The 72089-nt window shown below is 40.4% G+C and overlaps 1 long non-coding RNA gene across 1 annotated transcript; it reads right to left on the bottom strand.

Annotated features, from left to right (window-relative positions):
- Positions 1–56184: 56184 nt before the first annotated feature.
- Positions 56185–58768, bottom strand: LOC146693543 (uncharacterized). The gene is made up of 5 exons (XR_014923858.1): positions 58533–58768; positions 57385–57635; positions 57052–57217; positions 56836–56931; positions 56185–56383 (listed from the first exon to the last, which is right to left on the bottom strand). It is a non-coding gene; the product is annotated as an uncharacterized LOC146693543 (long non-coding RNA).
- Between the last annotated feature and the right edge of the window lie 13321 nt (positions 58769–72089).

The raw sequence follows: 72089 nt of genomic DNA, 5'->3' as shown, positions 1-72089 counted from the left end.
AGGTGAACTAGCAAACATCATCATAGCTACATGCGGCTGTCTTCTTGTTTGATGGCAGATACTCCCTTCACCCTGGCCAAAAAGGCTAAAATGACCAAAGAAAAAGTGGGAAACAGTTAAACATGAGAGGTTTTTGGATAAAGTTTGTGTTTTTTCCATTGTTTAAGCACTGCTTCCAGCCAAGAGTGATACCATATATGCCCCATAGCTGCAGAAAAGGCTAACATTGTTATCTTTTTACAAAAACCAGCTGAACACGAGAGGTTTTTGGACCAATTTTGTGTTCTCCATTCTTTAAGCACCGGTTTGAGCACCGTTTGAGCACCGGCACCGTTTCAAAAGTACCGATTTGGCACCGGTATCGGATAAAACCTAAACGATACCCATCCCTACAAAACAGTAAACTTAGATAGGAAAATATATAGATTTTTGCAAGAAAGGTATGAATAATAAGAACGAATGTTATTTGCACATTATTGCCCTCCTGAACCCCCCACAAAAAAAACAAGTCCAAGGTGGTAGCTATTGAAAGGACATCCACAACAACCGCATTTGGACTATAAATAGTCTGTACATGAAGATCCTTCCGACAACAACACTAGACGTTCAGCAGATGTTGAAAAAAAAAAGACCTGGTGTTACAAAAAAACCTCTTCAGTTGACCAAAATTGGAGGTCCAAAAATGACCTATAAAAAGACGTCACACTGATGTCACTTTGCACAGTGGGTATGAACCCATGAATCAAGTTATTTATGTGCTTTCTTCACCCTAGTGCATTTTGGCAGCACCCAACAACACCTCAGCCTGGCCATAAAATGCCCCACTGTTTAGTCAAAGCTTCGCCTGACCTCACAGATCTCTCGCTCTTTCACTCCAACCATGACTGCACTAATAGGGCTGATTGAGCTTCTCTCAAGGAGCTGAGTTCAGTTAGCTGTTTTTCTCCTTCACTAGAATGTAAGACCCAGAAAAGCATACAGCCTGACCAAGAATGTTGGATTTGCTTTAACACTGACAACAAAAAAGCAGCTTGGTTGATATTAAGTACCAGATTAGGAGGGAGACAGGTAGAGAGGACTGGACTGCAGGGAGGAAAATGGAAAGGGTCTGTATGCACTAAAAATATTTGAATGTAGGGAGCAAGAGCAAACAGGAATAGGGTTATATTAGGGACATACATTTATTTTGCTTTTATCATTTGTTATGTTATATCAGCAACAAGTGATGGTATTCAGCATCTGCCTGTTCCACCTCTAGTATAACTTGCCCTGTTTCTTTCTCTCCATTGTGAAGCAGATATCGATTGGCCAGAAGGTTGTGAATTTATATTTGTAATACCATGGTGTTAGAGCAGATAGTGATACCCTGTCGATCCCTGGGTCTCTCCTAACTATCATTGTGTATCTCTTTATTTTCTTTCTCTTTTCTTTGCCAAAGTGTGTTCTTGTTATTCAGGTCACACATAGAGCTTTCTGTCTGTCTTGAATTTTAAACCAGTAAGACTTTGCTTTTTAACTCGGTAAAACCACGAGTTCTCTCCCATTTTTTGCCCACTTTTTGCATGCAGCTCTAGCGAACCAAGAGACGTTTCTCATTTGAGTATTTTGTCATTCTAATTTTAAAAACTCAAAACAATCGGAGTCATGCTGGTGTACTGACAGAGTAATTAACACAATCAGTGAACTGTGTTGGCTCATGATGTGCCTCGTTGCTAGAGGGTGAGGATGATGATGATAGCTATGGATTTAGTGCATCTCTTAGAAGTTTATTACATTTAGGATTCAGCTGGTGCCTCTATGTCCTCTTTCTGCATATGTTTCAGTCTTTGCCATCTTATCCACCTACAATGCATTCATATGTGTGTGTCTGTGTGTGTGCGTTTGCAGTTACTCAGAGTTCCAAGGGATATATTATCACTTGCCAGTTAAAGCCTTTTCACACTGGTTTTTCTTTCTATTTTATTTTTGTTGAAGTTCCAGTTTTGGTAGGATTAATAATGTAATAAACCCCAGGAATGTTTCATTTGAATTAAATTGGTTTTTCATCATTTGAAGTACTGTATGAGCAGCTTTTCTTCTGTGGAGTGTCAAAGCAGTTGCGGCAGGTAGCTGCTTGTTCTGACTACTCTGTCTCACAAACAAGGCCAGCTGTTAATTTATCATCATTTGCTGTGTTTGGAGGAGAACCAATTTGGCAGCGGACTGTCAGGGCTTTAGATTGAGGACCCACGTGCATGGCCCAAATGCCACAGAGATGAACTGGTAACCCATTTAGATGGTTTTTTCCTATGTGCGAAGATTCTTTTTATGTTCATATGTTGTACTTTTTAAAATGTATATGTTTTTTGATAGTGTATTTGGCAGCAACTTCGTGGACAGAAAAATATTCCATAACATTCTTAAGATATTTTTGGTGCTAGTTTTTCTTTTAAATTATTTGAACTTATAGGTGACATTGACCAAAAGATGGGCCAATCACAAATCTATCACAGAGCTTAAATAAAGAGGCAGACAATCAATCATATTCACACCTTTGGTCTAGACTCATCAAGAAAGCCCACTTGCATGTTTTTTGGACTGTTGAACGAAACCGCATTACCTGAAAGGAGGGACATTGAGAACATCCAAAAGTCCACACAGAAAGGTCCAAGCTGAGGCAATTTTTAAAATCCACAGTAAACAAAGACTGCTGCTTTCTTGCAACAGCCATGAATTCAAAACACCTATTTTAAATTTGTCATGTGAGGTTTTATTGTGTATGAAAACAGGGCCCCTAAAGCAGAGATTTGTTCTGTCATTACATTAGTGTCCAATTTCAGAAAAAACACTAAATAGTCAGTCTTTGGCCTCTTATGTTAAATCATTGTAAAATATGAATGTGGCATTTCCATAGTGTGTAGCAGGAACATGCATGTGTATAGTAGGACAATTAGTAGTATACATACAATTGTAGCTAAACACAGAGCTAAGAATATCAGATACACAGGTCACCTGATAGACAGTCTTGGAATTTTAAACATGTTGGAGTTAAGGAGACTAGTTGCTGGACTTTAGAGAAGGAATGTTGTCCCATTCTTACTTCATGGTGTGCTAAATGCTTTCAATTGGTGAAAGATCTAGACCGCAGGCAGGCCACGTCAGCACTTCGACTCTTTCACTCCATAAGCACTAACGAACCCTCATATCATCAGAGATGCAAGTGTTTGATTTGAGAGCTGAGTGTTAATAACAAGCTGTACGGTCCCTTTTTGTTGCAGAGAATCAAGTGTCCATGTCTCACTAAAAATAACTATATATTTGATATATTCATGCCTGAGGATGTGAAGATCACGGGCATCCACTTACTGATTTTTCAGCCTTTGTGCACAGAGATTTCTCTTTCTCTGCATCTTTTTCATGATATTATGCAATGTTGATAATGAGATATTCTTAGTCTTTACAACTTTATTTTGAGAACAAATATTATACAGTTTTTCCACAATTTGTATTTAAAGTTGTTGTAAGACCCTTTTTTCAATCATGCTAGTGGCCGGTTGCCAGGTAATATAATTAGTTGTTTACTCTGGCTGTTTCTTTTTAGTATCACTTACTTTTGTTGCCTTTATGCCAACAATATTGTTTTATGTTTTACTGTCAATAAAATAAAAATAAAATTACATTTCCTCATCTTGTCATGTTTGTTCGGTGTTTATAACAGTTTTATTTTAGCTTATTCCAACATCCTCTGCTTACTTTTGTTTCCCATTGGCATGCTATCCCCCCCGACATGTGAAACCAAGTGAAAGCTGTGGTTCTCTAGGTATGCAGTGTTACCCTGTAAAGGAGTAAGGAAATAGGAGTTAGTTCCACATAATGATTGACCCAACTGTCAGCTTTCGAGTATTACATTTCTCTGCAGGGCCTGCCTAATTCAATAGAGCTGGATGTTTGGAAACAGTGAATTTTAAATATAGAGGCAGGAAAATCTCTGAGGGTCAGACAGTAATTGACTCTTTGGTTCTCTGGCTCTTTGCAGTGATAGTGATGTGCTTTGACAGGAGTCCATCTACGAAGGTTTCACCTTCCCTCCCACCTTTCATTTTTTCCCAGTGCATATGTGTGGTCAGCGTATTATCTTAAACACCCCTGAATTCATGCCTACGTGGAGCCTGTACTACATCAAACAATTCTGGTGAATATTTATGGAAAGATTAATAAACAAATAGGTGAATACTTTCATATTCAGCCGTCCTTTCTGGATGATGCTCAGGATTTTTGAAAACTTGTTCTGGACACTTCTCTGGAAGCCAAAAATGTATAAACTTATATTGTGTAAGTTGATAAATTGAGGCCTCTCTGTACTAACATGGTTTTAAAGAGACAAATATAGAGTCCCATAGATATTCACACTGACTAGACTGGGGATGATTAACTCCTCCCAGTCTTCTCTCTATCTGCTCTCCTTTGCTCAGCCATTTTTTCCCCCACACTGTTTTGAAATGTAAGCCAACCAAATCAATCTCTTTAATATATGGATCAAAATGCTATGCAAGACACTTCAAAAATATTCAGAGAGCAAAGAAGATTAAGGAGAATATGAAATCTCTTTTTCTATAAATCACCTTGAGCCAGTGCTGGAGATGTTTCAGAACTGACTGGGAGCTCCAAGCCGATCATCATATTAATCTCCTCCCGTGGTTGGCACTGTAGGTGCTGTTTTTATGGTAGCCTGTGAGACTAACATTGATCTTTCTTTATGTTACATTTTACAGTTTTTTTAATGTTTTGGTGCAGGGATAGCTCAGTAGGTAAAGCGGTTGCACCGTGATTGGAAGGTCGGGAGTTCGAATCCACTGAACGGCTACCCTGAGATACCCCTGAGCAAGTTACTGTCCCTACACGCTGCTCCTCCTCGGGCGCCTGCTTAGTGGCTGCCCACTGCTTCACTGAGTGAATGGGGCAAATGTAGAGAGAGTAATTTCCCCATGGGGATCAATAAAGTATACATTATTATTTTATCCCCCCAAAAATGTTATAAATTTGTTCTAACATAGATAAATACCAAATATCAGCTTCACATATGTACTGTATTTTTTGTAATAGTGATAAAGTAAACATCTTTTAAAACATTTTTGCATAAATGTTTGGATTTATTGATTTAAAGACAATTTATTTTAAAATATTACCTTTTTACAGAAGTTGAAAATAATCTATGTGTGTTGACAGACATGTCAGTTCTGTAAGCCGAGAGCAAACATTAGACACGGTGACAGCTCGAGGTTCACTCTCCACGGGCTCTGTGGCATCAGGGTTTGGTGTTTTAATGTCATGTGTTATGCCGCCAGTGTCAGGAAAGGAATCAGGAGTGGATGTGACCCACAAATAGGGAGAGACAGCAGGCAGGAGTCCAGGAGACACAAAGACATCTCAGTGTACTGCCAAGGTTACGCACCTTCACAATACACACACGCGCGCACACACAGACACACACACAAATGCTGCTATTTTGCCAGAGGTTACTCAGCCGGCTGACAGCAACCAACAAATAAAAGAATCCCACCGCTGAGCCAGCTGACTGGCATAAAGAGCCTTTATCCATAGCCAAGGAAAAGAAGCACCCTGTCACAGAAAAAGAAGCCAAGATGGGAACGTTGAGGAAAAAAGAACCATAATCTGTCCCAAAGGTAAGATATGAGACTGGCAAAGGAAGTATTGAAATAACATCCTGGTGCTCTGGAGCTGAATCAGCCCCAGAGGGGAGAAACTGGCTGGATGAGGCAGAGCCAGAGGATAGATGTACAGGTGATATTTTATTCAGCACTTTGCAGTTGTCATACAGATTGATATGCTGCGATCACTGTTGTTCCCATCGGAACATGCTGTGCTAGCCCTCGATCATCCTCCACTGAAGCATGATATAGCAGCTTGGCCCTGTAGGTGTTGGTGAACCTGGATTTTCTCAGTGCTGTTAAACCAAGTTTAAGTCTTGAAATTAATATTTTAAAAGGTTGGCTTTAAATGATTTGTTTTGGTTTGCTTTTTGTTTTTTGGTTAAGTTTAGATTGGGGGTTTGCTGGAGGGTGATGTGGGGGCTCTGTTTATCCCTTCCTCTGCTGAATTTATACAACATATCCAGTGGGGACTAAATTTCATGTCAAGAAATTTCTGATTATCTACAGAACTCTATGCAGTTCAGATCTGCTACTTAATATATTTCATTTGGTTTAGTTGGGAATCATGGACTGCTGAATGTGGAAACTTTCTAGATGTATTTTTTTGTTTCTTTGTTTGGGCTCACGTGTAGAAATATACCCTACCTGCCTATTTAAGTGCCCATGCCTGGCTTAATGGCATAATGTAAGGGGGGTTTTAATTTTGACATGTTAAAATAGCATCACAGTGTGATGCTATTTTAACATGCCTATGGGAAAGAAAGGGATTTAAATGAAATAATTCAGTGAAATTTTACGTAAATTATTGATATATATTTGTGTGAATGAATATTTATGTTTAAATGAATATAACAACATTAACTGTAGCAAAACAGATGCCCAGAAAGCATGCATATTTTTCTGTCTTGGTTGTCAATTAACAGTAAAATTTTCCATTTCACACTTTGCCTCTCCAAAACGTTAAATGTACACATATGCAGAAGTTGCAGTAATATGCAGTAACAGCAGAGAGAACTATTTTATTTCAAGCCAATATCAAAATAATCACAGGAAAATGTTTAAAAAGCCATCATTAAAACATTTGCATTTATATACATATTAGCTACCTGAATCGTTTCTGACCATTAAGGACCCCGGAATCTACTTCATATGTTTTTTGCTCACTAAAAACTTTAAATCCTTTATTTGCAATATATTGCAAGATTGGAGAAACTGCAGTTTAATGCAGTTTAGCATGCATGTCTGTTTCATGCTTTGCCTCTCCAAAACGTGCAGTGGAGACAGTGAACCTGTGTGTCTATTACACATTTTGCATTGATACTCGATATTAAATGCACTAACTGCACTAAAATTAATCCTGATTCTCATAATAAACCACCCGCAGTGACATTTTAAGCCTTTAATATTTGACTGACAGAAGTCTTATGAATATTTAGTGATTCATAACAAATGTTATGGAGGGGCTTGGGGGAGGGGGGTTGGGGGCAAATGTCAAGCAAGATTCTATTTTGGCATGTTGTGTGATTTTCTATTTTCAGTTGTCAAATGTTGTTGTTTTGTCATTATTCGTCATGACAGACATGTAGAAAAGTTAAATCAGTAAATGAGTAAATCTGCCAGATTCAAAGGGCTAAGAGACTGAAATGTGAGTTTTTTGCTCATTGTTATGCAGGTGCTAAAAGCCCCACATTTCTTCAGTCCAACAGTTTGTCACTGGATTATGGTTTCTTTTTTTTACCAGCTAAATCTGGCAGATATACAAATAAAACCTTTGTGCTTAGCTGTAAGTGTTGCATGAAATGTCATATGTGAAGTTCTTGTTTTCTCTTATTTTGTGGTGACGATAAGGCTTATACCCTCAGGTGTGCCTCATATCCCCCTTTCAGGCATGCCTTTACCAGACTTTAACACAATGCTGTTTGTTGTCTCGGGAGACTTTACTGTCACCTTGTTTCAGAGCAAAAGGCTTCATAAAACCCTGTGATCAGATCATCAACCATCCACTTTTATTACACTCTTAAAGTATAGTCTCATCGGTGCAGAGATGTTAGTGTTTTGCTGTAGAGAATGAATTATTATGCTATTCTCTTATCTTGGAGTTTGTAGAAGAAATTTGAATCTTTCTTTAAACTTCTGAATAACAATTCAGATGAAAGGAAAACAAAATTGAAACCAGTAGCAATGATAGCCCACACAAATACACAAATGTGTGTGTGTGTGTGTGTGTGTGTGTGTGTGTGTGTGTGTGTGTGTGTGTGTGTGTGTGTCTGTCTGAAAAAAATGAAATAACATATTGTTGTCAGTCTTATACTTGGATATACAGGCCAGCAAGGATTGTCCATGTAAACTTGTGTTGCCAATAGTGCTGATGCTGCAATCTGAATCACTACGTTTATGAGTGGTGAAGTAAATTTGACTTTACTTAATGGATATTAGAGAGAGAAACACCTGGAACCTGTCAACTGACAACAAAGACAGAAAAATGTGCTGCGAATGTAATTCAACAATCTTTCTTTGTTTTTTCTCTTTTCACTGTATATTAACCAAACCATCATGAATATTCTCATGAATTTTACAGCAACATGAGTTCATGAGCTCTTCTTTATCACTAATGAATGCTTCTATGTTCCTGAAGAGAAATAACTTCTAATTTGGTTCTCTTTGACTGTAATCAGAGCCTTGTACTATGCATACACTTCATGCTGGGAGATCTTAAAGGCTGATAAATAGTTACACAGCATAACGTCATTATAAAAGAAAACAAAATTTGCTCTATCACAAAACGATAGATCTGGAAATCCCAGAAAGAGAAATAAACCTTAATATCCCTCTTTAATGAAGGAAGTCATTTTAGCAGAGATTATTCCCAGTGAAAGCTTGTCTCTTTTCTGCGCTGCAGCACACAAATTATTGTGTCATACTGTGTGTCTGCCTATGAGAGGGGTTGAAAATGACCACTGTGTCTTGTGTAATGGCCTCTCTGTGGAGGACGTGAGGAATGAAAACACAGTGTGTGTAGATGTTGCTTAAATTTCATTTGCACGGCGACTTCGCAAATGTTTGTGTTAGTGAGAAATGTCAGTGAGTTTTGATGGATTGCATCTGTGCATTCATATACACACCAAAGCATCACTCTTTCTACCTCATCATCCAAGGAAGTCAGCGACACAATTATGCATCAACCAGTGGCAGGAAAACAAAAATGAACCTCTCTGCTTCTTCCACACTAGGGAAGAACTCAAACCAAATACTATAACTTGTCATTAATGCAAAGTACTTTGTCTCTCCATTATTACACTACTTGTAAACTATTTTGAGTTCAGGCTGTCCTATTATAGAACTTAAAAATCAGAATATTTACCGGGTTATTGAGACTGCATTGTATTGTACTTAGCATTGTGGTTTGCTTCTGAAAAGAAAACTAAACGGGGAAAAAAAAAAAGTTTCTCCATAATAATCCTAATAAATCTGAGGTTTGTAGGATTTCGTCATTAGGGCTTTTAATGATTTCAATATGGAGAAAAGTGAAATGATTTGCAGCCTTAATAAATATTCACCAGGCAGAAACAGAAAGCTTTTTCAGCTGTGTAAACATGTTCTGAAATCAACCACATTTTTTGGCTAATTAGTCTCTCCAGAGATGCTTCTTAAAATTTGAGGCCGATGTTATTTGGAGACACGATGATGATGCTATAACCAGCTTTGAGTTAAACCAGTGAGATAAGAGTTTGATTGAATTTCATTTGTTTTGCTGTGACAATGCTTTCAGCAGTAGGAACAGTAGTAGGATGATGTGTTGTTACATACACACACACACACGCTCATGTAGCAGCATCCCGCCATGTCTATTAAGTTCACTTTGAAACTTCACTTTGAATTAATCAGTTTAGGAGCTGCCATGTGTAAAACACTGCTGCAGCAGCTGTGTGAGTGCATGTGTGTGTCTAGTGCTACAGTAACTGTTTCTCCCCTTGGAGAATTACTGGCACTACAAAATACTTAGTTTCTTCAGCCAGAACAGTCTGTGTGTGTGTGGGTGTGTGAGTATCTCCTGTGCAAAAATTCAATTTGTTTGTTTGACACCTAATTATATACTTGTAAGGCTTTCAGACTTATTAAATATTGCATGCACTGCTACCTTTAGAAAGTGTGGAATCACGGAGTCCAAATCACCATCAGGGTGTATACCTCACCCCTGACGTCGTTGCCCACCTCTCAATTTTAAATACACTTAGTCATTGAGGGTTAGCAGGAGGGACTATGCGCTTACCTGCTGCTCCTTGGCAGGTAGCTCCATGCCCTCCTGGGTTTTAATTGCACCTTAGAACACACATGCATCAACACTACAATGAGCGGGTGGAGGGAGGTTTGGAGTCTTCTCCCACCCCCATTCTCTGCGGCCTGCTGGAGCGGGAGGGCTAGTAGGAGGAGTTGGCCGTCCGACTGCGGTCTGGGGTGTGGGGCCTCCCTGCTGCTGCGGAGTCGGGGTGGTCTGCCTCTCCCCACCGCAGGGAAAAGGGTAACACCACCTGGGTCTGGGTGCAATTCCCCCCTCCAGGGGCAAGGGTACCTAGACCCGGTTTGTAGAGTACGCTTGGGGAGTGTGATTGTGTGTACAGCGTCTCTTTATGTCTGTCTCCACGTTGGTTGAGTGTGGAGTGAGTGCATATGAGAGCATGAGGGTGGGAATGGATGTTTGTGTCTGTGTGTGCCTGTATGTCTGTGTCTATATGTCAGGTTGGGTATCAGACGCCACCTCTCTGGGGACACCTCAGGCCCTCCAAGGTTTGGAGGCCTATCTCCACCCACCACCACTTCCCCTGCCGGTGGCGGACTCCCTCAGGTGTCGGTGTGTTGGTGGTTCTTTGTGTCTGGGGGTGGGCGTCCGGGTACACACCGGCTCACTCCTTGGCGGCCGCTTGTCGGGGCCTGGGGCTCGCTCGGGCCCCCTTTGGAGGTGGGGTGCCCCCGGCCTCTCGGCCTGGGGCTCGGTCACTCAGGCGCGGCTGGGGGCCGGCGGAGCTCACGGGCGCGTCACTGCAACTCCCCCTGACTTCTGCTCCGCGGCTGCTGGGCGAGCCCTCATCTGGGACTCTCCTCAGCTCTTACTGGGACAGTGGCGCGGCTGCCCCTCTGTTGGTCTTCCATGGTCTCTTGTGTTCTGGGGGCCTCTGGATGTCTGGAGTTTTGATCTCCTCCATACCTGCTTCATGCCCTGGAGGACGGGGCTGTGGCCCCCCCACACTCCCTAGCAGATCATTACATGGAGAAACCTTTGGAATGCAAGCATGCTGATCCACACAGGTATGCACACATGGGTATTCACAGACGCGGACTAAAGCTTTCTTGGCTGCTGCCTCAAAGCACACTGTGCGCTGTCTATCTTGCGTGCTGCACAATATCGTTTATTACTTAGTAAATACTGATATCTATGACTAGCTAGTTTATTGTGATGGTGCTTTGTTTTCTCTATTATTATGTTGCTCTTTGTTGTTTGCTGTCTCCTCTGTTTGTTTTTGTTTGTTTGTTTGTTTGTTTTTTTTCTCCATACAGGTGACCCAGGAGTTTTTTTTTTTTTGTCTCTCTTCCCCCCCCTTCTCACCGTCTCTTCTCCCCTTTGGTTTTCTTTCTTTCTCTCCCCCTCTCTCTCTCATTCATTCCCCCTGTCCTATTTATTAAAAAAAAAAAAAAAAAAAAAAAAAAAAATGACAAAGGATGAACTGAAGCTCTGCCATCACGTAATGTCGCATACTGCTGTTTCTGATGTCATTTAGAAAAAAAAAAAAAAAAAAAAAAAAAAAAAAGAAAGTGTGGAATCTGTGAGATGGTGCTAAAATAATGGGTGCAGTACATTTAATGTTAGGAAATGGCACCTCAATCAAACAATGTATAATAAGTAGAAAGATGAGAGAAAAGAAGAATTAATCATTAAAACTGCATTGTCTTGACTTGTTTATAATAATGACCTGATATTCCCCATTCCACTTATAAAGCAACACTTTTAAGTTTTCTTTCAAAATTTATAGTCGTGTGTGTGTGTGTGTGTGTGTGTGTGTGTGTGTGTGTGTGTGTGTGTGTGTAAATGGTATTAAATCACAATGTAGTTACAACATAAAGTTACTTTATAAAAGAAAAGCATATTCCACAAAAAAATCCTGATTTCCCCTTAATGGTAAAGTGTTTTCATATAATTTCATACTGACTTCATAATGTAAATAGAAACTGGGTTTATTTCTTTGTTTTATGTGCTACAGTGTACAGTACATTCCACGCACGATAATGGTGAAGAAAAAGGTAGCAGAGATCAGTTTACATTTAGGACAATGATGCTAAAGTGACACTTGGCAAATTCTAGCTTGATCTTTTCTATGGCAAGAAGATGAAAAGCAGCCATAGCAGAAAAGCTAATACACTATTTGGACATAGGTATTGGGCCATAGGGTCTCATAATTTTTTAATTTAGCTATTTTCAGTCTCTTTGTTAGCTGCGCATAAAGTCAAACACTTATGCATACAGTCTGCCTTTACAAACATTTGTGAAAGAATGAATAGTTCTAAAGAGCTCCCTGGATTTGATCGTGACACTGTAATAGGATGCCACAACAAGAAGACAGTTCATGAAATTTCTTGAAATTGCTTGAAAGCACATTGAGTGTCTCGAAAAGCGCTAAATAAATGCAATCCAAATGCAATCCATTACAAAGGGAGGTTGCCTAGTGCTGAGGCACATTCTTGTTTTCTGCTGCAGTTACAAATCTTCCCTGGCATTAACATCCACTCAAAAAATGTGTGCCCAGAGGTTCACAGCGTGGGTTTCCCTGGATGAACGGGGAACCCATACTCGGTGCATATGCAGGTCATATACGGCCAAATTTACTAACACTATTAACCATGTCACCTAATTTGAAATTTACTCAATGAATTACTCAACGATGACCTAAAACCTCCAATCAAAAGGAGTCACACAATACCAGCAGTGACAAAATTCCCTGCAACTCTTCAATTTTTGATGTTGCATTCTTTTTCACTTCCTGTGCCCCTTCTGTGGCAGGAATTTCACAGCCAGGCTCGAAGTAAAATGCCTGAAGAATAGAGCGAACATCAAAATGTTGACCGTGGATCCGGTCTTAAAAATAATCAGGTTTTGATGGATGTGAGAAACGGGAATTCTTAATAGCAGCCATGTTTCATGCTTTTTTGATGTTTTGAATTGGTTTGATAGGTTGAAGGTGTATGATTTTGTTTTGGTCAATAAAAAAGCTTAAAAAAAACCACATTTCTCAATAACGTTTTACTACACTCACATAAACTGAAAAACTAATTTATACAGTTAATTAATTAACACACACACTTCCAAGACACCCCATACAACTCAAAAATATTTAAGAAATCTAAAACAAGAAAAATGCATAAGTAAATTGAGCTTATTCATCATTATTTTACATCCATCCATCTTCTTCCGCTTTATCCGGGGCCGGGTCGCGGGGGCAGCAGCCTAAGCAGAGAAGCCCAGACCGCCCTCTCCCCAGCCACCTCCTCTAGACTATCCGGGGGAACAACAAGGCGTTCCCAGGCCAGCCGAGAGATATAACCTCTCCAGCGTGTCCTGGGTCTGCTCCAGGGCCTCCTCCCGGTGGGACATGCCCGGAACACCTCACCCAGGTGGCGCCCAGGAGGCATCCTTATCAGATGCCCGAACCACCTCGCCAGCCACCCTTCGGAGGAAGCTCATTTCCGCCCCTTGTATCCGCAATCCCGTTCTTTCGGTCACTACCCGCGGTAGTGGGAAAAAAGAGGAATGGATCCAATTGGCCATTCGTGTTAGGTAGCAGTCATGTGGTCAGCTTGTGTTTATAATAAATTCTGATTGTATAATAAATTATCTGGTTTAAAAAGAAGAGTAACACTTTTTTTGTTAAATGGGTAAAAAAAAAAGTAAAGAGTCTGTCTTGTACAAAACTGTATAGTTATGATTATATATATTTGCAGCATATCCCATTCTTCTCTCTGACAAACACTTTTCCAGTCCTTCCATACTTGGCTTGGATTTTTGAAGGATTCATGTCATACAAACAGAGAAGATACTGGTAAATATGTCAGAAATGTGTTTGATGTGTTCAGGAAAGAGGCGATGAACAAGCTAACAAGTCTGCAGAGACTCAACAGAAGAATCATCCAGAGTACACATAAAGCATTTTCTTTTCTGTTGTCGGCAGTAGACAAGCGGAAAAAAATGGAAGCCTCACACGAGTGCACCCGAAAACGTTAAATTTTAACTCTGTGTTTACAAAATGTGGCAAAGATCTACAGGTCTACTTTTTTTACTTGATTTCTTTTCAGCGGAGAATTCAGGTAACTTCAGCCCAACAGATCCGTATTGACTGAATACAGCCCGTATGTCAGTGACCCTGAAAGCTCACTGACAGATACTTTTAATGACTAACAGAAGTAATGTGCCAAATGTCAGATGTGCTCAGAAGAAGTTGGCAGTTTAATCCAGTGTCAGAGGTTATTGTAAGACTCAGGTATCTTTGTGTGTGTTCGCATGTTTTTTTGTTCTGCCCCACAGAAGCCAGAGCCTTTCATGTTGGGAAGCCTGGGGATGTTGTGCTCCGTGCCCTTAAAAACAGCATTGTCAAAGGATAGCATTGATGTTGAGCCACACAAACATACCTTTCATTCCAAGTTTCATTTTTCTTTCAACATCCATAACGATTTTTTGATCATTGTTATTTTTAAGTAGCAATGGTTAAGCACTCATCACAGCAGAGTTAGTGCAGGCAAATCTAATCTTAGCTTACAGTTTATGAGAATATAATAATATCAGCTTAATTTATTTATTTATAAATGTAATCTTTAATCAGTATATCATTAAAAAACTGTGTGATTTCTGCAATAGCGGCGGCCTTCATGCTATCTTAATTTGGATTTGTATAATCCACTGCATTACACACAGATTTTACATGTTAAAGCTTCCCCTTGGCCTCAGGGCAAGAGGGGTGAATTACCAGTGGGAGCTCTCTGTGCTTACTCCAAATTCCTGTCAAGAGTCATTAACCTGCTTCTCCACACCAATTTACAGGACTGCTTACTGGCATAAATCCCACTTTTCATGCAGTGTCGCAGTCATATTATAAAACATTAATAAATCCATCCAGTAGCTATACTTGTTTTACCCCTTGGGCGGGTCACTCCCATACAAAATAGGGCTAAAAACCTGTGGTACTTACTCTGGAAAACACCCTCAGGAGCCACAGGGACTCACATGTTAAAATATAACAATATGGGACCTGATTGGAAAGTCTGCATATGTGTGTTTTTCGTCATTGTGCAGCAGTTAGTGTTCCTTCACGTCACAGAAAATAGGTTATTAACTTTTAATGATGGATGATCTCTGGAGGAATTTATGTCATAATTTCTATATTTAATTCTTAGAAAGCAATTTCTTTGGTTTAAACAAGCTTAGGCTGACCAAATGCTCCTTAGATTTGTAAGCCATCTGCACCATCTAAAAAGCCAAATCCACAGTTTATTTTATGTTATGTTAGGCTGCAGGCTTTTAACAAAATGAGATGCGAAAAGTTGGATCTTAAATCATCTTAAATAACTTAAGTAAGCACCACTATAGGACAACAGACATAAAGCAAAGCTAAAAGTATCTGGCTATCCCCCAGGTCAACGGGAACCATGATGAGGTCACAAGGAGATGCTTCCCATGGAGAACTAAGCGTTTCTTCTTCACTCCCTTCTTTTTCACTCTGTGTTTATATATCACTATTATTGATTACAAATGATTGCTTACCTTAATTAGTTATTAAAAATTTTAAACTCTAGTGCTCTCCCCAGTGTGTCTTTTGTCCTGCCTCCAACCTAACTCTTCTCTTCCCCCTCACCCTCAACCCATTGCGGCAGATGGCTGCCCCTCCCTAAGCCTGGTTCTGGTGGAGGTTTCTTCCTGTTTGAAAAGGAATTTTTTCTTCCTTCTGTTACCAAGTGCTCGCTCGTAGCGGGTCAGCTCTGCTGTATTGCGTCTTCCTCCCCACAGATGCCCTTACCTAGGGCTTCTCATCACAGTTTGAATTTTAATTCTTATTAATCTCCTCAGGTGTATGTTTATTGAAGTGACTAGGTTGAGTGCCTTGCTTTAGGGCACAACAGCAGGAATCTCATTATTAAAACAAACAGTAGATAATATTAATTGTTTTGACATCTTGCCAATTAACCATTCTGCTGCACTGCAGCTTGTTTTCACTTTAAATATTATTACAGACTCGTGCGTTTGTTGGGCTCATTTAACCCTCCATCCGCAATTGAAAAAAAGAGGGTGACTCTGAAACACTCTAAACACCTTGATTTAGCTAAACAGTATTAATTACAAGTCATTTTTAATTTAAAGATCACAAAAGGCTTTCAGACTATATATGGCAGTTTAAGAAGAAACAACTTACAGACTACCCATTGCACACTCATTGCTAGCATGTTGAGATTTTAAGTGTTTGTGTGGCGTAAAGAAAACAGATTTTTCCTGTTCAGTACTGAGACGTTTTCAGAAAGCTTCGTGTGAAGATGAGGCAAAGCTATCCCCTTTTACTTCTATACATTTTTTATCTTTTACCATCTCTTCCCTTCAACCTTTTTATCTGCATCCTCCACCACTGCTCTCTCCTACCTCATCTCCACCTCATCCTCCTTCTCTTCACCTGAAGCCTGAACTGAAATCCAGACTCTAAAATATAATTTGTGCATAAACAACCTTATTTTTTCCTGGTATTGTCACAGTTAATTATTGTCTGCAGATTAGACGGAGACCCTTACCTAAGGCTGTCTCTAGAGAGCTGACAACAAGCTAACAACAACAGCTGGTTATAGATTAATGGTACAATAGCTAACATTAGGCTTGAATGTCATAAAAGCCACACTTTACTTCTAATGAGCAGTTCGATTAAATTGTCATGTCATACGAGAGTTTATTTTCTAATTGCCTGATTCTCATGACATTAGCACCTCCACAAAGACAGATTCTGTAACACTGGCTTACATCAGCTTTTTTTCCACAAAGTTTTACAGCCTCCTCAACAGGAAATAGATTTGGACACACCCAGCATTTTGACAGCTGAGATAAACAGATAGTGATAGCCTGCACTAAATTACTATAGATGAAGTGTTCCTACCACTGAAGACAGAAAAAAATAAGAGGCAAGGAGTGGGGGTATAAAATTCTGAGAAGAAAATAAACAATTTTGTGGCAAACTACAACAAAATAATGTCAAGCCTTTGAGATTTATGAGAAAAGAAGTTTGCCAGTAACAACTCAGAAAACAGCATATTTTAGTCCAGGAAATGCATCGATTTGCACATTGGGTATGTTGTGCACTATGGCCACATTAGATGACCTAATTGAATTATATTATTTTCCATTATATTTGGATTCAGCTCTCACATTATTGTAAGTATCCGGACCTTACACTGCAGTCTCAAGACATTATCACGAACTGAGTCTATTCAAAAGAAAATTAATTTGGATGTAGTGTATCAAGAACTAGCACAATGGAGAGATGCAAGGATATTGCTGGTTACATCTTTGGGCTATTCAAATGGGATTTGTGGTACAGCAGGAAACCACCTGACAGATTATTAAAGTAATCAATCCTCATGTTGCGGAGCTTCAAAGAGCCGAGTGTCTTAGGCGACGGCAGTAGGCTACAGCACTAAGGAGCTGCTTTTTTCTAAAAAAAATTGCCACTTTAATGTTGAAAATTTAGAGTTTTTTCTCTGAATAATTAGTGAAAAGGTGTTGATGTTGTTCGACTACATTAAAAATGTTAACCCTGTTTGGTTTGCCAAGTAGCTCTGGCAGGTTTATGAAATGAGAAGTATATCTGGATAATCCACGCTGCCTCAGGGAACATTTCCTGAAAAAAAAGCCTTCATTATTGCCTTTATAGAGCATTTCTAATAATTATCACTCCACTTCACTAGAATGTCTGTAGAGATTGCCAAGAGTATCAGTCTACACTCCAGTCTGCTGCAACCGCTCCAGCTCCAAAATTCACTTTGTTTTTGCTCAAACTGCATCCACCTGCAGAGACTTCATAAATTTAAATGTCATTCTGTCTTTTATGAACCAACATGCCAGGGTCATTTCGTCTCACTATTCTTTGCATGTGGTCTTGCAAAGGTAGAGCATGGGGACTTTGTTGCAAACATTTTTGATTAGAAACATATAGTGTAGGAATGACACTGCGATTACATTGCATCCATTTCATTTTTGGGTCAAACGCCAACAACTATGAGAAAAAAATTTACTTTTCTGTGACTTGTGTTGTGAAAATACTCTCACTTACAGATCACTCAACGTCTGTCTCAATGGAAAAAGGCTTTTCTTGTTTAATTTCAGAGGGAAAAAAGGCCTATGATATTTGACATACCTGTAGACTGATATATGGCGATATATAAAATAAAATGGAAGACGCAGAATGGCTCATCTTCAGTGACATGTAAAAAGAGTCACACACCCTAAAGTTCTTAAGGCCCTTTTTAAAAGGTTTGATCCATCTACCTTCTGTGATATTATCCTCCATCATCAGGAATGCCAGTCATATCCAACATTAGCAGGACCTAGCATTTTTCCTCCAGAGTCACCAGGAGCAACACACACACACACACACACACACACACACACACACACACACACACAAAAACATACACACACATTACCCTACACTTTTTTTCACCTGGAGTTCCATTAACCAACCACCCAAGCTCAACTCAAGAAGGGTACAAGTACAAAGCAGGGTAAAGATGCTAAACTGGCAAATAAGCAGTTGGGATGCTTTAATTGGGGTAACAGGTGACTACAATCACTAAACTGGTCTGCCAGTCTTAATTAATCAAGCAACTCTAGATTTTCATTCATCTCTATATTCCTTAAATCATTCTTTCATCAATTTTAGCTATCAGAGGAAAACTTTTTATAAGTGATAAAGCACGTCTCTCTAGATTTTTTTCCTGTGTTACATAATTGAAAGCTAAAGTCTCTCCACAGCCTCCTCATTTATCCTCACCCGCTATGTTCAGGTCATATAAGCTAATGCTACATCATCCTTTTGAAACCATCCATCCATCCATCCATTTTCATCCGCTTTGTCCGGGGCCGGGTCGCGGGGGCAGCAGCCTAAGCAAAGAGGCCCAGACCTCCCTCTCCCCAGCCACCTCCTCCAGCTTATCCGGGGGAATACCAAGGCGTTCCCAGGCCAGCCGAGAGATATAATCTCTCCAGCGTGTCCTGGGTCTGCCCCGGGGCCTCCTCCCGGTGGGACATGCCTGGAACACCTCACCCAGGAGGTGCCCAGGGGGCATCCTTGTCAGATGCCCGAACCACCTCAGCTGGCTCCTTTCGATGTGGAGCAGCAGCTGCTCTACTCTGAGCCCCTCCCGGATGGCCGAACTTCTCACCCTATCTCTAAGGGAGAGGCCAGCCACCCTTCAGAGGAAGCTCATTTCTGCCGCTTGTATCCGCGATCTCGTTCTTTCGGTCACTACCCACAGCTCGTGGCCATAGGTGAGGGTAGGGACGTAGATCGACCGGTAAATTGAGAGCTTCGCTTTTACACTCAGCTCCCTCTTCACCACGACGGACCGGTGCAGCGTCCGCATTACTGCAGCTGCAGCCCCAATCCGTCTGTCGATCTCCGACTCCCTTCTGCCATCACTCGCGAACAAGACCCCGAGATACTTGAACTCCTCCACTTGGGGCAGGAACTCATCCCCGACCCGGAGTGGGCACTCCACCCTTTTCCGGCTGAGAACCATGGCCTCAGATTTGGAGGTGCTGATCCTCATTCCCGCTGCTTCACACTCGGCTGCGAACCGCTCCAGTGCGAGCTGGAGGCCCTCACCCGATGAAGCCAACAGAACCACATCATCTGCAAAAGTCAGAGATGAGATTCTGAGGCCACCAAAGCGAAAGCCCTCCGCCACTTGGCTGCGCCTAGAAATCCTGTCCATAAAAATTATGAACAGAACCGGAGACAAAGGGCAGCCCTGGCGGAGCCCATCACCCACCGGGAACGAGTCCGACTTATTGCCGGCAATGCGAACCAAGCTCTTGCAATGGTTGTATAGGGATCGAATGGCCCGTAGCAATGGGCCAGACACCCCATATTCCCGCAACACCTCCCACAGGACACCCCGAGGGACACGGTCGAATGCCTTCTCCAAGTCCACAAAACACATGTAAACTGGTTGGGCAAACTCCCATGCACCCTCAAGTATCCTGGAGAGGATAAAGAGCTGGTCCAGTGTTCCGCGACCAGGACGAAAACCGCATTGTTCCTCCTGTATCCGAGGTTCGACTAACGGACGAACTCTCCTTTCCAGCACCCTGGCATAGACTTTCCCAGGGAGGCTGAGGAGTGTGATCCCCCTGTAGTTGGAACACACCCTCCGGTCCCCTTTCTTGAAGATGGGGACCACCACCCCGGTCTGCCAGTCCACAGGTACTGCCCCTGATCTCCACGCAACATTGCAGAGGCGTGTCAACCAGGACAGCCCTACAACGTCCAGAGCCTTCAGGAACTCGGGGCGGACCTCATCAACACCAGGGGCTCTGCCACCAAGGAGTTGTTTAACTGCCTCAGTGACCTCGCCCCCGGAAATTGGCGGGTCATTCCCCTCATCCCCAGACTCTGCTTCCTCCTCGGAAGACGTGTCAGTGGGATTAAGGAGGTCCTCGAAGTATTCCTTCCACCGCCTGACAATTTTCTCAGTCGACGTCAGCAGCGCTCCGCCAGCACTATACACAGTGCAGGTAGAGCACCGCTTTCCCCTCCTGAGACGTCTGACGGTTTGCCAGAATCTCTTCGAGGCAGCCCGAAAGTCTTTTTCCATGGCCTCTCCGAACTCCTCCCACACCCGAGTTTTTGCTTCAGCCACTGCCCGAGCCGCATTCCGCTTGGCCTGTTGATACCTGTCGGCTGCCTCCGGAGTCCCACAGGCTAACCAAGCCCGATAGGACTCCTTCTTCAGCCTGGTGGCTCCCTTCACCTCTGGTGTCCACCATTTGGTTCGGGGATTACCACCACGGCAGGCACCAACCACCTTGCGGCCGCAGCTCAATGCAGCAGCTTCGGCAATGGAGACGCTGAACATGGTCCATTCGGACTCAATGTCCCCAGTCTCCCTCGGAATGCTGTTGAAGCTCTGCCGGAGGTGTGCGTTGAAGATCTCACGGACTGGGGCCTCTGCTAGACGTTCCCAGCACACCCTCACTATGCGTTTAGGTGCACCAGGTCTGTCCAGCGTCTTCCCCCGCCACCTGATCCAACTCACCACCAGGTGGTGATCAGTTGACAGCTCAGCCCCTCTCTTTACCCGAGTGTCCAGAACATATGGTCGCAGGTCTGCTGATACGATTACAAAATCGATCATCGACCTACGGCCTAGAGCATCCTGGTGCCACGTGCACTTATGGACACTCTTATGTTCGAACAGGGTGTTCGTTATGGCCAAACTGTGATTAGCACAGAAGTCCAATAACAGAGCACCACTCGGGTTCAGATCAGGGAGGCCGTTCCACCCAATCACGCCCCTCCAGGTCTCGCTGTCGTTACCCACGTGAGCATTGAAGTCTCCCAGCAGGACAACAGAGTCTCCAGGTGGAGCACCCTCCAGCACCCCCCCCCCCCCCCCCCCCCCCCCAGGGACTCTAAGAAGGCTGGGTACTCTGAACTGCCACTCGGCGCATAAGCGCAGATGACAGTCAGGACCCGTTCCCCGACCCTCTCGTCCACCGGGAAAAACCCCAACGTACCGGCAGCAAGCCGAGGGGATATTAGGATACCCACCCCAGCCCGCCGCCTCTCACCAGGGGCAACTCCAGACTGAGACAGAGTCCAGCCCCTCTCCAGGAGACTGGTTCCAGAGCCCAAGCCATGTGTAGAGGTGAGCCCGACTATATCTAGCCGGTACCTCTCAACCTCACGCACTAACTCAGGCTCCTTCCCCACCAGAGAGGTGACATTCCATGTCCCTATTGCCAGTCTTGGCAGCCGGGGGTCAGTCCGCCAGGGCCTCCGCTCCTGGCCGCCACCCGGCACACAATGCACCTGACCCCTATGGCGCCTCCTGCGGGTGGTGGGCCTGCGGGAGGATGGGCCCATGTCTCCTCTTCGGGCTGTGCCCGGCCGGGCCCCATGGACTAAGGCCCGGCCACCAGACGCTCGCCCTCGGGCACCCTCCCCGGGCCTGGCTCCAGGGCGGGGCCCCGGTAACCCTATCCCGGGCAGGGTAAACTGTTCCCTCGATGTCCTTTTCATAAGGGTCTTATGAATCACTCTTTGTCTGGTCCCTCACCCAGGGCCAATTTGCCATGGGAGACCCTACCAGGGGGCAAAAGCCCCCAGACAACATAGCCCCTGGGATCCCTGTGACACACAAACCCCTCCACCACGATAAGGTAGCGATTCAAGGAGGGTCCTTTTGAAACCGTTAAGGGTAATTACATATTTTTAGTTTATGCTTCTCTTGAAGACTTTTAAGGTGAAGTTGCTGAACAGATGAGAATAATCTTTACATTTTTTTTATACAGTGAAATGTTTAAAGAGGACAGTGTGTGTCTGATCATCATCGTGAAGAACATTAGTTAGAGTTGGAGTAGGGTTATGATGGTTATGCAAAGCTAGCGCTCACCAAACCATAAAAGTACTTCTTCTTCAGCTTCTCAGACTCACAGTGTTACTATGAGTGGGCCAATGGGCCTTTAATTGAAATTTACAATATTTATCATCACAGTCCATGGGGGATATATAAATATACTGTAGATTTTGCATATTAGAAGATAAAACTCTGCTCGATATGAATGAATTGGATGCAGACGGTTTACTGGTAAAACGCTCATCTTAACTTTAATTTAGTGGTTGAGTGGTAATTAGAATTTCCAAGGCATGGTATACATTATTAAAGGATTCATGTAATAGCAGGACTCTAACAGCAAATATTGTTACTCTGCTGCTCATATATAACAGTTTTGTTCTCAGCTGTATTTTTACGAGTTTATTTTCCTCCCCTGTGCTCTTTTTTTAATAATAGGTTGCCTCTTATAAAGCCATCATTCACTACAAACATAAATATGTGATATTGTGGAGTTTTTTATCAGAACTTGGTACTCTCAGGCATATGAAAAAATACTTTATTGCTCTGCATTGTGAAGCTGCAGTCTGTCTTTTTTTAAGGTGATAAAAGGATCTGATTTGATTTAGTCATTTACTGAATGATGTCGCTGATGCTCGTTTCACTTGGGGGGGAAAAAATGCAGTGGCTAAGCTATGTGTCGGAGCAAGCTGGTGTCATGAGACAAATGTAGTCCTCAGTTCAGAAGTTTTTCCAGCGGTTTATTTATCTAAGAAGTAATTTTTTGACATAATGGTAGCATCAGGATCTTTAGCAGTGTGGGCTTGGTTTTTCTTCACTTAAAGTCAGTGATGCAGAAGAAAGATTCTGATGCAGGGTAAAAGCTGCAGGTGTGTTGAATTGTTTCCTTCTACGGTATAAAGGCTCCCTTGAGAAACATTTCCGACCATGAAGGGTTATGCATTATTTTTTTGCACTCTTTTTTTAAATCCATCTCCCAAAAAATGTATCCCCCGAGACAGCAGATATAAAGTTTGGAGGAGACTCTATACAGTGGTTTTTACCTCCCTCAAGGAGTTATGTTGTGCATCCATGTATGTTTCAATTCTTATCTGTCCATGAATACAATAGCTCAAAAAGACTAAATAATGAAGGCTGAAATCCAATAAAACTGTGGTGTAGAGTGGAGTCATGTTAATGATCCATTTGGCTTGAAGACCGAGGTCTTCAAGGCCAACTTAATGATTTCCTGGTCAAGAGTTGACAAAATGTCTTGTAATTGTGTGGTGAGCATTGTCAACATATGGAAATTACCATATAAAGATTTAAAATATCATGTCACATTTTACCTCTGACCTCTCCTTCAACGTCAGTAGATCGATCTTGTCACGGGTTGCCGGGGCAAGCCGTGTGTGAATTATTAACGGACTACATATAACAATATGAGGAATGATATGTGGGGATTTTTAAACATCATGTTACTTTGAACCTTTGACCCCGTCTTCAAGGTTGAGGTCAAACTTTCATAAAATGTCTCTTTATCTTTAAAACTATGCTTAAACTTCTGCTGCCTTTGTTTGTATTGGCAACAATTAGGAAACAATACAGGTATATGTGAATTCTAAATATCACACTATAGTTTGCATCGCATTTGACCTCTGACCTCACTTATACAATTTACATATTTCACGTTAACCCTCATTTTATTAGAAAATGAGTTCCCTATAGTGCAGATCAAGTTATTGTGTCCAGTTATGTACAACTCATTGTTTGTTAACCATTACTTAGTCCTTAGGGACTAAGTAAAGCGCTATACAAATACAGGCCATTTACCATTACCTCCTCTTATATAATGTTTGATTTTTTTTTTGATTGTTTTTAATGATCACCAGCATTGACATCTGTAATTTCTCTGACAGGTATATTGAGCTGAGGAGGTTTCTTATTTTAAATGGTGGCTATATTTTAACAGTTATGCCGATCCTATGCCTCTTACACGATCAATAATGAAATCAGGAGAGAGATAGACAGTAGACTTTTACAAACTTCAGCCTCAACCCAAGCATAGTTGGCCATTTACTCTAATCGGACACCTGTTTGATACATGAGGCTTTGTCCTTTTTTTTTTTATGTTCCCTCACCCACTTCCCTACTCTCTGTTTTCACATTCAAACGAAGACAATCATGATGTTTGAAACTGTAATTACATCCTTTGTTTGGTAAACAATGCTGTGCACAATAACCAAACACATTGTTTGCTGCATTTTCACACCAGTGTCCGGACCAACAGCGCCATTCTGGTTAAGCTATAAAACACACAATCCAGTAATAAAGGCTTAACTGTACCAACAATGAACCAAAAATGAAAACTGAAAATACAGTGAACAATGAGAGGGAGGATGTCAGTTGCACTGAGAGGAAAAAGAGCATCTTGTATGAAATGGCTCTAATAGATGCTCTCTCAAAGATAGAAGCAGGAATCAAGAGATACTGGTGATTAATTATTTATAATTTTTTTCAAATTTCATCTTTATACTAATAAGTCAATTATAGTACACTGGCTCACACAGAAGAGCTTTTTAAAAGAGAAAGTGAGGGTGCAGAGACAGACTGTGGAAGGAAGAGGGAGATTTGCGGGGTGGGGGGGTGACTATAGATGGGAATTGATATGAGTCTAGTGATTCAGATTCCATTATTGATATCATTTATCGATTCTCTTATTGATTCTCATTGTGCTTATTGCCTATGCCAACGTCACTTAGCAACATATCAAAGACATTACCCACATAGCAGACAGGTCTGGCCCAGATCTGGTGTCAAGCTGGCACTGCGGGCTGACTTCTGGGATGGTAAGTGGTATGTCATCCAGATATGGTCCAGGCCTGGCGTAGATGGCACTGTTTATGTGATGGCATGCCACATCTGGCCCGATTGTAGTTTGGTGTATGTGGCCCAGGCTCATAGAAAACAGGTCTGGCCAGGATCCGGCATCAAGCTGGCACTTCTGACTGACTGGTGTCATGGCAGGGTGTGTGTCAACCAGATGTTGGCCAGGTCTGGTAATGATGGCACTACTTATGTTCCTATTTTCCTATTTTAGTTAGAAGACCCGAATGCCATGTTGCAATACTATACTGCTATGGTAGCCAATGTTTTAAGTGCATGTTTGACAGGTTTGTGAGTGTACACTTTATCCCAAACCTAGTGACGGTTTACTTATGTTTACCACTGGGTGGCTGTAGCTCAGGAGGTAGCGCAGGTCACCTACTTATCGGAAGGTTAGTGGTTCGATCCCTGGCTCCTCTATTCTGGATGTCAGGAGTGTGAATGTGTATGAATGTAGTTAGGAAGCATACCAACTGCTATAAAATGAAAATAATCTATTAAAAACATTAACTTTCTTTACATCCCCTCATTCATACGGCTTCATACACTGTTTAAAAAAAGACAAGGCAAAGTCTAACTAATTACACAAATAAGATTTGGGATCAAATTCCGATCTCTCTGGATTCCCAGCATATCCTGATATTGTGTTACATTCTGTCTATGATTTGAAGAAAGATTTTTTTCCTGCTGTCATGTTTTTGTGTGGCAGATTTATATTTTCACTTTTTGTTTTCAACATTGTAGTAAATTCACCAACACAAATTTTCAGGTTGTAAGCCATTATGATTTGTTTGTTTGGATGTTGTATGTCACGCTGGGAGTGTCAGGATAGGCTCCAGCACTGAATCCTGCCCACAAACAGGTTAACACACAAACTACAGGCAGGAGTTCATGAGAGAGAAACAAAAACACAACACAACCCCTGCCAGCACATCTACACAGCCAGCGACACACCGTGGCTTAGTTCCGGAAGTTAGTAAACTAGTTGGCAAGATTATTACTACTGAACTAGTTTTCAGGCCTTTAGCAGTTGTAAAGAACGGGGGGGCTGCCACAGCATGAGAGGCCAGGGTGGGAGGAGGGAGCAAGCAATGAGCCAAAATCAGTCCCAAAGGTAAGATAAGAGAGACGCAAACACAGCAGAGATTCAAGAAACTTAGACTGTAACTCACACAGAGTACTAGATGAAAGTTGAGTGAGCCTCTTAGATAGATAGAGAGATCTAAGCAAGCTCGGGCACACATACAGGTGGTCTCACAGATAACCCTTGTGAACCCTCCCATTTATTTTGCTTTATTTCTATGATATCCTTCATCCTTCCAGCCTGTGGGCTGGCCAAACATAAACCTGAGAAGCTTCAGCATGAAAACTGTATTTTCTTCAAAGATTTCAGTGTCACAGATGACGTTCTTGGTCACTCTTCTGATGTTACATGAAGTGATGTCACACTAGTGTCAGCAGTGTGCTAGTGACTGCTAAAGATGCATTTGTTATTGGCCTTTCTTTTTCACTGCCACATCAAACGAGACCTTACGCAATGTAATGTAATATGAGAGTGTAATTGTTTTTGTCTAATAAAGCCTCCTCACTAAACTGTTAGTGGAAAAGCATTTCTTTCAGCGTCACAGTAATAAAACTTGAATTCTTGGCAGAGATATGAAAAGGTCAGTACAGGAGCAAAGGAGAGAAAATGAGATGAGATGGTGGTATGAGTGTTTCTCCTCTCGGAGAAGGAAGATAAAGATGAAATGAAGCTCTTAGGGAGGTGAATGAAGCTGAAAGAGGGATGATGTGAGAGAGGTGCGTAGTCTGCAGTCTCTGCCAGGCAGTATGTGTCTGCTCTTTAGCTGTGTGGGTGACAGCTCGCAGTGCTTCCCTTAGGGAGACTCACTTCAGGTTACAGTATGAAATGTGATCTTTACGACGTTAATGGTCCCACGCTTTCATGATATGCTTCTTATGCGAAGAGCCATTTATCTTCTGCCGCGGCATCTGTCACCACATGGTAGACCTTTTTTTTTTTTTACTTTGACTTTAACCAAGTAGCTCTTCCAGCATAGCCCATTTTAAGTTTTAAACTCTAGTTGTTGATTAACTTCACTGCTGTAAGCAAAATTTGTAGTTATAATAATCTGCACATAAACATCAGTGTGAACACAGCTAAGACAGGCAAACAAAACAGTGTAAATGTGTGGACTGATCTATAACTTTTTTCTTTTTTTTGGATTATATAATTCACAAACTGTGTGGCACACCTGAGATGCATGACTAGTGCATTGTGAGCTCTCGATTGAAAGGGTGAGGCATGACAAGAAAGAGCAGAAAGCACAAGAGGAGACCGTCGAGCGGATATCCTCATCTAACGGCAGTGATGAATCCACCGATGATGAGAGCAGTAGCACTCCATCCACTTTGAAGAGGTTACGCTTCACTAAAAACATTGTTAGACCATTGGCAATGGCAGTCCTGGAATGCACCAAGCTGAGTCATAGATAAGCAGTTCGTGTCCTGTCTGCAACAGCATCTGCTTTGGGACACAACACTTCTGAGTTAGCCATCAACAGATCCACACTCAGGACTTTATGAGTGAGTTATTGGCTCATGTGGAAACAGCCCGATACTTTATGAAGTCCTTTTTCTCTGTCAGTGTGGTGATGAGTCTTTGTCTGAAACAGAAATGATTGTCAGTTTTTGTTTTCATTGCCCACTAGTGTACCACTACCAGTCATCAAGATGCTGGTAGATTACGTGCATCCGATATTTGGTACTAATATTTTTCTAATAGAGATAAAATATTTTATCCGGATGCATGTTTTCACTCTGGGGTGCTAAGAGTGAAAATATGCTTGCTGTCCAGTGACATGCACAGGGTGTATATGCAATATACTTCATCCTACAGGAAGGATAATGGGGCTACTCCTTGCTCATTTTGCCATGTCATAATCATTGTGTGAGGATTTGTTGTTTTACAGATATGTCCCAAGTACAATGACAGCAGAGGAGGTTTTTTAGACATCTTGATTGTTATCTGAGAGAAAAATTGAAAAAGTGTGTTGGAGTCAGGATGTTTAAAGCACAGATGAGGTGGTGAAAAAGAAGGTACTGCAGGCACTTATCAAGAGGGTGTCACCAATGCACAATGAATGCACTCATACAAAGGGAATCTGCACAATATCATACACACACACCTTCATACATCATGTTACTTTTTGCACAGTGCTCAGTCCTTTGCGCACTTGCACTTGCATGTAGTCCTGCTTTGATTGCCTGTTATATATATAGCACCAATGTTGTCTTGCTTCACTGTGTACTGTACTACTGCACAATAAAGCAATTTGACTTGACTTGACTTGACTTGGAAGCTTAAGCAGATAAGCGGTGTTTAAACCCATGCTATTAGCATGTTCACCTTCATCAGAGAAAGACCTCTGAAAGCGTAACCATTCTCTCCACTCTGGGAGAGTAAGGGGCTGAACCGAAGTAAATTTGGTGTTTAGAGGAGGTGGTTTTGGTGAGCATAGCACATTCACTAGAAAGCTAGGCAAGCATAGCAGGGAACTCGGTGAAGAAAATGCTGATTTCTTTGTGAATATGCTGAATCCATTAAATCTGGACCATTTATAATGATTCAGTCGCTTCAATAACACATCTGTTCCCTGAGAGCATTTCATTATGAAGCACTTTACAAAAAACAGTGTTCAGAGTAAGAGATCCACTTAATTTGGCTCAATTTACATGAGCTTCTTTTCAATGTGTTAACGATGAAAACTGACTCCACCCTCTAGCTGAGGTATGCAGCTCAGATGCTAGAAATTCTGGCTTTATGTGGAGTGGAAGCATCCAGTCAAAGGGCAGAAAACTGTTGGTGTGGAACATTTAATGAAAGGAGAAACATCCGTTTCTCATTTGCTTTTAGATCTTAATATGCAACTATATATTAGTTTGCATTTTTTTTTAAACATGACTGATTGTAAGCTCACTGTGCGGTCATGTTCTTTTTTCAGTGTAGCATAAATTCTGTTTAAATTTCTGCAGTCTATTTCAGGCATGGGTGACTGACATAAAAGTGTAATAAATACTATGCGCTGGTGAGAAAGGCTGTATTACTTTTTGTTCAAAATGCATCTGACAGTCGAATGGCTCGCTTTGTATGATCGCTCTGTCTGATGTAGTTCTTTACCTTAAAGGAAGAAAAAAAAAGAAAAAAGAAGCAAAAAAAGTCTTTGTTTTGAAATGATTACATCGTCTGCCATTTTCTGTGTGCATTATGCTAAAACATCTCTGCAATGATCCAACTACCAGCCTAAATTAAGGCACCTATCATCAAAAGTAACAATAATTCAAATCAATGTTACATTACTGAAGCAAATTGATGTTCAAGTCTTTCGGGCTACAAAACAAAAGAATAAAGAAAGACAAGATCACAGCTGACTTTATTATCATCCTTGTTATTTATTTACATTTTTCGCTGCAGCACAGATTTCGGGCAAATTTCTCTCAAAAACCATCACAACACTAATATGCGCAAATAATTAAGACGCTTCCCATAACATTTAATTATGCGTGTATTAACTGGGCATGTATTTTCTGTTTCTCTTGCAGGTAAGTCTAGTGACTTTCTTCAGAAAAAAGAATAAAGATAGATTTAAAAACATTCTCCAGTATCTCCATCACTTATTCTCAGCAGGTTTGCTGTTCTTTGTTTCTTTAAAGAAGAAGTGAGTGTGTCCAAAGGGTTGCTTGGTATTTCCAGATGATAATGAGATTGGACATGGGGTTTCTTCACAGATAAGTCTGTCTGTCGTTCCATTCAACAACTTAGAAGAATTCTAATAAGGAGAAACAGCAGGTCTGCCTGGTTATAATGTCAGCAGTTCTTTGTGAGAGATGAAGATTATGAGTCCCTATGATAATAGCGATAACGAGACCAAACATGGAACAAATAAATACTGGTGCAATGCGACTTTGAGAGTTATGACCTTGCTGTTCATTTTTTTTTGTATTCCTGTTGTAGCCTATCAGCTTCCTACTTTCTATGACAGCAGAAACTGCCAGATAGCTGTGCTAGCGTTGCCCCCATACTGACACTGGGCTGTAGCTGAAATGTGAACCTTTGTGCCATCAAACAGCATTAGATGGACATATGCACTGGAGATACCTTCAGACTGAAACAGTGATCGTGCTAGTGTTTTCTCAGTGTCACTGTCAATTTTGTGTACAGTATAAAATCACAGTTTAGAGATGTGTTTGTGTAGGCATTGTTTTTTGGGGGGTAATACTCTGTGTAAAGTGAACATCATGGCTGAATAACAATCAGGTGCTGTCCTTCTCCAGCTCTTTTCAGCAAAAACAGTAAAGCACCCTCCTCACATTTCTGTCAGTAGATGCAGGCAGCGTGTACTGCATCCGTTAATGTTAGCGATGTTGTTTTGAAGTGTAGAATGTTTGCATTACAAAGGTAGAAGAAGAACAGAGGAAGTTTTGACGAAGACTTGGAGTTGATACGCTTTAATTAGTTTTTTTTTCCTGCTGAATTACTTCCAGAATAAACTTGTTACATTATCTTAAAAAAAGATGGGAGTGCCTCAGCAAGTCAGTTTTGGTGTTGAGCTTGCATCTCCCCCACTCAGGAACACCTGTCAGATAAGCCCTCAGAAGCCTTGTGGCACTTGCAGCACACAACGATTTAAGAAGGCGGGTCAGTTAGCAACTGTATTTTTATGGAAAGCATAAAACAGCTGCAAACATTTCTACATTTTCTTTGACTATATTTATCCAAGAACAAATCATCTTCACAGAGCTGCTTTGCTGCCTAATTCTGAAAGGAGCTGTGAGTTTTGCACAACTTCCAGCTACCCAATTTCATACATATTTCATATTTTTGTCATTTTGTTTATCCATCCATCCATTTAGTTCCACTCATCCAATTCAGTCTTACACAGCGCTAAAATTGAGCCAATGGCAGCCATTCGTGCTCACATTCAGACCTGCAGCCAATTTAGAAATACCAGTTATCCGAACAATGTACATCTCTGGATGGTGGGAGGAATGCTGCGTTCCGAGAGAAGGGCAATGCAGACGCATGGAGAACATGCAAACTCGACATAAAAAGTTCTCAGCCAGCCGATTTGAACTCAGAACCTTTTTGCTGTGAGGCATGAGTGCTAATCACCAACATCCTGCTCAGTTTATGCACCAGAGTTCATATTCACAGAAGGCAAAACCAAATTCAAAATCTACTCTTTTGTCTAGTGAACATTTTGTAATTTTGTAGGTGCATTTAAAAAAAAAATAGAACAAGTGTCACCAATGCTCTGAGACACTCCGACATTGATGCAATACATGCAGTCTTCTGTATCCTGCACTGCAATGTTTTACATCTGAGCAATTTCCTGTGAGGGTATGTCCAATTACCCCCCCACCTGCCTACCCACACACTATACTTTGCATTTCTGCCACTCCTATCAAAGTTACTGATTTGATAACAAATATCACAAATCAGAAATTCTCTAGTGATTCAGAAAACTCAAGGAGCTGCCTATATACTTGAACTCTGGTATCGTCAGGACAAGCTGAAACTCACACCCACTTCTGTACACTAATCCAAGCTGCTTGGTACAGTGACATCTGTGACTGCATCAATAACATTCTCCTGCACTGAACACACCAACACTTTCTGCTCCACTGAGACAGCAGATGGATGCATCTTGGAGGAGAGGAAACACTTTGATGGTTTTCTCTGCGGGTAACTGTTTCCTTGTGTGTGTGAGTAGGAGAGAGCGAGAGAACGAGACAGAGAGAGGAAGAACATAACATGTGAATATAGAAAATATAACATCTCATTGGCAATGAGACATTAGGAGCAGGTCCTTTGGCTCCTGTGAGTACAATGTCAAGACTGAGGTCTTCATATGAACAGTGATTTTAACCCTCAGAACCGCACGGCTACTGTGTTATCATTGCTGAACTCACATATTTTGTCATATTTACCCTAATTACACATTTAAATACGTTATTAAGAATTAAACTGCCACTGACCGTGACATCTAAATTTGATGAGTCGCTAACAAGCGATAATTACTACTAGCTGTAATAACTGAACTTTATTACAGCTGGGACTGAAGTCATGATATGCTTATAATTTATTTATGCAAATTGCACCTTAATTGTTGCAGCTTACATATAGTATAATCCATAATAGTGTCGATGATAAATGTGAACGAAAAAATATATGTTATTTTTCTGAAAACATCTTAACAGCAAGTTTCACTTCCTTCATATTGAGATTGAGGTTCTGTTTTGAATTCAAGGCACAGTGTTTGTCAAATTATGATTAGGAGCGCCACCAGCAGAGAATGTTAATACCCAATTTCACTCCACATAGTTGTTATTTGTTACTTCACATGCATGCCAATAATAAATGATTATCCATTTCATTAGAGCCTGCAGCTAATTCAGCTGAAAGGCTTCAGTTTCTTATCAAAATATTAACCTTACTGTTGCGTTTTTCATGTCAAGCTCAAGTCTTTTATGAGTCAGACCTGTTGGCCTGAAACGGGCCCTGATCTCATCAAGTGACAAAACTGGTATGATGTCAAAAGCTCTGTCCACTGAGTACAGAAATATGTTTTGTGGTTATTTAAAGGAAAAAACGAGTGTTGTACTCATAAATATCTTTGATCATACTGCAAAACATCTTCAAATAAATTGAACCATTTTCACAAACATAACATGAACCCATTAGAAGTATGTATGAGTGCCTTTTTGACGAAGACACCATGTTGCCCTGCCATGTTGAATACACTGGGTAACACTGACATCACACCAGTTTAAAAAGTTGAAAAAAACAGCTGTGCTTACTGTCTGAAAAGTTCAGGATATCCTCAACAACTCAGTATTGCTGTCATTGGACGGAAGTGAACTTCACTGACTCATCGACTCGTATTGGACTCTTTCCACAAAGAACTGCAGCTTGTTTGTCCAACAGCAGCCACCAGATTCCGTATTTGAATTTGGAGGGGTATGAAAACAATTCAGTTAAGTGCAATCTGCAGTTAACATAGAAAGCCAAGTTTGGCTCATGGCTATGCTACTCTGAGAACACCTGATCTCATCTGGATTTGTCAACTTACCAGGTAGAGGCCTGGATTGGACTGGATGGCAGATCACCTGGTATTGTCAGGTGCTTTTCTATTGGAGAAAACCACTGCTCTTAATTTGTGGACAAATCAGGAGGTCAGTCACCTCCTCTACTGGTGTATGGGCCCTCGGTCTTTCTTTGGCCAAGTCTTCTATTAAAGTACCAGCCATTGTGGTTGTGTGTCTTCACCAATGTGTATAATTTTGGAAGCTTCCAGAAGAGTTAAGTGTTATTCTCTTAAGAACTGTGGTTATTGTCAGCACTGAGACCCTTCCTTTTAGTAGGTTTGGAATAGAGTATATTCTGACAGGTTAGCATTTTTGGGTGAGAGAAAAGCCAAGATTTGAATTAATAAATGGCCAGTTTATGATGATGTTCTCAGCCTGAGCACAGCCAAATTATCTCATCTAAGCCAGTACCCTCGTTAGCACGTGAAAGTGATCTTTCCTGCAGAAAAGCTGTGCTCCTCATGAGTCCCACGGTCATTACTTGCTCAGTTCTTCCATGAAATAACAAGAGTCCTTAAACCAAGGAACAAAGTAAACTTTTCACAAAGTACCTACAGCAGGGAAGCTGCATGGATGCACACCTGCACTGTGCCATGAAATACCTCCAATTCTCACCCCGGATCTTTTCTGAGAATACCAGGAATATGAAACTTCATGAGGCACAACAGGTGCACCAAAACAACTTGCTTCACTGTGTTTTTAGCACAGTGAGGGGGAGTTAGCACGCTAAAGCCCAACACTGAAATCAACTGAACTGCACAGCAGTAAGAATAAATAACCAGAACAAATACAAAGAAATGTGTTTTGTTAAACAAAAGGGGTTTTCTGTTTTGGGTTTTTTTTGTTATTCTTTATAAGCTGTATTGACTGTCATGGTTGTTATTATTCCATTTATTCCATTGTTCCGTTCCATTATGCTCCAGCAGATGGTGAGCTGAAAATTAACAATAAATCACATGATAATATAAATGAGAGTGACTGTAGGGGTCCATTGGTAGTGTATCCTGAATTTGTGATCCATTTGCTAACCTGTGGTAATTTTTTGTGATTTTTATTTTTTTTTATCTGCTAACATAATTACATCAGGGATCAAAGCACTCCGTGTTTAATTATTTCTACTGTATTTTCTCATGAATCATTGTTGATCACTTGATTTGATGGCGCCGGTGAGGTCGGCTGCCGTCACGACTGCTCTGACCACTTTTTCTTTGTCTTGGTTTTTTAAGTTAGTTTTCAGCGTTTCTAAATCGGCAAAATCACCACCATTGGGTACATTAGGTATGACAGTGACACTCTTGTTTCTATTGGTATACAATGTACTCACAATTCGAAGTTTTTAACTCCGGATCCGAGCTGGCCGAGTGAGATCTTGAGGGAGAACAAAGGGAAGCGGCGGTGGCCTAGAGGGAAGCGAGCCGGCGTCAGGAACAGGCTGAGAGCTCGTGAACACCGCACACCTCTGCCTAGCATCCTGCTCGCCAACGTCCAGTCACTGGAGAACAAGCTTGACGACCTCAGGGCCAGGGTAAAGTTCCAGAGAGACATTCGGGACTGCAATCTCCTCTGCTTCACCGAGACATGGCTGAACCCAGCGGTGCCGGACCACGCCATCCAGCCGGCCGAGTTCTTCTCGGTTCACCGCATGGACAGGACACGGGACTCGGGGAAGTCAAGGGGAGGCGGCGTGTGTTTAATGGTGAACAACAACTGGTGCAACAGTGCGAATGTTGTTCCTCTCACACGCTCCTGCACACCAAATCTGGAACTACTGTCCATCATGTGTCGTCCTTTTTATCTACCTCGGGAATTTACATCGGTCATTATAAGTGCCGTTTATATTCCACCACAAGCGGACACGGTCACCGCCTTATGCGAGCTGCATGAGGCACTCACACAGCACCAGACACAACACCGGGACGCTGCGCTTATTGTGACGGGGGACTTTAATAGCGCCAACCTCAAACGCGCAGCGCCGAACTTTTATCAACACATCTCCTGCCCCACCAGAGGTGAAAGGACACTGGACCACTGCTACACTACGGTCAAGGACGGCTACAAGGCACAATCCTGCCCTCCTTTTGGCAAATCTGATCACGCCGCCATCTTCCTCATCCCAAAATACAAACAAAGGCTGAAACAGGAAGTTCCGGTTCAGAGGAAGGTCGCGCGCTGGACGGATCAATCGGTGGCCGCGTTACAGGACGCACTCGATGACGCAGACTGGGGCATGTTCAGAAACAGCTCCGATGATGATGTCAACGTGTTTACGGAAGCGGTTGTGGGATTCATCGGGAAACTAGCGGATGATACCGTGGAGACAAAGACTATCACAACGTTTCCCAACCAGAAGCCGTGGGTGGATAAAACCATCCGCGACGCTCTGAGATCCCGCACCGCTGCCTACAACACGGGACTCATGACGGGGGACATGGACCCGTACAAAGCCGCGTCATATAACGTGCGGAGGGCGGTGAAAGAGGCGAAGCAGCGCTACGGGAGGAAACTAGAGTCACAACTCCAACAGAGTGACTCTAGGAGCCTGTGGCGGGGACTAAGGACAATAACGGACTATAAAGCACCAACAACCGGTATGACGAACGCGGCCGTGACTCTGGCAGACGAGCTGAACACTTTCTATGCTTGCTTCGAGGCTGCAGCTAAGGACTCCAACAATGCTAGTGTTAGCGGCGCTAACGGCTGCAGACAGGAAGATACTGCCAGCACCGGAAACGTGCTCATCATCTCCGAGCATGAAGTAAGGAGAGCCTTCAAGAGAGTGAACACCAGGAAAGCAGCAGGACCAGACGGCATCCCAGGTCGTATCCTAAGAGACTGCGCATACCAGCTAGCTCCTGTGTTCACTGAGATATTCAACATCTCTCTATCTCAGTCGGTGATCCCCACATGCTTCAAAGAGTCCATCATTGTTCCTGTCCCGAAGAAACCCCACCCTGCTTCTCTCAATGACTATCGCCCTATAGCCCTCACCTCAGTAGTGATGAAGTGCTTTGAACGCCTGGTCAGAGACTTCATCATTTCTTCACTACCAGACACACTGGACCCACTACAGTTCGCTTACCGTCCAAATCGTTCCACAGACGATGCCATCTCTCATCTCCTCCACACATCACTCACTCACTTGGACACTAGAAGGGGGAATTATGTTAAAATGCTCTTCATAGACTACAGCTCTGCATTTAACACCATAATTCCCTCCACACTCACCACCAAGCTGGAGCATCTGGGACTCAGCTCATCTATGTGTCTGTGGATCTCCAACTTCCTAACTGGCAGACCACAGGCAGTAAGGATGGGCGGACATGTCTCAGCCTCCACCACTCTCAGCACTGGAGCCCCCCAGGGGTGTGTTCTGAGCCCCCTGCTGTACTCTTTGTACACATATGACTGTGTGGCCACTACCAGCTCCACCACCATCATCAAGTTTGCTGACGACACCGTCGTGGTGGGCCTGATCTCTGATAACAACGAGACGGCCTACCTGAAGGAGATTAGGAATCTGGAGAACTGGTGCCAGAGGAACAACCTCCTTCTAAACGTCAGTAAGACAAAGGAGCTGATAGTGGACTTCAGCACTAAGCAGGAGAGGAACTACCAGACCCCCGTCATCAACGAGTGCCCAGTGGAGAGAGTGGACAGCTTCAAATACCTCGGAGTTCACATCACGCAGGACCTGTCATGGTCCTGTCACATCAACACCGTGGTGAAAAAGGCCCGTCAGCGTCTCTACCACCTCAGACGCTTGAGAGACTTCCAACTGCCCTCCAAGGTGCTCAGGAACTTTTACTCCTGCACCATAGAGAGCATCCTGACGGGAAACATCTTAACCTGGTTCGGGAACAGCGCCATGCAGGACAGACGAGCTCTACAGAGGGTTGTGCGGTCAGCTGAGCGCACCATCTGCTCCGAGCTCCCTGACCTGCACTCAATCTACAGCAGGCGGTGCTGGACCAAGGCCAGGAAGATCGTGAAGGACCTCAGCCATCCCAAAAACAGACTGTTCTCTCTGTTGAGGTCAGGAAAGTGATTCCGCTCCCTGAAGACCAACACAGAGAGACTGAGGAGGAGCTTCTTCCCGCAGGCGATACGGTCTCTCAATCACACCACCACACAGTACTGACCCACACATACAGTTCTTACACACACTGGACATTCTGGACATTGTTTTCACTTCATTACTTAAATCACGCTGCTGTTATTGTGTATATGCTGCTGTTATTGTGTATATATTTATTTATATTTCTTCATACATTCTTATATAGTTCTATATTGTGTATTTTGTTGTACAGTTATTTTATTTTCAACTTTAATTTATATATTTTATCTTATTCTCCCAGTTAAATTTACCCTTCATTCTAATTTGTGTTGTACAGTTATTTCATTTTTAACCTTAATTTATATTTTATTCCTTCCTAGTTAAATTTACCCTTTTTAATTTTTCATATTTATTTCCTATCTTATTCATAGCCTTTTCCTTTTTTGTTTTCTTTAGGTCCCGAGCAGTTGTCCAAGCATTTCACTACATATCGTACTGTGTATGACTGTGTACGTGACAAATAAAATTTGAATTTGAATTTGAATTTGTTCTTCCAGAAAGTTGAACAATTACACCAGCAGTTGAAAACAAAGTCTGTCTATTTTACTTAACTATTTATACTTCCTTTCTTCTCCTCCTGTGAATAAGGATCACAGCTGCTGGTACTCTTAAAATGAAAGCTATATAAATAAAGGAAAATAAAACAACATAAATGGGTAAAAAAAAACTTTGAGAATGAGAGGTAAATAATAAATGTATATTCATGTTAAAAAGAAAGTAAGAAAGTACAACCTCTGTCAAAAACAAAGCAAAAAGATTCTAAGCTATATAATTGATTTTCATGCTTCAGTGCAACGATTTGGTGGATAATGAATTTTTTATTCACATTCAGTTTGTTTATTATATGATTAGTTTGATAAAGTAGTTTATTCAAGTGTTTTGTTTGTTTTTGTCAGCGAATGTGTTGCAGACAGTGTTAGCGGTGTGTTGTTTCATACACATCTCAGTGATTTATGCGCACTGTCAGTGTTGCATGTTGATGAACTATGGATTGATGCCACCTGTGTCTGTTAGAGATTGGGTCCCAGTGGTGTTTTAAGGATGGCTGCACCCACATGTGTATAAGAAATGCTGAGGAAAGTCTTCTGCTGAAATACATCAGCGTTTTTTTTCTTACTGCCTTGTAATCTTAAGTACTTTACACATGTAATGGTGAGTACTGAAGCTGTTGTTCAAAGGTGTAAATATCGAGTACATCCCAATGATTTAATAGCTCGCAGAACCTCTTTTAGCTACTGTATAAGAATTTATTTTACTTATATATTAATCACATTATTTTATTGTATAATGCCTTGGTGCCACTGGATTTTAACATGTCTCACACTCATACTGTAAGACAAATGGTGGGGGTCTAGTAAGGAAGTTGGGGGGAAGCAGACAACTCCACAGGAAGAATCTTTTGTCTCTTTGAGGACTCTGGGAGGTAGCAAGGGAGTGTGAACCTTAAGGTGTGAAAGAGCTGTGTACTGCCTTTTGTTCCTGGAGAAGGTATTTAACTGAGAGCCATTTTGGACTCTGCTGACCGTCTGCACCGCGATCATGCAGGCTCTCCACAAGCCTGTTTTGTCTGTTCTTTTTGTTTTGATTAAAGAATGTTAGCTACCGCTCACCGCTCATCTGCAGGCTTTATTTAAATGGAAAACTTCCACAACAGCTACGATAACTGGAAGTAACTTAATGTAGTCTTTTTCTGTATGTCTGTATCAGTTGCCTGATATATGCTTATATATATATATATATATATATATATATATATATATATATATATATATATATATATATATATATATATATATATATATATATAGCCTTATTTGATAAATAGCTTCTGACACTGATTAACAGTAGTTATTATTTTAAATAATTATATAACATTGTTTTTGTTTATAATTTGTTCTTCTTCCCTTATTTTTTACCCTCTCACACACCTTGAGTCTTCACATGCTGAAGATGACTTCTAATTGCAACACTTTCAGAATACAGTTGGTGATTCATAGAATGACATTTGTTTTTGTATCACAATTTTCCTAAGTCTGTCTAAGTCACTGGAGATTTACAGGATGGATGAACCTTTCTGGTCACTAAGGCATAGCAGCTTATTCAACAATTTTTCAAGCTTTTATATAATTGTAAAAGTTATAATAAATCACCGTGATTCATCTGGGATATAGCCAATAGACCTTTCATCTTAACCATGACAAATGCAGTGTCTGTTTGGCTTTTCCTTCACCTCCAACAGAACGATGCCTTCCCTGAGCCTTGTTTTGCTAAAGGTTTGCTTTTAAAATAGATGCTTTTCCCACTCATGCCAGTTCATTGCTCTTGTGGTGTCATTGGCTTTCTCTCTGCAGTACTGTGGCTTGTTCATGAACACACCTACCCACTGACCAAGTTCTTCCTGTAGATCATATCGCCTTTTGTTGCTGTCATACATTTCAAACTTGGATTAATTACTAAATGACCTTCTAGCTGGTGTTGCTTAGGACCTTTAGCCTGTTTGTTTTTTTTCATGCATCCGGACACATCAAACCAAGAGGTAGAGTGAAGACAACTGCTGGAGTTTGTAGCATCTAGTTCTCATTCTGGGGTGTGTAATATTGCTGTTTTGTCAAAGATGCTGGCATTCAATGTGATTTGGCTCTCAGCGAAGGCGGTCACACTTTTCTTCTCTCCCGCCCTTATCTTCCCTGCTTAGCCTCTTATGTCCTTGTCTTGTGTTTTTACTTACTTTTCCCTGAACACTCTCTCACAATCTGTACTCTAAAACCTAAAAGAGGAATTATGGATTTGATCAACTGGTCTCTGAATGCAATTGACACCCCTTCTCAACGAGAAGTCTGGGCTCGGGTGAGCCTGACTGCTGAAGAAATCTACCTATTCAGAACCATGATAACAGGGTTCTTGCTGATCGGAGCTGGCTTGGCCCTGGCTTATCGAAGAATTAAGGAAGCGGAACCGGCTGTTCAAACCCCCACAAGGCTGCCCGCTGGGATTGAAAGGATGGGATGAGGCGTGAGTTTTCAAAATGGGCTCATTGAGTGCAGCACGGAGAAGATCTTGGAGAACGCACGGCTGCCGTGAATACTCAGAACAAGGCCTCTGAGTGAAAAACTGGATTACATCTGGAGGGGCCAGCTCGAATAACACCTTTAAGCACAAATTGGATCAAATCTTGGGAAGTGCACTGCGGTCGTGAGTTCTCAGAACCTGCTCTTTCAGCAGAAAGAATGACAACATCACGGAACGTAAGTTTGGATAACATCATAGAAAGCTCACGGCTCTCCAACGGGAGATTGAGAGACCAGTGTTGGACTGTTAGAACAGCTTTGAAATTCATATGAGTTGTTCGTACTAAAGTAAAAAGCACCATCACTTCATGCGGAGACCCCTTCGGCGCCAGCTGCGGTCTCAAGGCTGGAGCTGAACAAAACACCCTGATAACGACTGTGTTTAGACTGTTCCCCCCATTCCATGCAAGGCCACCTGGTTTGGCTGGAAGACTGTTTACTTAGCCTGGTGGGGCGAAGGACACTGTCTCAGCTGAACTCTGGACACACACACACACATACGCTGATATGCACACACTGATCCCCCCTCCCTTTCCAAACGCCTTCGATGCTTGTGCCCTACCGGGGAAGATGGCAGTCGACTGGACCAGCGCAGACATGCTGCCGGCTCTCTCTTACCCTTTACCCGCCCCTGTTGCTTGTCTTGTGTTTCTATGGTGTATTGATAGTCATGTGCTTTTTGTGCTGAGGTGTTTTTTCTGTTATCAAACTGTTCTCCCACTAGGAGCTCAGTCTGAGTGGAGTTTTTTTTTCTCCTCCTCTTACCTCATGTTATGTATTTTCGTTGTTTTTTCCTATCAGCCTACCTTTCTGACATGTCTCCCCAATGTGATGTTTGTGTAAAGTTGGTCAGAAGGTTCCTTTGTAAGTGCGCATGCGCCATTAGCGTGCTGCCTGCTGTAACCCTAATTTCCTTCGGGATTAATAAAGTATTCTGATTCTGATTCTGATTCTGATTTGCAGAAATTTCACAATGATTCCTTCACGCACTGGCTGTGACAATAGTGCTGTACTGAATGGAAGAGCACATGGTTCCGAGAAGGTTGATAAGACATTTTAAGAGGTGGTGTTAGTGTATAAACCAGAATCACAACAGGTAGACCACAGTCCATGTACCTGTTTTGCTTTACTTTCATTCAGTTTCTTGATAGGATCACTTTAATCAAAATAAATGTGTTATTTCATTCAAAATGATTTATATTTCCAATCGTTTCCTGCCCTTGTGTCCACATGCTAGGGCACCCAAGTTCTTATGGTCATTTCTTAACAATTGTCTGAAGGCTCTTTAAAAGGTGCATTGGGTATTACATTCAGCCAAGTTACTTTATACAGTGATGATGAAGGTACAGTGTTCAGGTTTTTCAGTCACTTATCTACACAGTGCATGTTTTGTGTATTTTTTTTTTAAGTGTTTGATACGGTTAATTTTGCAGCAGTTAATGGGAATTAGATATGTTAACCTTAACAAACTCCCGTAGCCTGAAATGGCATCCAGAACAAACACACACGGCTCAGAAACCTAATATATGTGGTCAGGATCTTATGGTATGTTTTTGTGTTCTGCACATTCAGCGGTTGCGGTTACGCATGGACTTCAGGTTTATATGCTGGAATAGTGTGTTATCATGCAGCATGAAGTTATGATCAGTATTATTATTAATTAATCACATACATCAACAATAACATCTAATACAGCTTCATGTCAAAATCATATTACCTCTCACTGATAATGAGAACCATATCTCTGAAATCTGCTCTGACACTGTTTAATTTTTTCTTAGTAGACAACTCGCTTCTGTATCAGGTCTGCTTGTTTTTTGTAACGCTTAATATCAGCCTCACGCTAATTTGCTCCACTTAGTAAATCAGGACCATGTAGACATAGAAACACAGATTATAAATGATTGCATCTTTAAGAATTCTGCAGCGAGAAATGGGAAAAAGCAACTAAAGCTAGTGTTGTTCCATTTTTAAAAACAATTGTTTTCTTTTGTTTTTATTGTAATAGTTGTGTGTCCTTGTCTTGCACAGCCTGACTGCACCTCAGGGAGTCAAAATTCCAACTTCAGTATCGGTGAAAAGGGAGACTATAAAGGTGTAAAGCGTATATTCTGAAGATTTCTATTAAAAGGATGGAAAACCAGACTGAAAACCAAAATATTATGTGCAGTTCTTGACAGCAGAACTGAGTGTCAACCCTGAAAATGTCAACCTTGTTTTCAGGAGAATCACCGTTGAAGTGATGAATGTGCTCTATGCTCACATTTTTAACTTCTTGACATTTGACTCTTTCGGATTGGAAAGGTTTATGGATGAATCATTTCTGAGAAAACAATCTTTCCATCTTCAAACATATTGTACTTATTGAGCACTAATGAATTTATTTGATTTTGCATTGGGATAAATTGGGATAAATACTGACAGATACGTGCGGAGTAGTATTTTTTTCTATGCTTTGTTTATTGTAGAAATATACATATGAAAAAGATCTTTAATGGAAGATGAAAGAAGCCTCTGAATCAAAAATTTGTTATTGATGATGACCAAGCAAATGCATAGCTTTGCATCCCATGCCTGAGAAAACCGGGTTATGGTTTCCTACATGAGAACTGAAGTCCATTTGAGCACTGTGTATATTGTTATTTTTGGGGGAAAAATAATAATAATGATACCAGTCTATTTTATACATCGGCGATCATGGCTCAAGAATTGGGAGTTCACCTTGTAATCGGAAGGTTGCTTGTTCGAGCCCCGGCTTGGACAGTCTCGGTCGTTGTGTCCTTGGGCAAGACACTTCACCCGTTGCCTATTGGTGGTGGTCAGAGGGCCCGGTGGCGCCAGTGTCCGGCAGCCTCGCCTCTGTCAATGCGCCCCAGGGCGGCTGTGGCTACAATGTAGCTTGCCATCACCAGTGTGTGAATGGGTGGATGACTGAATGTGTAAAGCGTTTTGGGGTCCTTAGGGACTAGCGCTATACAAATACAGGCCATTTACCATTTGTGTTTTGATTCTAAGTCCTTTTGTCTGAGATGTTTGTAGAGCCCACACTTTCATCTTCAGCTAAAGTTTAAACAGCAACAGTTATGCAATTTTTTATAGCACCTACTCTGTGAGGGACAGTTTGAAAAATGACTGCCATTTACAGATGCTCTATTCCTGATTCAGCGGATATTGATGTTTTCATCTTGAATAGAGCTAACGAATGTCTGGTAAGAACTAATTGAAAAAGAGACAAAAAATATGATGTGCCCTTTTAAAGTAAAACTAATTCTAGTGTTTCATTTTAGGGCTTTGAAAGGGGATAAAATGCTACTACATAATTTACCCCAGTGCTTACATTGAAAAGGGATTATTCAGCTAAAGACGTTAAGAATTGATGTAACTAATCTGCTTTTGATGAGTTTTTTTCCCCAAAAGAATGATGATTTTTTAAAGTCCTTACCCACCTCTAATCTAAAATTAAATCCTGTGTAGCGTACCGTCCTGCGCTCTGGAGCAACTGTTTGTCTCTGCTCAGCTACAAAGAGGAGAAAGTGTCTCGATAAGCAGCCTCTTACAGTAAAGCCTCACAGACACACAAATTTACAAATTACTCTTGGATCTTTTTTTTTTCAGTCCACTTAAACTAGTGTTGTTGTAGTATTGTTGTTAGAATTAATGTCTCTACTTAAACTGTATCATACAGTGAAATGTTTACAGTGTGTGGTTGGTGGACCCTAAAATGAAGTGAGGTTCAATTATTATTTATCCTATTAAATTATTTATTTATTTATTGTAAGTGTAAATGTACCTGTGCTTCAGCACCTAATCAAAAGCCACTCATACAAATAGCCATTAATCATGAAACCCCGTTTTCTTAAGACTAAAAGAAGACTAAGATCTGAATGTCTGAATGATTAGCACATAATAAACTTGCTTCATAGGACATCAAATTTCAGCATCCAGGCTTGTGTGGCTTCCTGATGTCTGGATGACATCAAGTCAAACACATGAATCTCTACAACAGATTCACTTCTTTTCTCATTGTCTTTGTAGAGCTGAATATTTTTTAACCGTATATACCGTAGATTAAAATATCCCCACGGTCTGCCAGCCCGACCGTGGGGATATGGGGAATGAGGACCCAGTGTAATTTATTTACAGTGAAAGCTGTAAACACAATAAATCCCCGTTGCTCCCTTGACTCCCGTGTGTGTGCTCCCCTCCGACGTCTGTGCTCGTGCTCCCCGCTGTCATGTTTCTGCACACCCCGTGCGTGCTGCCTTTCTGGTCCACTCTTCCACCTGCAGGAAAACCACAGAAACAGCCGTCAACACTGACCCCCGCGGGCATACACAAACTGTACTCTTATACACTGCCACACACTAACTTGGGATGACAACGCAATGATCCCACGCCGGCGGGAGCTCCAACACTCTCCCAAGTAGCTCCCCCGCAGAGGCCACACCCATCAGGTCTGCAGGTGGCTGTGCTCCATCCTCCAGCCACACACCCACATCCTGCCCATACATATAATGAGTGGAACACAACGATAATAATAATAATAACAGTCAAAACTGCTCACGGACCCCCGAGTCCTCCAGAGCTGGGTCCGTGACAAATATTTCCTGATTCAAATGTTTTCAGGAGCTTCACTGATTTTTTAAGATACATGTTTGCTGCTTTATAAAGAAATCCCTCTGTAAAGCTATAACATCTCCCTAATCTTCAATGGTTGAAGAAAATAAGAACAACCCTAGGTTTCTCTTCAACACTGTGGCCCTGTTGAGCCAACCATTCCTTTAATGTTAACTAGTAATGACTTCATGAATTGAATTGTCCCAAGTTAAGCAATAATATCATAAACGTTCTCAGAACATTTAACATCCAAACATTTCTGAATGTAATCGGCTGTATTTGTATAGTGCTTTACTTAGTCCTTAAGGACCCCAAAGCGCTTTACACTACATTCAGTCATCCACCCATTCACACACACATTCACACACTGGTGATGGCAGCTACATTGTAGCCACAGCCGCCCTGGGGCGCACTGACAGAGGTGAGGCTGCCGGACACTGGCGCCACCGGACCCTCTGACCACCACCAGTAGGCAACGGGTGAAGTGTCTTGCCATGTAGACTTCACCAATAGCAAAGATCGCAGTAGAAGTAACATTTTTTATTTGTTTCACAACATTATTGCCAACATTCTGGATATATAATCGTAACAAAAGAATCAGAGCCTGTAAGAACAGAGACTGTACTTACAGTCAATTACAGTCAATTACTGTAATTGAAAACCAGTTTAGATATACAGTTTAGATATCCAAAAGCGTGTAAAAATCATTGTGAGAAAACAAATTCTATTTATGCATCCAGATAGATTATTTTGTGATGACATATGACATTTTTTTTCTTTTTCTGGCAACAGCTCACTTATTTCAGCAAGACAATGCAACATTCCATTCAGCAAATAATCCAAAACCAAGGCTCCATCTTTGCATTTTCTCCAGAGCAATTTCTGAAAATTAATTGAATGGCAACTCTCTCGCTCTGTCTCTCTCTCCACGGCTCTCCTTCCCCCTCTTTATACCACTAGCTTTATATAAGCTGTCTGTCTTCAAACTGACACTTATTTGGCTGCAAAAAGATTCCCCGTTCCACCCACCTCTTTATCTTTCTCACTTACAGAATCAGCCACTCACCCGGTTGATTCATAGTCAGCATGAGTGACAGGCCAAAGTTACACAATAAAAAATGTTTTCCACCCAGACGTCTGCTTGAATGTGAAAAAAAAAGGGATCTAATGGTTTATCCTCTACACAACCACCTTTTTCTTTGAAATGCTGGACATACATTATGATTATTGGCAGCAAGATGTCACTTTCATACAGTATCAATATCACATAAGAATCATTCTTTCATTTAAACTGTTAAGTGTACATAATACATCCTGTGAATGTTCGTGGCTTAAAATGCCAACATACAGTAATCCTTCCTGACATCATTTTGGAATAAGCTGCTCATTAAACTGTGTCTGTCAGCAAATTCACACCGGCAGCTTTATTAGCGTAGTCATATAGACTTAAGACAGATTGAAACACTGACCATTACACAGTGTATTCCCCAACATAGATGAGCTATACCTACAGAGAGTGATTTCTTTGTCTTCACTTTAAATTAATGAGCTGTTTGTAGTCACTTTTATATTTCACATTTCTTTATAGAAACAGAAGAGATGAAAAAAGACACGTGCATACTTTCATAGTTCAAATTTTGGTTTTTTGTCTTGCCCTCTGCTATGGATTTTAAAAATGAAAATGTGAGAAATATCAGGTTACATTTTAATTTTATTGTGTTTTTTCAAGGATATCCAATTTAGACTGCAGTGAAAGGAAGTCAATCGAAGCGATGACAGTTGCAGTGCTGTTGTCGTGCTAGAAGAGAAGATTTTGAGTAACAGACGTATCTGAACAGACCTGAAGCAGCTGTCAGTCAAATCAGCACAACAGCAGTCACTACCTGTCATGACTGTTGTTCTAGTTTGGACAGCTGCTTTAATAAATTGACATGTTTCCGGTCCACATTACAATAAATGATTAAAAATACCTTTTTAGACTAGTGTGCTGCTTCCAAGGTAAAGTCTCCACTGTACCTTAACTTGTGAAAAGTGGGTTTTGAGTTCAAATACTAATATCAGTCTGAACTGATGTTCTTACGGTTGGTTTTAACAACCTGAGTATGTATAATTGACTAAATGGTTAGACCTGAAATGTAATCTTAAATTCTACAAAGTTAGAAAAGTTAAAGGAACTTACCTACTTAATCTTAATTTAAGTTCATGTAAATAAAAAAAGAAAAGAAAAGGAAGAACTGCATGCAACAGATTTCCTTTTTTTTGTAATCGCTCAAGTGTTCTATTTATTGTACAGTGTAAAATGATTTTTAAAAATTAAAGGATTATGTGGTCAGTGGGTGGTAGTCTGGTGACTCTATAACAATATAGTATGGAAGTAAAAACATATCATAAAAGCAAAAAAACAAAACAAATGTGCATCCATATTAATATTTCATGCTACATTCGGTAAGTCAAGAGGCTGGTGGATTTGTCTGTGTCCTGCAGGTAGCAGTCATTATCCAAAGCTGTATGAATTAGAACTTCCAGATGGGTGCTTCTTCATTTGACTCCTTTTGTGGAGTCAGAGTGATGAGCATGTGCCAAAAACTGACTGGGATGAGCGGGGGTAGCAGCCAGTGTCATTAAAGCCAGCTGGCATCCACCATTGTTCAGCCACCCTTTCTTTTCTAAAGGACTTTTTGTCTGCAAATGCAAAACATTCATCCTACACACCATCCACTAGTATGTTCCCATCTATTTAATGATGACCACCCCCAAAGAAAAGAAGAAACCCATCCACAAAACCCTTTGTGGATGAGGTTTGTCTTGTGGATTTAAAAACATTTATACACTGCACATTCACTAATATATAAATGTATAATCACAATAATTCTGGAAGAATTGTGTTATACTGAATCTAAATTTGTCCTGTATGTACAGCAATTGGTCAGTTGGTTCACAACACAAAACATACACTACTTATCAGCATGTTTTCTTGAACATTTATTTCTTTATAAGTATACATTAGAAAAATTGTGACTCCAAACTTTTAGTGAAGCTGTCCTGGTGAGCGCAATTTTTGTGAAATACCCACTTATACACACACACACACACACACACACACACACACACACACACACATATATATATATATATGTATAAACAGAAGAAAAATTTCCCCCCTCGCCCCTGCGGGCGGTCTATCCTTCAAGCTCGGGTCCTCTACCAGAGGCCTGGGAGCTTGAGGGTCCTGTGCAGTATCTTAGCTGTTCCCAGGACTGCGCTCTTCTGGACAGAGATCTCCGATGTTGTTCCTGGGATCTGCTGGAGCCACTCGCCTAGCTTGGGAGCCCCCTCACCTAGTTCTCCGATTACCACTGGGACCACCATTACCTTCACCCTCCACATCTTCTCGAGCTCTTCTCTGAGCCCTTGGTATTTCTTGAGCTTCTCGTGTTCCTTTTTCCTAAAGTTGCTGTCATTCGGAACCGCTACATCGATCATTATGGCCGTCTTCTCCTGTTTGTCTACCACAACTATGTCCAGTTGATTAACCATCACCATTTTGTTCTTTATGTTCTTGACTTATTGACTTGTATTTATTCTTCAACGTTACTCATCATTTTAAAACTCTTAAAGCGCTGCTTTCACGTCCCTGCATACGTTTCCTGTTGCCTTATCTGATCATCAACATCCTGTACACAAAACTGTCGCTGCTGCAAGTTCCTTAACTCTGATCTAAAGTCACCTTTCACAAGAAAATCATTATAAGCGCCTATTCTACTAAAGGATCCAAGAGAAAACAACCACTTTAATCAATTAAGTTTAAGCATATAAGCAATTACTCATGCATAAATTTCATCATAGCTAAACGCTGCCTTGAAACAACTCCTGTGTGTTAACACTAACTTCATTTTAAACCTCACATTTCCTATGTTATAACCTGTTTTTGGTATAGCCTTTTTACTTCATTTTGCTCCTTTTAATGTAACAATACCTTCTAATTCTAGTTTATCAGACTTAACCAAAATATATGCTTTCCTTCCTTTGGTCCTTCTTTAAAGCAAGAAACTCCTATCCAGTTCCTCTTTTCTGTCACTTATTACAGGGCCAGCTCAAGTTCAGTTAAATGCTAAATGAATTTGAGGCCTTTTGCCTGGAATCAATACTGTCATGTGTGTTTATGGACATATACAGTATATGTCTGTAAGCATGTGCAATCCTTCAATAACTCATATCATCCTCACAGTAGATTGGCCAATCATAGCGCTAGCCAAAGGCTCGTGACCCTCAAGAGACGAATTGAGCCACAACTCCTTTAAGGCACAAAATGCAATATGTATAAAAATCATTTCTACGTATAAGCTCTCCCCTTTATCCTAAAATAAATCTATGTACTATCTGTATGTGTAAGCCTACATTATAACCACTTCTTCTAGAAATCAAAAAGAAATCAAACCTTTTCTGCTATGCTTCCTCCCCTGAACGCCTCAGTCACACACACACACAGGAAGCTTCTTCGTCACCACTCACTCCAGCTAATTTGCATACTGAGTCATATCTCAATAAGTTGCCGTAACAAGAGAAACATATGTCTGTGAAGGTTCTCAGTCATCCAGGTCATCGTAGTCAAAGAAGCTTGCAAAGAAAAGCGTCTGGACTTCTTTAAATTACTTGAAGATGTTTCACCTCTCATCCGAGAAGCTTCTTCAGTTCTAAGGTCAAATGGTGGAGAGTCCCAGATATAAACCTAGTGGGAGTAACCCCCCACAGAGGGACAAAAGGACCCCCTGATGATCCTCTAATCGCCTGAGCCAAGGTGTGAAACTGGGCGTGGGTCCCAATCAGCCAGAGTTTCGGGTGAGTTCATTGTGAAACCTGGCCCCACCTTATCATGCGAATTCCTGAGGTCAGATGGCCAAGGATGTGAGTGGGCGTTAAGGCGTCTGGGAAGGGATCTCAAAACTGGATTATAGATGGCAGAGAGTTGGTGTCGTAAACCCCCGCCTCTGTTCAAAGATGGTCGCTCACAGTGGACATAGATGGCTTCTTTCACTCCTCTTTCAAACCATCTGTAAGAGAAACATATGTTTAAACATTACCAACGTATTAAATTATTTTATTTCTTTCTATGGTGATCACTGGTTAAGTCACGCTTTTAAAACTACTTTAATCACTTCTTTGTTTTTTCCATAACTCACTCCCTTTGTCATATAGCTTCTTTGAGTTATTCCTCAACTTCAAACTCATATGTATTTTATTAAACATTCACACCATTCTGTCACTCATACAAATAGCAAGCTGATCTTCATTGCGTATGTTTGTGTTCTTAGCCAGGTTTAATCAATGTCTATGCATTAATCTCCACGAGCTTGTCCTTTTAAGGTTAATGCATTTTCTGCTTGTGTATGTGAATTTGCATATGTTGCTTTTGCAGTGTTTCAGACTCCTCCACAATTCTCCACTTAAGTTTCAGTTTTCTCTTTCCCAAATTTGCTAACCCAAATTTTAAGTTCCCACCTTATTAACAACATTCCTGGTCCTCAAACATAGGTCGGAGTTTGCTTGTGAGGTTCAGGGACACATGGCGCTGTGAACAATTCAACCAGAAACTTGCCTTGACATATCCAGTCATGTTAACCTATAGGTTTCTTCCGACCGCTGCATGTGGAGAATTGATCCAGGTCTGTTTCGCCCCTGAAGAAACACAACTGAGACATTTTCATTATTATCATAAGTACTTAAACTACCCGTTTCCCTCTCTCTGGTCAGAAATACCAACTTATGTTATGTGTATAAGTGTAAGCATGTCTTCATTGCGTTTTTCTATGTATTCTTGCTAATGTTCAGTAAGTGTAAGCTGCTTTCTTCATTGCCTCTGTATGTTATAATCAGGTTTAATTCATGCATCTTTTCACTGATTTCTTAATTCAAAACTATCTCACGTCTGATTCTTTCCAAAAATAATTTCCCATGTAACAATTTGTGTATGTGTGTTTTCTATTCATTAATGTAATTGTCAGTTATTTTCTCTCTTTATTTTAACTTCTTTTTGTTTACCTCTTTGTTTGTCACGTGGACATCCCTAAACCATCCTGAGTTCAGGCTTCAATTTCAACCCAATTATACCCTCTATTCTCGCAGTCGAACTCGTCTGGGCTTCACCTCTCACTGGTCCCTGTCCCTCTCTTCACAGTGTCCTGTGTGGCCTTCAAATCTCCAACAAACACAGTCTGTTTCTTCTCTGTTTCTTCTCCGTATTTTCCTTTTAGATTAAGTCCCAGCCTGGCAAAATATCACATTCAGTGCCTTTAAACAGTTATGTCACACTGTTCTTACCAGCCTGCCCTTCGCCGTGCATCTTTTCATCACGTGGTTTCTTCTTCTCTGTTGATCCTTTCAGTCGTCTCTTTCAAGATTACTCCAAGCATGGCAAATATGAAACTCAATGTCCAGTGCTTTTCCACAGTTCTTTATCCCACTGTCCTACTGCCCAGTCTGTAATTCACAGTACATGTTGCATCACGTGCTATTCTTACATGCTGCTGCTGGTGTCGTCAGTGTGGTTTCAGTTGCACTGCCTTTTGCCTGCTGTTAATTCTTCAAGTCCATGATGTTCTGTTGGTCTTCATCAGGAGATTAACTGTCCTTTGAGCTTCTTCTCAGGATCGGGACAAGTGGGAGGTCAAGCTGTAAAATTTTAAGCCAAAATCTGGCCTATTTTCCTCCCAATTATGTTAATCTATGGTTTTGCCGCTGTACTCAAAATTCCAGGTTGAGAAAAGTCCACCTTTATTTATCTGTAACCAGTGGCGTGTCCAGCGGGGTGGCCTGGGGGGGCACAGGCCACTCCCCCAACCAGACTGGCCACCCCAGGTGCCACCCCAAAGGCAAAACAATAAAATTCAATCAAATATCAAATGTCCGATTATGTTTTCACGGGGAAGCTCAGATATCCGAGTGTAAGTGAATGCAGCATCGGCTTCTGCGCTATGCGCATCACGTTAGCAAAGGTAGGAGAGTCAAGCACGAAAGACAGCACTGCAGGAAACAATTTTTCGGTGAAAGAAAATGAGGACAGAATAAATGTCCCGGTAAGTAATATTAAGTTTGTTGAGTTTAGTAAACTTCGGTGAAATTAGAATACCAAGGAAAAAATAACACTTAAAGAATTATTGCAGCCCTCGAATATTTCAGACAGTATGCTACTGAGGGCAGCTAACATAAGAGTTATGAGTTATAAGATATAATCTAAGTCGTAACATTGCTGTATGGAACTGCAGATTTGGTTGCAGGTTAACATAGCTGGACTGGCCATCGGGCATACCGGGCATATGCCCGGCGACTTATTTTTTATTTATTTTTGTAAGGGCATGAACAATGAGAGGTGGTGGATTGGCCAGATGCAGGTCGATGTGTAAAAATAACTCAGTTGTTTGGTGGTGGCTATGGCGGGGCTTCCACAGAGGCCAGCAGGTGGATGAGGGAAGGGGAGGCAGGAGGAGAGCCCCGAGGCGGCCACCAGTCCGAGTGTCAGGTGAACTGAACTTCAGGTAAGAAGTTATGACCTGCAGTCTATCTGGGTCAGATATGAACCAAGTTTAGGTGGAGTTTATTTTCGTTGTGCTGACTTTTTACCCTCAGTTGCAATAACTCATACTGCGTTCTATCCAGCTTGACGGAGTTTATATACAGCTGGGTGGGTGCTATGATGTTACTGATAGTGAACTTTATTTTATTCATAAGGTTAGTTAGTAGAGTTGCCAACGGCTCCTTAAAAAAATGGAATGGTCCCTCAATCAGAGAAAATATTACACGTTTCGTATTGAGCTGAGAAGAGACGCAGTTTGTCCCGGACTTTCGCTATAATGAAAAAAAGACACAAAGCTGGAGTTATTCTGTCGTTACGCTGCACAGCTGCCTCTTCTTCTCTCATTCTCTCCCCCTGCCTCTCCTGTTGCTACTTCAATCATGAAACTGATCAATAATCAGCTGATCAGCTTTTCTCTCTTGTTTATTTATCGCCCACTTTGTGCCAGAAACAGGAAACTAGCGGATGTCGCGCTAAACAACAGCAGCACGTTTAAGCTTGATCAGCTGTTGTTAGAATGTATTTAATATTAATTTCTAGTATCAGCTGATGTTTGCTGGAGCCACAGCTGTAAAGCTGCTGGTCATGATATCGGTTTGGATGTGTGATGAGAGGGAAACATGAGGATGAAACCAGGAGATGTCCTTACTGAATCATCAGAGCTGAACAGGTGATAGAGAAACAGGTTTACCTTTTAGGTGACATGAATGAGTTGAAGGGAAGCTATGAACTGTTTCTGAGAGACAAATAACACCTGGATCCTTTTTCTACGTAGCTGACAGCTGGTAACTGTGCAGGGGCGGGTCTAGGAAAGTTTTGCCAGGGGGGCCAGGTAGGGCATTAACAGGGAAAGGTGGGGCACAAAGAAATACTTTTCATACATATACCAACAAGACAGTGTACATCACTGTCACAACAGCATTTGTTTTCATTCAAAGGCTTTATGGCTTTAATACCTGGTGGGCCGGTCTGTAGTCAAAATGCCCGATTTTCTGTCCCAGTCCAGCCCTGCAGGTTAATACTGGCAGTGTCACCATGCCAGCTGACTGGATTTCATCATCAGCCAGTGTTGTTCTTTATCAATATTACCAAAGTTTACCACAAGGCAGCATAGAAAGTATTTACTTGCGTTCAGGTTTTATTCAAATGTTAGTCTTTTCAGTTGTTTCCCCACTTTTTTCCTGTTTCAAAATCAAACACCAGTTTGTGAGAAGATTATCTTCTTTTTTTAATAGGCAGATAAAGTTTTACATTGGAACTGGCTAATTTGTCAATTTTTTGTTACAAATGTTCGTATTTTAATATTCAAAAATGTTTTTGCCCAAAACATATGTGCACTACATGTCAGTAAAAATACTATGCAAATATTGCTGTCCTTGAATGCTGAGTAAACATTGACAAAGCACTGATTGTATCTCTTGTACTTTATCAACGCAGTATCTAAAAACTTTGCACCGTAGTGGTTAAAATCTCATTCTAATAAGAGTTAAAAGCGCATGCAGTTATTAGGTTTATAGGGTTATTGAATTATGGTTAACGGTTGGTAGAATTTTTTTTAAAACATTATCTGCCAATTACATCTGCCACACTGTAAAACCCAATAAGTTAATTTTACTCAAAACTTTTGGTGAAACTGATTACATAAAATATTTTAAGTAACTAAAACTTAAAAATAAAAGTTAAATAAACACACTTTATTTATTAGCGTTAGATAAATATTTTTAAGTACCATTGATAAATGTTTTTATGTTATATCCACATTTTTGGTTTAGTACTCTCTACTTGATATTTTGAGTTTCAAGTACAAATCTAGCTCAAGTAACTTTAAGGAATTAATTTTTAGTTTCAAAATGTTAACCATTTTAAGCTAATACAACTCAAAAATTTTAAATACAAATGCTTGTAATATCCAAATCTACTGTGTTTTGAATTTGATATTTAAAAAAAAAGTGCCCAAAATAATTACACTTGTAAAAACATAAGACAGAAAATATAAATTCAAGTTACAAATCTATTGAGTTACTTTGACACATAGCCTTTCTAACAAAAAGCCCAAAGACATAAATCCACCACATTTTATAGGGAATAATGTCAGAAATTTTGGCACAAGGTTACAATATTAGAAATAAAGAATTTCACAACATGTTTTAAGAGTATTCAAATTTGATTAACACATGAGTATGGCCTTTTTATTAAAAAACAAACAAAAGGAAAATAAAATCCTGCATTATGTTAAGGTTCAAAATATTGGGGATGGAGACAAGAGAAAAAACCACAATAACAACACTGGTCCGGCCGGGTTGAGTCAAACGATGATTTAATGATCACACACGTGGGAGATGGACACTGATGCAGACAGCCTCAAAATCTCAAAATGGTGGAGCATTGCTCAAACTTTTATAACCTCTGGTGCCTCCACCTTATCATAAAAAGCCTAAACATTCACATGCTCTCTCTCACACAGCGCCTAAGCTACGACCTTGGCTCCCTGTTTATCTGCTCCTGCTGAAATGGGGCAGAAAACTCCAGCACACTCTGTTCTCTTCTACTCAGACAAATTAGACAATAACCTTCTGCGAACAGTATTTCTTATAACTCAGCAATATAATGCATCATAAAACAATATCATTCATTCACAACAAGTCAGCAATTTAATGTAATGCAAATCAGTTTAACTAATGCAATAGTTATCAGCTTCTTCTAATTCAGGAGAATAATGCAAACTAAAACTACATAATAATTCACAATCTTTAATTAGGGGTATAACATGGCATAAAATAATATCATAATTTTACAATTATTAGGTGGGAAAACCAAATGAAAGTAATAGTATAGTATAGTGCAGCTAATACACTGAAATATAATTGGTAACCTTTTTAATATGCCAATACTGCGGTTATGCAAAATGCACATTTGTAGAGTGCAATCACAGTCTCAACAACAAAGCAATAAAACTTTAAATAGAAAAATACTTCTTTAGAGACATAAACAAAGTGTTATAAACCTCCTTAGCGCCTTATGTCAGTTATGAGTAGTTCAGGAGGAACGTTCCTTAAGTGACATTCAAGATCCCACCTAAAAGCCAGAAATGTAGTGAGATTGTCCTTCATTTTCTCTATAGATTTACAGTTATCTGACTAAAAACACAATCAAAATCAACTAAAACACAAGTGATGATGGGGGAAAAAAATTTATAAATAAAATAAAATCACCCCTTTTACTTTGGATGTGGCTTTTAGATAATGAAGTATGAAACAGAGTCTGCAAAGATTTCTTTATTCTATTCTCTCTTTTTATAAAAAACTTATCCAGACTTGGAAACATGATAAACTGAATTACTTGCTTTAACAGGCACTTGAGGGCTGTGTAGGAATCCTGGACATTATTCTGCTGCCAAAAGATCATTTTTAAGACTCAGCACTTTGGGCTTCAACTTCCCACCCTCCAGACCCATCAAAACTTTCTGAATAAAGTCAAAAATGTTGGCCAAACATTTTGGGTAGCTTAGGTGCAGGATGTCGGTCAGTCCAAATATTACTAGAAATGCATCAGCCAGGGTGGTGAAAACAATGATCATGTTACCCTCGACCAAAACTGCAGTCTTCTCAGGGCAGAAGAATGTTGCATCGCTGGAATTGGCTCTGATCAGGAGGAGTCCAAGTGGCACTTCACTAATATCTGGTCTATCAGAATGCATCATCTACAGAAAACAAAATTACTACATGTTAGTGCATTCCTATTTCTCTTAGTTTCATCTATACAAGTCACATTTCTGGATTATTACTAGCTCAGAAATCAATTGTTTGAACAACAAAAAAGCCACAACACACCAAAGATTTGAGAAAACAAACTGACAAAAATAGTACTTTTAGTAAAGCAAAGTCATACCTCTTCGTAGCAATAACAACAGAAAGTCAATAGGAGTTTTTTTTTTTTTTTCATTTGTACAGTGATGTATGGTTGGGCTAGGAACATTATGGAAGGTCTACACACATTAAAAACATGTAGTGTTTCCATTATGTGACATGGACACTGTTGTAGACAGATCCAAGCATGGAGATGCTTCTCAAACTCTCAAAGTGTCATAATGTTTTGAGAAATCTAAACAAGGATGCTACTAAGATATTGTTCACAACTTTGTCCAAAACTTACATCCCATGTTTTGATGAAGGTAGAGGTGTCTTCGTACAAATAGGCAGAGAGGGCATGAAGCACACCAGCACTTTGGGCATGGATATCAGCTTGTTCCTACATCACAAGAAAATTTTTATTTTAAATTATTGGCTAACCTAGTCAAGAATGGTAATTAAAATGGAAAAATTGATCAAATTAATTAAAGCTCAAAAAACAAGACAAAAACCCACTAACCTGGAGATTATAGCTTCTGAAGAGCTGAGACAGGACATCAGACACGTTCCCTGTGCAAACAGCTTTCTTTCTGAATAAGCTCTGGAGCCGGGGAGCATGTTGGTCCAACAGCATAAAAGTGGTTCTTCAGGTGGAGGTTTGTAATCCTGTGGAATTCTGCACAGATCTGAACACACAGGATACATTTGTGTTTACAAGTTTCAATTAGTCTATAAATCTTTGCAAAATACATCAAAATCCTTACACTCCAAAGGCATAATTTGTTCAGACAGGCCAGATAACAGGAGTTGACATAAAATACATCTTGTTAGATCCATCTATATACATTCTTACCTGGGACTGGGATTTCAGAGTAGGCCAGCAATCCAGGATCTGACCTACTGGTAGGTCATCATTGATGATCTCTTTGCATTGCAAGGCCAAAGTTGTGTGCATCAGCTTTGTAATCAGGATTCTTTTCACTTTTCTCGACTTCATCTACAATCTGTAGTCTTAGCTGGTCAAGGTAAACAGCATCTTCACCCCTGAAAATTTACTTCTGCCCTGGCATGGACATAACAGTAAAACACAGAAGACAAGACAGACTACAAAGAGAACAGAAAAGACACACAACCAAGGAGACACAGATTAAACATAACCAGCCCAGAACTCAACTAAACCTTAACTAATAATAACAACAATACAAGAACTTCACCTCATTTCAATATAACATAAAGCAAAAATACAAAATAAACTCAAAATGCTGTGTCACAGACCCAGCCCCTGACAGAAAAAAAACAAACTAAGTCTTTCACTAATGAACACTGGGCATCAGAATAAAATAAAACGAAAAAATAACTGTTTGGTAAATATATTATTGATGGATTCACCCTTAAGCTAACCTAAAATAGACCAGGCACAACAATTTTACAGTTCAGAAGATTCTACATTTCAACTTAGTATACATAACTATTTGCAATGTAAACCAAGTTCTACCGCGTAATTATGTAATGATTAATCACTGCTTTTGTAAGTATGTCCTGTGCCTACAATTTTGCTGCCCCAGTTTTAATATGTACAACTCCAGAGAACTAAACGTAAGTTTCAAGTTCCACCAGTTAGCAAATGGGCTAGCCAATATCAATATCCATGTATGCGCCAAGTGTGAAGCAGCGCAGCAGTGCATATTGATTCAACAATTTAACCACAAGGCAGTTTATAATCTGCAAATCCAGAAATGCCTTCTAAAGACTTCTTTTAAAATAGTAAGAGATTAGAAAAGTTATTAACACATTATTAGTCCCAGCCTCTGCTCGGACTAATGTGTTATACTAAATATGAGCTTATTAGCATAATTCATGCAAAACACTTTGGGGCCAAGCCGACATGGATAAAACGACGCATGCATGTAATTCTTAAATGCCTGCTAGAGTTGTACATTTATGACGATAAAAACCCATATTACAACGGAGAACTATAGTTTCAGAAAAAATAAAACTTACCACAAAAGCGCTCCTGAAGATGCTGCAAAGGCGGTAAATGCAGCTAGCCAAGTGCAGAGCGTTAGCTGTTCCAGTTCAAAAGTCCGTAACATACCATAGCACGCCCTCCTTTATCCAGCGTCAAAGGCAATGCCGCAAAAAACCCTTGACAAATGTTTTTATTTCTGTTCGGATATTAACGTTCCACAAGTTTCTTTCGGAGTAATGAGCGGGCATTCGCACTCGAAGCGAGGAATCCAAGATGGTTGCCAGCACTTAATAAAGAAACAGGTGGCGCACGTAGGTACGTACGTACGTAGGCACGTAAGTGACGTCAGTGTTAAAACTCAAATTATTTGAGGGCAATGCCAGAAACTAATCAATATATTCAAGTACTGATAACTTGAAAAAACAAACTTGTTCAAACTACTCAAAAAAATAAAGGTGTATGAACTTATAACAGGTTTTTAAGTAGTTGGAACTCATTTCATTTATCAAACTATTACTATTCGGTCTTACAGTGCACCCTTCTCCAAATCCGTGCCCCTACCTGGCCCGACCAACAAAAATTTTCTAGACACGCCACTGTCTGTAACCTGTATTGACACACTAAAGCATACAATTAATATCCTTTTCATTTCTTTTCTTAAAACCTCCATTCGCTTTATCTGCCTAGAGTTTAACTCATCTCTCTCTCTGGGTGCTCACTTGTCACAGTGAGTCTCCTTTTATGGGCATGCAAAGTTCCTGTCACACACACCATTTCCTGTCACACACTACTTCCTGTCACACACACACGCAGCTGCTCAGAGCCATATTTTCTGTTTCTCTTTCCTATTTTACAGCCTAATCAAACTGTTTAGTTTTACTAAGTCTTGATCTAAAAACAATGCACCCTTATTTCACGCACACACACTTACACTGTTACAGGAGTTAGAAATATAACTCAAAATATGCTTTCCTAAGAACATTTTAGACATGCCTCTCATAATCAGAAAGAGCAAGTAAAAAAAACAATTGAAACCTCTATTAATTCTCACCACACGCACAAGAAATTGAAAAAACTAAAACGCACCAGCATTTATTGCTGGAGAGAAGTTACTACTGAAAGTAATATGTTAGTCTTAAATATATACAATGCACTCAACGTATTTATATATCTACATCCAAACTCAGTCAATTACTATACATCCACTACGGCAACTCAAAACTTTATTTATAACCCTCTAATAAACATAAATGGCGTCTTAAACACACATTAAACAATGTTTGCAGCAGTATTTGTAAAACCAACTGTGGTTTAAACAGTTCACTGCTTACTAATTTGCATTTTCACACACCATCTAAAAATAGCAGCAGACAGTCAGTGCATTACTGACTGGACACACAGCCTCCTCTCACACCAAACTCTCTTATTTTATATTACAAAGATGTCTTATATTTACAACCACTGTCAGATCTGTCAGCTTCAGCAATTTTGACAAATTTAAGTTAACGGCCAAGGCTTACCCCGAAGTTTTAAGTTAAAATTACACGCCCAATAATCTTAAATAATTTATAATACTTTGGAACAACAGTAAAACACACAAAAAAGTGTAAGACTGAAGCAGGTCCAACCTTATAACCAATAGGGGCCCTAACCCCAAACAATAACCAAATTCCCTAATATACTAAAATCACTCAGCAGTCCAACTGCTTTACACGGTCCAACCGTATTAAATCCTTCAGCGGTCCAACCGCATTCAATCATTTAAATCCTCAGTACTGTCATGAGATTTTCATCAAAATCAAAACAGACATTTACCGGCAACTTTTACTGAATAGACATTTAATTTCATCATCCAATTCAGCACACTTCGGATAAAATCAACAGGCCTGTGCCTACCTCTTTTATAAAGGCGCCTATCCACTCAGTTTGGTTGCTGGGTCTCACGCCTGTCTGTCTGACCACCACGGACCACCGAATTTCACCGTCTACACCTCCAACTCTCTCCCTCCTCAACCACCGGACGAAGCCCCCAAATGTTAAGGTTCAAATATTGAGGAAGGAGAGTAAAAACAACCATGGTCCAACAAGAGCTTGGTCAAACAATTGATTTTAATGAAATCCGTTCGCAGACAGGGCTGATCTTCGATTACTCAAAGCATAAACAGATTTTTTATATCATCAGGGTTTGAATTTAATGACGCCCCCTCATGCGTCATCAGATACAATATATGCATACGTCAATTCAAAACCACAATGACTTTTAACACAGTTTGAAAAGGAACATTGTCTCTATTTTCATGGCAGATGTTTCCTGTCAACCTTTCACCAGAACAGAGGCTCATCCTTACATGTAATCCTCAGAATAACCTGCCCTTAGACTCTGCTTTCGGTTTCAGTTCTGCAAAAGGAACACTCTGCAAACCTGCAATTTCCTGTCAGCCTGTGGCTTTAGTCTTTCTGAAAGACAAACACTGTTTAAACATCTGAATGCAATATCAATACTGTAGATTATATTATTAATCTGGACAATAGCAGTAAAATAATTTCCCTGATCTCCACACCATCTGTATCTGGAAGTCCCACAGGATCTTAGCTCGGTCATTCTCCACCACCCTAGGGGGCGTCTCCCATTTTGACCTCAGAACTTCCAGGTTATACTCGACTCAGATGTTTCTGTATGCCGGCTGCTTGGTTATGGCTTTCATCTTGCACTCTGCTGTTATGAGCTGGATTGTCAAACAACTCAGTTTCCTTTTTTCTTCTATTTTAAACCCAGTAGTAGCACTGCAGTGGTATTGGAAATAAAAATTGAGAATAGTCAACCAGGTGAAACGGTTGAGGTGTCTGTGTATGATTCTGCTTCTAAAGAAATGTTTTTTGGGCATGGGGCAGTTTTATCTCCTGAGTAGCTTAGAAAAGTTTAAGGCTTCCCCTAAAATAGTTTGAAGTGGTATCAGGGAGGGAGGTAAAACATGGTTGGATGGATGGATGGATGGATGGATGGATTAGAAGTGTTTGATTTTGACACATAAAGTTTTCACTGTGCGGCAACATCAGCTAACACTTTTATCATTTCTGATGTGTCTTTGGATTTGATCTCAAATTCAGATATATTTCTGAAAGCAGGGAGAGAGATACAAAGACTAAGGTGGAAGCCTGATGTGTGTTGATGATATCTACACTTATTCATGGAGCAGTTCCTTGAATCAGCTGTTGTGAGTAGAGCGCCTCTGCTTAGTGTTTGATTTTGGTTTCTCATCTTCCTTCTCCTGGCTTTTGTGCATATCAAAGCTCTCAGGTAGAGCCCTGCCTGCTCCTCCACACTTTGCCTCTGATCTGTGTATTAGTGGAGACTGAACTTGTTTACTTAAAACTTATCTCTGTAGTTATTTCTGGAAAATAATACATAAGTGATGCAGTCTAGTGAAAGCAGCAGAGATTCATCACATTTTATTAATAAAAATAACGAACACTGATGTCAGGCCAGTTCTATGATGCAAAATGTCAGCTAAACTAACCAGAAGGCCTCTGTGATGCACTGGCCAGCTCCACAGTGTTGAAAGGCCTGGAAACAAAAGACAAATATAGTGGGTCATCACAGAAAAACAAAAGAAAAAGTCATTATATTTACAATCATCATAATTTATTTAACTACTTTTGAGTTTCTGGAAAAGTGGGACTGTGTAAAAACAACTGTAATTCTTAAACAGTTAATACAGTCCTGTTGTCAAAGACTTCACAACAGCTGCATCTTAATTTTGTTGGTTTAAAAGCAAGTTTGGTGGTGTAAATAGACAATATTACCAAATTTGTGTCATTACCTATTTATTATGGACCTGACTGTATGAATCTCCCAAACCACATTTGCGGGGCAGATCCAGATTCTCCAACACATGAAAAAGAAGATTAGCATCAGAATATGTGCACCCTGTTATGATAAATAATCTTTTACATTAGTAACACTAAACTTTCATCTTGGCTTGAATACGAGTTGTTCAGAACACAGTCAAATTATGATATAGAGCTGACGTAGAGCTCAAAATGTAAATATATTTTACTAACCCGGCGTGATATTTTTTCCACCGCTCTCTCATGTCAACGTGATAAGATCTGATTTGACATCACGCAGCTAATCTATTGCAGGGAGGACTTCTCCCCCCGCTGTCATCAGGCGCTTACTCGTAGGTATCTGTCAAATAGAGTTCTCTCTCCAACGATGTACAGTCTTGAATTTGGATTTGTGTGTGTGTGCCACTACTCAGAGGTGTGGACTCGAGTCACATGACTTGGACTCGAGTCAGACTCGAGTCATTAATTTTATGACTTTAGACTTGACTTGAAAAAATGTTCTAAGACTTGTGACTTGACTTGGACTTTTACACCAATGACTTGGGACTTGAATTGGACTTGAACCGGTTTACTTGAAAAGACTTGATATTTTACCCCAAATATAAAATTTAACATGCATATTATATAGAGATTGAAAATGTGACGTCATTCACGGGTAGAACCGCAAAGGATTCTGGGAACTCGTGGCAAGCGGTACTAGCGCACGCAGGCTTTCAATTAAAATCAGTTACACAGCGATAAAAAGAAACACAAAAATGTCAAGAAGCCGTTGTATTATTAACTGCAATAGCCGGTCGCATGACAGCCACGGGAAGCCGACGGGTAAAGAGATCGGTTGTTATCGGATTACGTCATTGAAGAGAAATTGTTCGAGCCATGTTTCCGAAGTAACAAAGACGCGACGGATGGCCTGGATTGCAGCCATTCAAAGACCAAATATAACATCCCAGAACACTCCAGCTCACAGGTTAGTCTGCTCCAAGCATTTACACGAAGGTCAGTGTTTTTTAGTAGTTAATACGTCATTTTCATAACATAATTGGTGATATAGGTTACAAGCAAGTCTGGCGCTGAACAGAAATTGTCACGCTATGCTCCTTTATTTATTGTGCATAAATAGTGAATTGTCCTGACACAATATTGCGTTTCGCTTCTGTTATTATGGTACATTGACAAAAACATATACTTTTATTCACAGGATAAAACAGGTTTTTTGTATCACTAATTGCCCAGTACGATTACAGCATACAATATTATTGTCACTGCTACATTTCTGTGATGCTACCAGAAATTATTTCCACTGCTAATTAATTACCGTTGAGCTCAAAGGTCCTATTAATAAACGGTTAACGAATGTGTATTTATGACGACAATTTGTGAGACTGGTAAACTTATGATATGTACGATGGTCTTTCGTTCTACACGGTGCATTTCAAGGTCCTGTACCCATCCGGCGGTAAACTGTACCTGGGCTTGTTGCAGTGACCTGAAGTTACTAAACTTCATGAGTGTATGCACTCACTCCAAGAACCGTATGATTATAAATATGCATATAAATATGCTAAGATGAGATAGCTGACTTCATCTAACTAGCAAATGTTGTCCAGGCTACGTTGGTGATACAGTTTTTTTTTATGTGTATGATATTTTTGTCCTGCGATTTTAAAGCTGGTCCTACAACCACATCCAAGAATAACATGCAGCTTATCTCAGAACTGTCGGTGAAAATTATTCTTGGAGCTAGGTTTAATTGAGCTGCATTTTAAAGAGGTGCAATTTCACAATTTGTGTATATTTTCTAAGTTCACTATTTTGTCATGTGTTGAGAAAAACACAGATTTAAGATTACATGTTCTAATATTTACATTTAGCATAACTGCAACATTATTTTTTCGTTTGTTTTTTTTAAAGACTCGAAAGGACTTGAAATTCAAAGTTTCAGACTTGTGACTTGACTCGGACTTTTACACCAGTGACTTGAGACTCGACTCTGACTTGCCTGACATTACTTGAGACTTGACTTGAGACTTGAGGATAAAGACTTGAGACTTACTTGAGACTTGCAAAACAATGACTTGGTCCCACCTCTACCACTACTTTATGCACCTTATGGCTGTACTACAGATTTTTTTTTAATCTCACTTTATTTTTCCTGCTTAAATAAAGTTAAATACAAAAGTAAAATCAAATTCTTGATCGCAGCTCACTTAGCCGAATGTCTTGCAATGAATACAGTCTTGATCAAGGTTTATAAAAATAAAACTAATCTGACTTGAAAATGAGCCATTTTTTAAAATGCACCATTGGGAGAATAAAGTTTAAATGCTCTACAAGGCATTAGAACACAGCTGCAAACACATGTGCCTTTAATGGGGTTCCTTCTATAATTCCTCCTGTATTGTAGTGGCTAATATCCATATGTCTATTCAGACTACTGAAAAGATGCAGGAAGAAAAATAGCTACAGAAAGAGATTACCCGAAAAGATTTATCGTCTTCTTAAAAATGTCGCTCTCTTATTTTTATCGGCATCTTTGGTTTTGCTCCATCTTCGACATTTTAACCAGATACTTCGATTTTTAAACAAGTCCTTCAACTGTGACTGAGTGGTCTTTTGTTGTGTTGAGCTGAGCTTTTCATTGCTAATGCTGTTCTCGGCTTGTGAATATCTGTAGTGCTGTTTCAACTGCTGTCTGTCAGATTTGTCCTGCTGTCACGAATGCCTCCTGCTCTGTTTACTAATAGTTTCTATTTTCTTGGTCTGGTTTCTGCCATTACTTTAAAACCACTGGCCTGAATACGAACTGATTGCAGTTTCCAGGATGATGATAGCCTGCTGATGCAGTTTAACACTGGTACAGAATTAACTTTTTTTTTCCTTTTTTTAGCATTTGTGAAAAGCTCAGCAGACTCCTCTAATGAAGACACCTTCGCTTATTTTTAAGCGTAACAACACCTTCAATGCAAACAGTGGGCAACTCAGAACTAAATCATGACTGCTGGTTGTTTGGGTGTAGTCCTACAGTGTTTCAACTCATTATTACATTGGATCAGTCCTTTACTAGCAGAGCTGTGTTTTCAGTCATGCAGACAGAAGATCAGATTAAAACTTGCACAAAAGATGACAGATAAAAGCCCAAACACTTGAAAAAATTGCACAAGGCAACACAGCTGTGACAGTTTTGGACACAAAGTTGTTTTGTAGATGCATTTAGAAATCATCACTTTAAAATCAAGACAGTGCAGAAGTGCAAGCATGTTTTTTGATAAGGATGGATAAATGGTTTCTTTAAAGGGAGATTCGATTTCAATAATCTGCCTGACCATGGGATCTTTTTCATGTACTGAGCCTTGAGCAAGAGAAAAGGCCAGCAGTCGACTGTGTGTTTGAATTTTGTGTGAAAGGGTTCATCAGCTCATGAGGTCAGTTTTATAGAGAAGAAACTTCTCACAGCAGTTTTCACTGCCAACATTTGTGATTCAAAGTTTTGAAAACTTCCTTTGATGGACTATATAATTTTCCTTAACGTGCTCTGAGTGTTTAAAACTCAGCAAAGCAAGAAGACCTCAGAAAATCCTTTAGATTTGGATTGGCTATTTTAACTCTGGTGTACACACTGGCTTTACACAAGCTTTTAGGTTAATCATTGTACGACCGTGATGAAAAGTCTCTACTTATCTGATCCATTTTACAGGAACATTCAGCCAATGACGACGCAGCCTTGTAAGATATTGATTACTCCCATTATTTTCCTAATATCCTTATCATAAAGTGTCTCATGTCATCCTGTGTCCTGAAGCTAGGCTAGGCTGTTTGGGCTGGCTCCTGTTTGCTGGATAGATGAAGATTTCGTTCTTGGCTTTTAGTTCCAAAAGCAGCAGCTTTAAAATCCTGTTGATCAAAAAAGATATCTGCGATTGAGGCTCTTTGTGCCTTCCGCTCACTCTGTTACTCCGTCCTGTGTACACTGTGACACTAGTTTTATAATAAGCTTACTCATCATAATGAAAGACTGAAAATGTCTTTCTAAAGAATGAAAGACTCCAGCTTATGCAATTCAATTTTATTTATACAGTGGCAAATCACAATAACAGTCGACTCAAGGTGGTTTATATTGTAAGGCAGACCCTACAATAATACATACAGAGAAAAACCCAACAATCATATGCCCCTCTATGAGCAAGCACTTTGGCGACAGTGGGAAGGAAAAACTCCCTTTAAACAGGAAGAAACCTCCAGCAGAACCAGGCTCAGGGAGGGGCGGGGCCATCTGCTGCGACCGGTTGGGGTGAGAGAGGGACACTAGTTAATATCCCATACCCTTACCCTAAACTGATGCCACTTCTATCTATCTGTCATACCTGGCCAGTGCTTGTAATACGACACCAATAAATGAGTCAAGCATAAGCATATATATGACCCATACAAGTATTTCTCTAATACAATGTTCACATTTGGCTATAAAATGATAAAAACTGCATTTCCCAGTGTCAGGGAATAACTGGGCATGATTTCCAGGAACAAATCCCATAGACTCATGCATATCACTGTACACAGGAAACTGCACACATAGAGTAATCTATCACTAATGTGATTATTGACAGAAGAGCAAAAGCACTAGGGATCTTCTTTCATTTACTTTCATCCTGTTGTTGACCAGTTTCAAAGAAACTCATATTATTCATCCTTTGGTATATTTCACCCTATTCCCCCTTTCTCTATCTAATGTCTTCTTAACAAGTTTTCTTTTCATGAGTTCTGTTACAAGCCAGATTTTCAGCCTTTCATACCAGATATCTTCAGCATTCTTTTTTTTTCTCTTCAGTATCTTCAAAATGCCTGAGACTCAAAATACACAAAGAGGTATAATGTGTGGAGAAAAATAACAGAAGAAATCAATTTCAGTCGAAAGTGGTTCCAGTGTTCTTCTTCATGACTCCTTTTTTTCTCTCTCCTTCACAATGATAAAATTTTTCAAGAGTTGTTGTCCATGTTTTCTGAATCCTCTGAGGCATTTTGGTACATAATGTGCTGTCAGTGTATGCTTTCTCAAGTCTTCATGTCTCTTTTGGGAACAATTTTTGAAGTCCATTGTCATTTCTGTCAGTCCTTTTATTGAAAAAGAAGATAACAAAATACGGATACCGCTGTAGATATATATACCGATGAGCTGCAGCAATGTGAACATTAAAGCTTGTCTGTAAATTCCAGTATTTAGCTCTCATCTCTGCTGTCCACTGAGAACTAAAAACTGATCTGTTCAGACTCCATCTGTTAATATAGCTAAGCCTTCCTCTTCTCATCTCAAACCTGACCTCGGGCCAGCCTCTCTAATGCTTCCATGCCAGGCAGACTTTACACAGATAGCCTGGCGTAGATCAGAATCTATCAAGGCTCTGCTCCTGCTGGAGAAATAAGCTAATTAGTAAACAACAAAGAATACCAGAGATACGTTTCTAGCAGCTAGACTGACAGAGATGAAATCCAGTTAGAATGCTGATTTTAAACTACTTTATAAACTGTCAGTGTTAAAAGGCATTTCTTAATTGTCTTGCTTTAAATTCCCTTTCATCTCCAGTAAGTTTATACCAATGATTTTTTTAAAAACAAAGTACCCATGCTCAACACAATGAGTAGAACCTGACGGTGTGACTGTGTGTTTGTGCAGATATATGATTCTATCTCTTCTCTTTCTCTCTCATTTTTTAACATATCATCATTTGTTTTACTTTGTTGAATTTCATCTCGTTTGTATTCATTTACTTATTTTCCGGTTGCTTCGCTCCTGTTTCGGGACCCGCTTCATCCGGCAGGTAAGACATGACTAATGCTTGTGCTAATGAGGTGTGACAGTTTGCATGTGAGTTTGTGTTTATGTTGCACTGTGGTCAAATTAAATGTGAGAAGACTTGTGTTTGAAGAGTTTGTGGGTGTCAATAGAGAACAACATAGAGTGGCGATACTGCAGTCAAACGTCTCCCCCCCACAGTTAAAGTATGGTATCTGCTCACCTCACTACACCCCACCCCTTCTTTCTTTTTAGACTCCCAGTGGCTTTCCTTGTTGCCCTTTAAACAGAATCATCCACGTCACTTGCAATAGGAGTGAGTGGAGTTGTGTGGGGACCCCACAGGGAGGTCAGGAATCTCCTATTGTCATTGCATACCTTTGCACATTGTCACTGTTGTACGTTCTTGCCTGAGGTCCTAAGCAGTTGCCTGTCTTGCCTGCTGGCAAGAGGCACTTCTACTGATATGCACATGCACTGTCACACATGCACCTGGCACTGGGAAGGTGATTCTTTTTTTTTAATATTAGAATGATTGATATTTACTTTTGGGGGGTTGGAATGCATTTCACCCACAGTTGATGGCAGTCTTGTTTCTTATTTTCTAGTCTTTTGTTGATTGATTTGCTGATGCTTGTGTAAAAGCACCTGTAACACTAAGGAATTTGGGCCATATATGGCAATCAATTTTGAGAAATCTATATTTATGTATCTTTTTTTATCTGCAACTGTCAAAAGATTGAGAATACACTAGAGTTACAGCCACACACACACACACACACACACACACACACACACACACACACACACACACACACACTCGTATACATGTATGCATGTGTAATTTGACTGTCCTTTTGCATCAAAACAACTACAGCATCAGAAAATGTCAGCGCGCACACACTTGTACTTCCATCAGCTTATAACCTTTGCTCTTAAGCAAACCAAAGGCTCTGTATCTTTGTTCTTTCAGCTGTCATTGCTGTCTGTTTGTGTGTGTCTCTGTGTGTGTGTTCTTCGAATTTTGTCTGAGCTCCGTGGTGACAGCAAACACAGTGAGCTCCCCTGACATTTCAGTGAAGTGCTGATGCAGATGGTGTACTCAGTGATGTTAACATGCACAGGTTAAACACAACAGTTCCCGGCAGCCTGTATTATCTGGGTGCTGACAGAAGATCAGAAGGAAGCATGGGCAGTGCTAACAGGGTTCTGTTGTATAAGCTCTAAATATGGACAACAGAGAAAGCACTGAGGGGATAAGGTGTCTTTCCTTTTACAGTTTGGGCAAAGGACAGTATTAAAAGACAGAATTCCCCCCGAGGAGAGTTTGCTGATAACATCCCTGCTCCTTTAACCTCTTGACCCTATTAAGAAACCGCACAGGTAGGCATCTATAAAGACAAAGCAGACAGTTTGCTCTTAATTATCTATGTAGGGCCCATGTGGACATGCTGGTAGAGTTGTACCAAGCCTTTAGTAAAAGAGTGATTCTGAGGTTAAGCTATGTGATGGAGGATTTTCTTTTTTCATATATACTGAAGCTCTTCACATAATCTCACTGAAACTGTTGTTGTTGATCAAAACATCAGGCATTTTCACTACAATAGAGTTTTTAACATGCTGGCAAACAATAGTGTATAACCATCATTAAATACACAATCTGGTATTTCTAGATTGTTAAAAACAGTCTTTTCAGCTCCGTCAAAATAAACCTCATAGTCATAGTCACAGTATTGCATTTGGATACAGACAAAATACAAAGAGCTGAATTTGATTTGGGACAGGCACTGTTAGTGTTTTTGAGATGAGGTTCAGGATGTTGGGATGTTCTTTCACCTCCAGCCATGTTTGTATACTATGCAGAGCCATTCAATTGGAATAATTATCAAAACATTGTTTGAAATGGAAATAATTAAACATGATTCTAGTCAGCTACTTTTCTTTAAACCTCTTATGCCATCAAATGCACCAACTGCTCTCCATTGCTTGTTCAACCACTCTGACCCCGAACTTCTATGGGATAACAGTTTTATAATTAATCATGAGTGTAACGTCTCCAAAATTTTACTGGAGCAGACACGCAGTGAGGTAGACATTAATTATAAATGAGACACCTAAAGGTCATGGGCTTGTAACTTTGTGTACTAGCTAAGACTGGAGTGGACTAAACTCTGAATCTTAACTTCCTCTTTAATGAGGCTATGCAATGATGTCAGCTTGGTTTACTTACCCTCATCTGAATGACTGTAAAAGATAAGCTCCCTATAATTAAAGATTCCACTTTTCCACTAGAGTCTGCTAAAAGCCTTTTGCTTTCTAGTTCTGTAATTTTGATATTTGGGAGAAATGTAATAAAAATAATTAAGAAAAAAATCTCTGATCAGGAATCTGACATCGAAAAAATTATCTATCTATCTATCTATCTATCTATCTATCTATCTATCTATCTATCTATCTATCTATCTATCTATCTATCTATCTATCTATCTATCTATCTATCTATCTAAATTTCTTTGATAAGCAGTAAAGTACTGGGTCTCTCCAGTGGGCGTCCAAGTGTACAAATGCCAGCTGTCTTCAAGTTTCTAATATCAGTGTTTACAGTTGATGTTTTGTTATCACCAGATGCCCAGTGTCTTGTTAGAAGTGAGAAATATATGGAGTATAAACCCACAGGTCAACTGCTTTAGTCAAGTTGGCCCTGCTGCCATGGTCACTTCCTTAACGAATGTTGTCATTCAAAGATCAAAAATGCCATCTGCTGTTTTCACAGGTCCTTGTAATATTATATAAGTGGAGTAAGAAGCAAGGATCCTACATTATCTGTATGTCCTCACTGTAGAAAAACTTTACCTGGTTAAACTGCATTATTTGCATTATATGGCTTGAAATACTCCTCCTGTGCTGGTAATGAATTAACAAGGCCACCTAGAGAACCTTTAGACCAGCTGGTGAAAAAAGGCCCTGCTACTTCAGACAGATGTGAAAGTGAATGTTGTTTTCAAGCGACGTCAATAATGCCTGCTTTAATTTCATGCTGGTAACAAAACAGTATTCTTACTTCAGATGTGGCAAAGTTTAAAAATAAACATAATAAAGTCTAAAAAGTAAAAAAATCAAACCTAGAATTTTTTGTTTGTTTTACAAAATACTTTTACGTATATTCTCCCGGTTTGACCAGGACCTTGGACCCACTAGTTGAATTGCCCTTGTATGACACATTGAGAACATACAGGAAATGTGAATGTTTCTAAATGACTGTATTTAGGAAGTATCAATATGCCACATACAGATTTGTCATATAAAACAGGACTGGTGTGCTGGTGTGCTCCAGGCAGCAATTTTCCGTGCCAGCATGGCAAAGAAATGTAAGAACACTAAGCAGAGCCAGCAGACACTCTGTTGTGTTGAACATTATATTAAAAGGCCAAAGGGGATATGAATGAGTTTAGATGCACAAACAAATGAACACACAAAAGACACTCGACACACAAAGCGATGAAAAAAAGGATTTTTTAGTCAGTCTCTGACTAATTCACTCTATTTACAGATGGATCTCAAAAGACTCTTTGACTAAAGCGTACAGACAGCTTTATTACAGTTTACAGCTATCAATGACGTTTAATGAAAATGTAGACATACAAATGTATAAATGTATTTTTCCATATTCCAGGTTCCAACTTTAGTACCTCTTCTTACAAAGATTATAATACAATTTCCCCATGCAACAAGTTGTTATTCAAAATAACCTGCCTGCAAAGTCTGCGTCTTGTCTCTGCAAAGATAGTTTTAATAAATGACTTGGATTCTGCATCTTAGTGTAGGTCACCTCAGGACCTCAGGACGGGTGTGACCTCAGGAAATCACATGATAGGGTGGGGCTAGGTTTCACAGCGGATTCACCTGAAACCTTGGCTGATTATGAACTACACCCGTTTTCACACCTTGACTC

The sequence above is a fragment of the Copadichromis virginalis genome, linkage group LG14 (assembly GCF_057382275.1).
Source record: "Copadichromis virginalis isolate Kocher_CV1m ecotype Utaka linkage group LG14, C_Virginalis_male_GT1.1, whole genome shotgun sequence".
Taxonomy (NCBI): domain Eukaryota; kingdom Metazoa; phylum Chordata; class Actinopteri; order Cichliformes; family Cichlidae; genus Copadichromis; species Copadichromis virginalis.
This window is presented reverse-complemented; position numbering and strand designations above follow the sequence as displayed.